General features: G+C 45.6%; 1 protein-coding gene across 1 annotated transcript; it reads left to right on the plus strand.

Annotated features, from left to right (window-relative positions):
- Nucleotides 1-19,569: 19,569 nt before the first annotated feature.
- LOC135911788 (adult-specific cuticular protein ACP-20-like) lies at nt 19,570-51,852 on the plus strand. Its single transcript, XM_065444125.2, has 3 exons — nt 19,570-19,582; nt 28,707-28,748; nt 51,061-51,852. Exon 3 carries the CDS (start codon nt 51,070-51,072, stop codon nt 51,850-51,852), a length of 783 nt encoding a protein of 260 aa, XP_065300197.1. The 5' UTR covers nt 19,570-19,582; nt 28,707-28,748; nt 51,061-51,069.
- The last annotated feature ends 20,237 nt before the right edge of the window (nt 51,853-72,089 follow it).

Consider the following 72,089-nt stretch of genomic DNA (forward strand, 5'->3'; position numbering starts at 1 on the left):
TCCTGTTGAGCTGCGCTGGGAACGAATTACAACAAATGACTAAGGACCTTAACCAAGAAAATGTAAACGTGTGCTTGAAGATGATGATGGATATTGTTTCTTGGCGCAAGGGCCAGAAATGGCCAAAGAGCGCCATGACATTTGATTATGAATGGCAATGAGTATCGTTGAATATGGCGTGAAAGGACTGGCTGTATATTGGCCTAAAATATTCGCTATAAATAGTGTAAAATCTGTATCTATTAAAATAATGCCAATGAAAAGTGAGTTCTATGGTTGTAAAAGTACGTTGTGAATGAGTAGATACTAAAACGTGTTAATTTATAGCAGCACCAGTGCCTCTGCGGAGCCCTTCAGCGCAAGGGCTGCGAGGCATGTGCTTTGTGAGTGATTCCATTGCAGCTACAGCCTCTAGGCAGAGGCTGTGCTACAAGTAGCGTGGCCAAATAATGTCTATTGTATTAGTTTCTTCTAAGAAGTTCAGTACTAATTTAAAATTAAATAGAGGGTCATTGCCTAAAAAGAAGACTGGGTGTAAAGGCACATTATGACGGTATAAGAATGGGAAGAACTTTTTTCTCTCCCTTTCTAATAATGGGCACTGAACGAGAACATGAAGGACTGTAAGTCTACTGCCACACCTAGTGCATGTTGGAGGGTTAGTTCCAGTTAGAATGTACGAATGAGTGCTATAGGTATGCCCAATTCTTAATCTACAGAGCAGTACTTCCTGATGTCTTGTTGTTTTCTCAGAAATCCAGCTCCCTATCTTTGGTTTGATTAGGTGCAGTTTGTTGGATACCTGAGTGTCCCATTGCCTTTGCCAATATTTCCGTAGTTTATGTTGTAAGAAAGGCTTAAGATCTGTGTAAGGTACAGGTATATTAAGGTCTTCATCACAAAAAGCTACAGATGTAGCCCTTTCGTCAGCAGCTACCTTGCCCTCTATGCCTCTATGGCCAGGCACCCAGCAAAGAACAATTATTTGGTTCGACATGTATGCTGAGCATAGAAGATTGTAGACTTCATTAAGGATAGGGTTTTTGTGTTTTCGCAGACTTGATATGCCATTAACAACGCTTAATGAATCTGTGAATATGACAGCCTTTATTATACCTGTTTGTTTTATATGTTTCACAGCAGAGAGGATCGCGTATGCCTCCGCTGTGAAAATGCTGGTGTTTGGATTTAATGCACCGGACGTTGAGAACGACGGTCCGAGAGCTGCATAAGCTACACCATAAGTTGACTTTGAAGCGTCTGTATAAAACTCCGCACAGGAATACTTAGCCTGGAGTTCGAGGAAGTGTGAATGTATGTGTACCTCAGGCGCATGTTTTGTTAATGCGACGAAAGACATATCACACTGGATATTCTGCCATTCCCAAGGTGGTGCAATGTTAGTGGGAGTCATTAGGACTGTTTCTCGATGTTGAATACCAGTTTCATGAGCTAGTTGTTCTAAGCGCACAGAGAGAGGAGCTCGAACAGATGGGCGGTTATGGTAAAGTCTTGCAGAAGATAAGTCAAGGACAGTTGAGTGACACGGATGTTCGTTATTCGATTTACATTTTAAAAAGTAGGAGAAGCTCAGATACGTTCTGCGCAGATGTAACGAGCATTCGTTCGCCTCCACATACAGACTTTCCACAGGGCTTGTCCTAAATGCGCCTGTTGCCAGCCGTATGCCTAGATTGTGGACTGGGTCGAGGATTCTGAGAGCACTATCCGATGCGGATTGGTACACCACGGCTCCATAGTCGAGGCGTGATCGTACAAGGCTCCTATATAGGCTAAGCAAACACCTCCTATCACTGCCCCAGTTTGTTCGAGAAAGTAGCTTCAGCAGGTTCATTGTCTTCAGGCACTTCGCTTTGAGATATTTCAAGTGTGGAATAAAATTAAGTTTTGAGTCCAAGATAATACCTAAAAATTTGTGTTCAAGGCTGACCGACAGTCGTCGTCCATTAAGGTGAATAGTGGGTCCTGGTGATATGCCTCTCTTGTTTGAGAAGAGAACACATGTGCTTTTTTGAGGGTTAAATTTAAAACCATTTTCTTATGACCACTTTGAGAGTTTGTTTAGGCCGAGCTGTACCTGCCTCTCGCAGATGCTAAGATTGCACGATCTAAAAGCTATCTGTACATCGTCTACATAGACCGAGTAAAAGAGTGTGCGAGGTATGACGGTGTGTAAGGAGTTCATTTTCACAATAAAGAGAGTACAGCTCAGCACTCCACCCTGCGGTACACCTGTCTCCTGTATGAATGATCGGGACTCCACATTGCCAACTCTAACACGAAACGTTCTGTCAGACAGGTAGCTTTCAATAATGGTCAGCAGGTTGCCACGTATACCCATTCCAGAAAGATCCCGAAGGATCCCAAAGCGCCACGTGGTGTCATACGCCTTTTCCATATCAAGGAACACAGAAACGGCAAGCTGTTTGTGGATAAAGGCTTCACGGATGTACATTTCCATGCGGACAAGCTGGTCTGTCGTCGACCTGCCTTCCCTGAAACCGCATTGGTATGGGTCTAATATTTTGTTGGTTTCAAGATAGTGGAGCAAGCGTTTATTCACCATCTTTTCAAAGAGTTTGCATAGGCAGCTTGTCAACGCTATCGGTCTATAACTGTTTGCCAAGGAAGGGTCCTTACCCTGTTTCAAAATGGGAATTACAATGGCCTCTTTCCAGACAGAGGGAATCTGGCCAGAAGACCATATACCATTGTAAAGAAAAAGAAGAGTTTTTAGTGTTTCAGATGGCAAGTGTTTTAACATTTCATATATTATGCGGTCAGAGCCTGGGGCAGATTTGTTGCAGCCGTTTAGTGCTGCTTGAAGTTCTGCTATGCCAAATGGTCTATTATATACCTCACATGTTGCAGTTTTTCGTACTAATGGCTGCCGTTCTATTCGTGTTTTATGTCTTTGAAATGTGTCAGAATAGTGTGACGAACTGGATATGCGTTCAAAATGTGCGCCTAGATAGTTCGCCTGGTCTTCCATACTATCTCCCTGTGTATTTACTAAGGGTAGCGAGTAAGGTTGTCGGCCTTTGATCCTGTGCACTCTATTTCAGACTTTTGTCTCATCCGTGTAGGAGTTAATTCCTGATATATATTTTTGCCAACTCTCTCTTCTAGCTTGTCGGCGCGTTCTCCTTCCCTGAGATTTGACATGCTTGAAATTAACAAGGTTTTCTGCAGTTGGAGAATCGCGGAGCAACCCCCATGCTTTGTTCTGCTTTTTACGTGCGTTACGACACTCCTCGTTCCACCACGGAACACAGCGCTTGTTAGATGATCCCTTTGTTTCTGGGATACATTTGGTTGCGGCATCAATCAGAAAAAAGGTGAAGTATCGAACTGCACCTTCTAGGCTTAGAGCACAGATGTCAGTCCATGATATGAGAGTAATTTTTGAGAACTGTTCCCAGTCGGCTGAATCAGTTTTCCACCGAGGAAACTGTGGGGGACATTCATTCATCTTCGGTGTAGACAGAATTATCGGGAAATAGTCGCTACCGTATGAATTTCCAATAACATTCCATTTAAGATCAGGTAAAAGGGTGGCAGATGCAATACTGAGGTCTATAGAGGAATAGGTTTTATGTGCAGTATTATAATATGTGGGTGCCTTACTATTCAAAAGGCATGCACCAGATGAAAAGAGAAACTGTTCAATCAGTCGACCTCGCACATCGCAATGAGAGTCGCCCCATAGGTTGCTGTGTGCATTTAAATCTCCTAGAACCAAATAGGGTTCGGGTAATTGATCTATTAATTTATGGAATTCATGTTTATGGAGCTGATAATGCGGAGGTATATACAGAGAGCAGACGGTAATAAGTTTGTTTAGAAGTATGGCTCGAACGGCCACTGCCTCTAGGGGCGTTTGTAGTTGTAGATGTTGGCACGCTATACCTTTGTCGATTATAATGGCTACACCGCCAGATGATGCGATGGCATCATCACGATCTTTACGAAAAATAACATAATGACGAAGAAAGTTAGTGTGTTTAGATTTAAGATGGGTTTCCTGTACACACAGCACTTTTGGAGTGAGTTCGTAGAGAAGTTCTTGAACATCATCAAGGTTTCTGAGGAGACCTCTGACGTTCCACTGCATAATTAGCGTGTCCATAATGAAGTTAATTTGGTGCTGTGTGTACGGAAATAGAAGTTATGCCTTAGATTACAGAGCTCTTTCGAGGCCCTGTAACCGGGGTTTTGCTTTTTCTGAAGCGCTCGAGGGAGCCTCGCCGCTCCTTAGGCGCTTGTTGCGCCTTGGGGGTAGGTGTAGTGTCCATTGCCTCTAGTGAGGCGCCGGACACGTGCTCTTGCGAGCGAGAAGTTACCAGCGAGGGTCCCACCTTGGAGGGCAAGACCCCTGCGCCCACCGGCCCGGAGGTTGATGGGGCTCCCTGAGGGATTTGGCTGCGCCGGCTGTTGCCAGCGCTGGAAGGGGCCGGGGAGGTTGGGGCAGCCTCGGCTGCGCCCACCTTCGAGGTCGTTGGCCCCGACTGCTGTGTTGGCGTAGCAGCGTCAGCTGCAGCCGCCGGGGGGGCGGATGGCGTCACTGCCGCCTCACTGGGTGTGGGTCGGACAGCCGCCGGAGACCGTTGTGGCGCTGCCCCCTGACGCGCCACTTCGGCGAAACTAGCCTTAGGAAGGTATGCAACCCGCCTGCGTGCCTCTTTGAATGATATGTTTTCTTTTACATTGACTGTGACTATTTCTTTTTCGTTCTTCCAAGACGGGCATGACCGCGAGTATGCGGCATGCTCGCCATCACAGTTCACGCAGTGTGGAGCGTTTTCGCACGTTTCAGAGGCATGGTCACGGGAACTACATTTTGCACATGTCTGGCGGCCTCGGCAGTTCTGTGAGCTGTGGCCGAATCGCTGGCACTTAAAGCATCGTAGGGGATTTGGAATGTACGGTCTCACTCGGATTTTCACATACCCTGTCTCAATAGCGTCGGGTAGGTTGCTTGAGCCAAATGTAAGTATTAGGTGCATGGTATTGATTTCTTTTCCGTCACGTCTTATTTTAATTCTCTTAACATTGATCACGTTCTGATCGTTCCAACCCTCAAGTAGTTCAGCTTCAGACAATTCTAGCAGATCAGCATCCGATACAACGCCACGGGTAGTATTCATGGTACGGTGTGGGGTCACTGTGAGTGGAACACCCCCAAAAGATACAAGTTTGGACAGTTTTTCATATTGTTTCTGATCGCGGAGCTCTAGGAGAAGATCACCGCTAGCCATTTTCGATGCTTTGTATCCGGGACCGAATACTTCCGTCAGAGTTTTCGAGACAACGAAAGGCGAGATCATTCTTACTGTCTTCTCAGGCTTATCAGAGTGGATGACATGAAAGCGGGGAAAGTTCTGTGTACGATTGCCAAAAAACTTAAAGACATCTTCGGTGCGCCCTCGTTTCTGAGGGCGATCAGGAAGTTTGGGGAAAGAGGTTTCCATGAAAATGTATAAAATTCGGCAACAGCGCCGACCGCCCACCACGGAGCCCAACGAGGGGACGCTGCAGAGCTTGCATGCAAGTCTGCACGACGCCAGCCGTACGCCGCCACTATAACCAAATATGGTGTACCCAAGATTGGATAGCCACACAGGGTTAACCCTTGCCGCCAAGAAGAAGGAAGTAAATAGAAGAGAGAAGAAGACAGGAAAGATGTAAAGTGAGAGATAAAGACGAAGGTTTGAGAAGAGAGAGACAGGAAAAGGCGACTGCCGATTTCCCCCGGGTGGGTCAGTCCGGGGGTGCCGTCTATGTGAAGCAGAGGCCAAAGGGGTGTGTTGCCTCCGCCGGGGGGCCTTAAAGGTCCAAACACCCAGCATCTGCTCAACCCCCAGGATCCCCTTTTCCCCAGACACGGCTAAGCCGCGCACGGCTACACGCGGGAGGGTCCAACCCTCGTGTGCTCGGGTCCGTGGTGTCGCTACACACCAAAAGCCTGCTGACGCAGACGCCCCTGCGGGGCGTGTGCTTGAAGATGAATATGTAGAACATAAAGATAATGATCAATAACTTAGAAAGGGAACAATAATTACGGATCGCCAGTCAGTCTACTAAGTCTGTACAGGGGTACGTTTATCTTGGACAATTACTGACGGGGGACCCTGATGATGAGAATGAAATTTGCAGAAGAATTAAAATGTTTTTTACTGCATACCGCAGGCATTAGTAAATCCTGAATGGGAGCGTACCACTGTCGTTGAAAAGAAAAGTGCTCGATGACTGCATTCTACCAGTGCTAACATATGGGGCAGAAATTCGAAGGTTAACAAAAAAGCTCCAGAACATGTTAAGGACCGTGCAAAGAGCGATGGAACGAAAAATATTGGGCGTAATGTTAAGAAACAGGAAAAGTGCGTTGTGACTCAGAGAGCATACGAGTATAGCCGGTATTCTAATTGACATCAAGAGAAAGAAATGGAGCTAGGCAGTCCTTGTAATGCGTAGGCTAGGTAACCGGTGGACCATTAGCGTTACAAAATCGGTGCCAAGGGAAGGGAAGCTCAGTCGAGGACGGCACAAATCTAGGCTGGGTGATGAAATCAGGAAATTTGCAATCTCAAGTTGGAATCAGCTAGCGCAAGACAGGGGCAGTTGGAGATCGCAGGGAGAGGCCTTCGTCCTGCACTGGACATACAAATAGGTCGCTGCTGCTGCTGATATTGATGATCATACTATATACTTATCCATGCCGTGTATGCACGTTATATTGCTACACTGTTCAACACTATTCAACCACTAAAGTTGCTCATATACCAGGTCTTACGTTCCTGACTAAATTATTCCTCAGAAATTTGAGAATGGCAGCCCACAAACAAATGTCATGAAACAACATTCACATCGCATACATTTTACATTAGATTGTGTCAGTATATTAAATAATATTAGTGCAAAATAATATCAGTGCTCAAAGGTGAAAGTGATGTAATTTTACTGGCGCGGCTCTCTACGGACAGCGTAGTGACCACTTTAACGGCATGTTAAATGTATTAAGGATGCCAGAATTTATGCTGCACCCGCGTAGGTCGCGTCCGCGTTAGCCAGACCCACGTATAGTCAGAACATCGTCCGACAAGTTCAAGCACAATGCTAAACCTTGCAACTGCCAGTTTATTTATTAATAAACGGTTTTCTATCTATCTATCTATCTATCTATCTATCTATCTATCTATCTATCTATCTATCTATCTATCTATCTATCTATCTATCTATCTATCTATCTATCTATCTATCTATCTATCTATCTATCTATCTATCTATCTATCTATCTATCTATCTATCTATCTATCTATCTATCTCACTTTCATTGTAGCGCATAACAAAAAAGTTCCACGACCCACGAGCACTCGGCAGCTGAAGGCGCCGTGGCTGCAGGTGCAATGGATCTAATATGCCTCATTCAGGAGGAGCCATCCCGACCATAGTCAGTCTTCTGTGATTCCAGGTCCGCTATCTGCAGTTTACTCTCCACCTACGTCATGGATCACATGAGCAGCTCGTCGCAGAGCTCATAGAAGTCCACTGTCGAGTAGTTGACGAAGGACATCATATAATGTGTCAGTGGTTGCCTAGTCACTGTGGCATACATCGAAATGATCGAGTGGACGCAGCTGCTCAATATGCCCATGATGCCATGCCATTCCTTTCCATAGAGCATACGCAGCCAAAAAACGTTGCTCGCTTAAACTGCGCGTAGCCTGAAAGTGGATCAATGGAATTTATCCGACTTGGCGAGCCAGTGCCTTAATACCCCGGACCATAATTTACAGCTCCGTATTCCGTCGCACCTTCCACGACGTGACTGCACCCTTCTAGCCCGTCTGTGGCATGGAGTAGCATATTCCAATGTGTACTCCTTTATGATCGGAGTAACCAGCGACTTCTGTGGTTGCAGCGGAACGATCGCGCCTCTTCTTCTCTGGTGCCCTCGTTTCAACCCGCAAAGAGCAGCTTTCTCAGCCACCGTGGACCAGCTGGACAAGCGCCCACTCGGGGAAATTAAAATTCTTGGGAACTGGCCTACACGAACATCATCGCGAGCCGCCATAAAGGCGCTGCTGTTTTTTTAAAGAGATACCGGACTGTGCGACAAGTTGTGACTGTGCACAGTAGACATAGCATGTATTATTGGGACGTTTACACTATGCATGACTATGTGACGACTGCGTGGACTGCGCGACAGCGCCCACAGAGACAGTTCTGGATTGGCTTTCTTTTTATTGTTAATCTTTCTCTATCATTTTTCGCACCCCTTTCCTCATTCCCTAGCACAGATTAGCCAGTCCGAGATATCCTTTGTTGAAATTCCATGTCTTTCCTTTACTTTGCTCTCTCTCTCTTTCATATTCTCTCTCTCTCAATAAATTTTGACCAGAGCAGCGGATTATTAGTGCGTGACTCTGAGACAGGCCATGACGTAGCAGCGCTCGTCTGGTATACATTTTGGACTTTCTCTTGTATACATGGCGCCCGTAAGCACCATGAACCTTCTTTGACTTCGTTCGGTATGACCAAGCTGCGAGAAACAGTTTAGCGAGTGGTGCTGACGCTACTAGCTCAGCGACAATCAAGTGAACCAAAAGGGGAAGATCACTCGCATTTTAGCATTGAATAACCGAAGAAAATGTAACCTTATCCGAGTTCATAAACGCGCTCTAGCCTTCTTCCTCTGCCTCGAATTTCGGAGGTGAAAAAAAAACGAAAAGAAAGAATAATGGTAATCTCAGCTTTCAATGTTATCAGGTGTCTCAACAAAACCGAAACCAGTGTTCTCCATTCTGCGGGAATTTTGCAACTCTGAACGTTTCGAAAACGTTAATTTTGCAGTGTTGCTCGGACATGTACAGGCGTCCTCGCAATTTGAAAAAAAAAGCATGCTTATTGTGTTATTTCGTTCGTCTAATTGGTCATATTATTGCGAACGTGTCATTACTCTATTTATTGCGACTAAGCCTGCTCTCGTTGGGAAAGACGTCACTAACTTTGTTGCCTGCAAGATATATTTCCTCCGCGACAATTCTACAAACGAAGCTCGCTTGTTACTTGTGACGTCGTTAATGATGCGGACATGAACCACTCAATCGTCACTATCAACACTTCAAATCATCGAAACATTTGTGCAGCGGTAGTTTAAATGATATCGAAAAACATCCTGACGTACGAGCGTACACGTAGGCGGAGATTTTTTAAAAGTTTAACGCAGAAACGGGACCTCCGTTTTCAACGACTAACGGGCGGCCTCCAAACTGGGTCAGCCGGATACGGCACGCGGCGATCTTTCTGGGAGAGGGGAATTGCAGCGGCTAGTACCTCTCGATGCCTCCGAGTCACGTTCACTTTAAGGCCGCTCTTTTTCCTTTAAGATAGGAAAAAGAAAGCTGGAGTGAAAGAGAAAGAGGGGTTGACGGCAGTTGAATAAAAAGAAACATTTAAAGAGCAGCTGTATAAGAGAAGAAAAGCACAACAGCGCGAAATCGTTACATCGAGTGGCCACCTATTGAACAGCGATGTCTTACGGCTCTTTATTGTTTTTCCTTTTTCTGAAACAGCCCGTATTCTTCCCTCGTTTCGTGAAACGAATTCCACAGAGCACAGTTTTTTCACTCTGATCAACGTGCGATGCCCATCTATCGCATATGTAGCCGGGCATTCCCGTTAGCAAGAGTTTATCTGGGAACCTGCCACGTATCACAACGAAGCCACTGTATAGGCAACGTCGCCGACTAATAACTTGCGCTTAATTGTAAGTGCGCTGTGAATTTTCACCCTAGTTAATTCTCTAAAGCGTATATAATCATTGGTATCACATCTTCCAACATTAACGATTACCCGCTGGAATGACGGCTTCATGCTTGGTATACCTATCGTTGAAATCAAATTATGAAGCTCTACAAGCTCAGTGTGCTTAGCTTTGTTCACTGCGTGCCTCTCATGGTCTCAACGCTCGCGTAAATACATCGCACGTATGAGAATTTCTTTTCGTATACCTACAGCAGTCTTCGTTGCTCGTTATCGTGCTTAATTACCGTCGTGGCATATAATTTTGTTCGTGAACTTGATAGGCATGCACATATATTGTGTTTTCCGACCACTAGTGGAACCTAGAGTTTCATCCTGAGGAAAGAATACCTGCCTTTATGTTTGTCATGTGCTTCGTAGTCCTTTTAGTGTCATTGATATGGAGGCTCCGTTTTATCATCTCAGGACTTTCACCTTCCACCAGCGCGGAAGTATCTATTACGAGCTTAGGACAACTGCGTGTTCTATAACGAGCTGACAAAAATATGTCGCACTCTTTCTTCGGTGATAAGTAGTAAGTAGGGGCTCTAGATCTGAGGAAAAAAATTAGCTTTACCAGTGTTGACAAACAAAGAAAACACCAAATAAAAAATAACCGTTCCACCCTTTCCTACACTGAAGGTACAGAAGCAAGGAGTCGTTTTTTGGCCTTACGGATTCGGTTAGTGTGGGCTCGTGGGATTTGTGCACAGGCGGTGCAAACGAGTGGCGTTTTCGGGAGCCATTTGGTGTCATAGGGAAGAAGTGGACACGACTGCTTCCACAAAAAGTAATCCGACAGAATTGTCGCCCTGTCGCGTTGCTTTAGTTGAATGAAATAAGTGCACATTCGGTGCGGAATTTTATTCATCGTTGAACACTGTTTTGTGACGTGCACTGATGTGAAACCTGAACTAGCGACGTTCATAACATACTGGTATGCACCCTGTAAGCAATGACGCATATTCAGTTGTGCAGCAGCGTTGCGGTTTTAAAGGATATAGAACAGTCAAATGTTGATTAATACGGTGTAACAAGTGTTAAAACAGTGCGACAACACATTTAGGCATTTTCGTCAACTGTTGTTTTTTTAAAGTTCCGGCATCGCTTGCAGCGTTTCAACTACTTCGTCTTGTACCTTTCTCTGCTAACATAAAAAAGATGGTTATAATTTTTATTCGTTAGAGTTTATTTTTCGTTCCAAACTCACTTTGCCCAGCGGGCAACAGACTTGAACAAAGCAGCTGAAAGAGTGTTTAAAAAATGTATCCTTGCCTCTTCTGGCCAGGGACTTCTGGTAAAGCTGAGCTACATTGCACAAAGGAAATCGCTATCCCTGAGATTGCACTGGTTACTACTCGAGGAGGTTGACATAATAACTCATGAGATTTTTACATCTGCGGCTACACTCGGTAATGACGGGGACGGCGTGGTTGAAGGGAGGGGGAGAGGGAATGGGAGGTGGTTTCGGATTATTTCAACGACCTAAGCGATTTTAACAAGCACTGGAATATCTGTTTAGGGGGGCTTCTTTTGAATAATCCTTAGAAGATATACGCCTTTAATTGGCCCCGGCTCTTCCTTTTCACATAGAGATCCACAAATAATAAAGGTCGGAGACATAAAAAATAAATCACATAAAAAGCAAATTAAAACTGAAAGTCAACGCATACAAATAGGTTGAACATTCAGCCTTAATTAAAGACTTCTCACATGAACACACTATACGAGATTTTTGCATCCCACCTTATTGGGTGGAAAACGTATGATGTTTTGGTTTGCTTATATATGTGTGACGTTTGAAGAACTAGAGGCTGGAATGACGAGGAAGAGCACGTGCTTTACAATAAAAGTATGGCGTCTCTGCCACGGCACGTCTCTTGCTTCTGACATTGCACAAGTTGACAGGATCAACCCTATCAACCTGTCATGGCTACCGCGAATACTCCGCTCAAAATTCCCAAGTACAAAGGGACGCCAGAACACGTCCCCGTTAATAAGTGCCTCCGTCTTGTCGAGACGAAGGCGGCTGAGGCATCGTGGACGCAGCGTGATCTGGGTGAATCGCTTCAGCGCGTGCAACGAAGTGTTCAGGTGGTACCTGACAGAGATATTCGGCAACAGCGAATCATGGGAATGTAATGCAGGACTGCTTTGGGACGACAAATGTAGATGCTTTCCGACTTTTCATTCACTACCGGCTGAATGAAGGACAGTACAACGACGAGAAAAGATGGCTCGGTACCATGACCGAACAAGAGTGCCACATCATCTCTGCGCTGACTTACGGTGTTCTTCCTGACCTTGAACTGCGCTAGCTGGACTGTCTTTCACCTCAGCATCAAAGTGGCTCGCCGCTGCCCAAAAGGTCGAAGCTTCCATGAAACGGGTGAGAAGACTTTCCTTTACTTGAACTCTCAGTACAATGCGAAGATATCCACTTCTCTTCAGCAGACTACAGCGCTCAACTCTGACATTTAGGCCGTGTACTCCACGAAACGAATGAAGATACAGCTCAGCTGCCGGTTTCCCCGGAAGGTTTCATTGGCACAAAGAATATCCGCGCCACAGCAACGTGTCTACTCTCTAGACTACTTCAAGAAACGGGGAGAGCTACCCGGAGTTTGAACTAATACGCTTTAAGGCTCTCATCAACGGAAGACCAATCACTGCAACTCTCGATAGAGGAGCAACGATTACTTGTATCAGTGAGGTTGTGCGCAGACTTCTCCGACTTCAGTTGATGAGACACTCTAACACCAGAATTGAACAAGTTAAGTCAAGCATTCAAACTTTGAGTCTCGTAATAATTCAGTGGCAGATTGGAAACATCACATAGAAAGTAGATGTGCACGTGGTGCAAGGCATGAGAGCGCAGTTGATACTTGGCCTAGACAGCGCCTTGTATTTCAGTCTTTCTGTAAACTTGGAAAACAAGACAGCTACACAAGAGCGTGACATTTTGAACGCACACGACAAGGGGCAGCTTGCACAAACATTTAATGACCAAAATAATAATGAATTTAAGAACGCGTTCTTGTGCGTGCTAGGCGTTGTCGATGGAACATTTAAGAACGTGTTCGTATATTCGTTATTATTTTCGTTATAAAATGTTCGTGCAAGCCGCCCCAGAACCATTAGGAAAGCACTAAAGCCACTCTAATCGAGCTACTGAAAAAGGAGGATTTGTTAGAACAGCAAGATGCTATGCTCGAATGTCTCTTAAATAAATATCAAAATATATTCTCTAAATCCCAGGCGTACATTAGATGCCTCTCCACTCAGCGACATATGATCGCATTTACCAATGCTGTTGCAATTCATCGAGCACTATACAGACGTTCGCAAGCCGACAACACCCTTGTTAAGCAAGATGTTGTGAGGCTTTCATTGTCCCCCTACCCCGCACTGGTCATTCTAGCGGAAAAGAAAGGCGAGGAAAACACTCGTCTATGTACTGACTACCACAAGCTGAACTCCGTAACGGTGCCCAACTATCAACCAATTCCACGGATTGATGATGCTTTTGACCACTTGGAAAATGCAAAGATTTTACTATATTGGACGTAACATCCGGATACTGGCATGTCCGAATGCATCATGACGACATTCAGAAAACTGCATTTTTCGTGACTAGTGGCCATTATGATTAGCTGGTGATGCTTTTCGGGTTAAAGAATGCTCCAGCTACATTTGGAAGATCTGTGAAGTCGACAATAGCGAAATATCCATCTCAATGATGAAATCAACTACTTTGGCGATGTTGTATACTCAGAGACATTTGACGGCCATCTTCGACATCTCGAGGGATTACTGAAAACTTTTAAGGCTGAGAATGCAAAACTGAAACGTAAAAAGTGCCAGTTTGTTAGGTCCAGCATGGAGTATTTTGGCCACAGAATTTCACAAGGGACTGTGCGGAAAACAGGGGGAAGGCGGGAGATGGAAATTGAAGACGATAAGCAAAACGAGAACAAGGTGAAAGTGAGAGCCAATGTTTCGACATGCGGGCTTGTGTTTTTCAAGGCGACATATGCTTTTCTCGCCACATTATATAGGTAGGGTTCTTGTAAAGGGGGGGAGGCTAAAGTGGGTGGGTGTGGCAATGAGCGAAGATGAGGATGTTGAAAAGAGAATAAAGGAGTGCTGTGTACAAGGCCGGTGATACGGCCGTCTGTCAATCACGTGTTAATGGCGTGCACAACACCCCTGTATTACCTGTTTTGCTGGTGGTCGTGGGCTATCGTCTCTCTGAAAGAGAAAATAGAAGGAGCGGCAGAAACCTGTGCTCGTGAAAAAATTTATAAAAGAAATACGGAAATGGAGAAAACAAATAAATAAAAGGAAAGAAAACGGGAAGAAAAAACCCACAAAAAAACACTGAGCAACCGAACTAAGTGTTGTTGCCTATAGCTTGAAGTTTAGCATAGCGAATACATTCTGAAGCTCCTTTTGAAACAAGGAACCGTGACGCTTAAGCTAAGCAACATTGTTGCGATACTCAATTTTCCAAGACGCAAACGAGAGAAAGGCCTCCAGCATTTTCTGGGCACCATAAATACTTACCGTTAATAGATCCCTCTTTTCAACGATATCGCTCTTCCTCTCACAAAACTGCTCCACAAAGACACTAACTAGATGTGGACAGAAGCATGCTAACGAACCTCTTTGGAACTCGAGAAGCGCACAACTCAAGAACCAGTGCATCACGTATACGACGCTTCAAGACCATGCACTGTATACTGCGATGCAACTGGTGAAGGGATAGGTGCCACGCTGAAGCAGCCAGATTCCAATGAAAGGGAACATCCCGTTGCGTGTTATCCCCGTAAAGTGCTCAAGCACGAAGCTAACTACGCCATCACAGAGAGAGGATCTCTTGACATCGTAGATGCGATTGATAAGTGGATCCATAAATACTTTGTTTAGCGCAATACAACGCACACAAGAAAGGCGACAGGACAAGGCAGCGCCTTGTCCTGTCGCCTTTCTTGTGTCCGTCATTGTCACTCCTGTCTGCATAATAAGATTGGCCATATATATTAAGCAGTGTCGTCATATACATTCCACATAGTGACACATGCCAGAAATGCAAGAAGACCAAAGCAAAGAAGTACGGATAATTTGAGTCACTGCCTTCAGCTAAATAACCTTTGGATATCCTTGCGATGGACATCATCGGAGTATTTGCTGAATAACGGCTCATCAAAAAGATTCATGCACTCGGTCATTGACCATGACACTCGCTATGTATGGTCGTTCGCTCACAAAAATGAAAACAGGGACGCCTACATTTCATCCTCAAAAAGCATTTGTGATGCCGGCAAACCTCGGAACTTCATTTCAGATCGTGGAACAGGGCTCACGGAAGGAAAATTTAAGCAGTTCCTATAGCATAACCGAATACACCGACTTATCACGTCGTATCATCATCCACAATGCAACGGTATGAACGAGCGGACAAATTAAACCATAATGACCAGACTTAAATTCAAGATCAACGATTAACCGCTGAAGTCTTGGACCATGCTGTTTTCGGATGTCATTGATGAATACAATAGAAAACCTCACGAAGTTACTGGTTACACACCTTCGTACCTGATGTAAGGAATTCCATCTTATTCAGCCATATTGAAGGAACGAGATGAAACTGCTTAGGAAGCGAGGAAAACTGCTGATAAGAACTCGCTCACCTACCACAATAGAAAAAAAGTAATCTATAACAGGAAGTTTCTCCCGCTGGACCTTCAATTCAGCGACTCAGGATTTTACGCGATACCATGGCCTCCCAACAACGGCAACTTGAGTTCCGTCGTGCAAGGCCATTACAAGATTCTACTCAAGGTATCGCCAGTGAACTATGAAATCAACCGCTCGGGAACGCCTTTAGGCAGAAACAGAAACATTGTTCATGCGAGGAAATTGCTGTGTTATTTTGAATTGCGGTGCTATTTTGCATTTTCTGAACTGCGACTTTCTCGAGGGGAGGGGGAAACGTGTCAAGACTGAAGAATATGATGGCGAGTGAAACGGCCGACCAGGAAGAGCGCGTGCGTTAGAATAAAGGTACGGCGTCTCAGCCGGGTCACGTCTCTTCCTTCTGACATTACATACATGCATATTTTTTGGTTAGCGTGTAAGGTCAAAATTAGTCAATAGATTTTATGATCTATGCCGTTAGCGGGTACTTTTTTGGCCTTCATTTTTGTTTTCTGTAGAACAAAAACGTAGCTATTCACTGCACCACACTTATAAATGATTTACATATATTTCATTAAAACTAATAAACTAAATTACTATTTTCAACAGGGCTGTCTAGTACGTACATCCATTAATTTTGGTTTCCTCGCTAGGTCCTTACTGGGAATAAAAGTTAACTGACCAATAGTAAAGGTTAATCCTTTCAATTCTAAGTGCGCCAACTAAACAGGCCAGAACAGTTATAGCTAGGACTCACCTTCCTATGATTGTCACAGTATACTCTACATCTTAATTCGTATTCTCGCGCACTATAATTAAGGACACCTAGCACACATATGGTCCGACACGTCGCGCTTTCCTATGTGCCTTCACGTAAGGTGAAATGCGAACAGAATTTATTTTGAGAAAGTCATGTATAAAATAAACAAACGTCCCAGTTGTAGCTCCAAAAGACTAAGCTCGCACGTTGTGGGCACAAATTACCCATACCCTTAGTGTTGTTGAGTGGACCTGGACTAAGAGACAACCAGACGGCAAGGTAAATAGAAAAACTATGCATATTGAAAGTAAGTTGGATGAGCTAGTTCACTCTGAAGCTGAAAAACGGCTATGGTATGTTCTGCTCTAAGCGAATTGCTCTGAGTATTCCAAGGCGGAGGATACCTTAGCGTCCCCATTTCTAATGTCCTGCACAAACAAAGAAAAAAAAGACAGAATCGGCGAGAGATAGCAACAGGACAAAGAAAATTAAAGAATAGAAATTGCTGACACAACGTGCACAAAAATATTTGTGCTTCCCTGACATTTCGCGCAACAAAAGACATTTCAGCGCGAACATGGCAAAATCGGGCTGAATTTCACGGCAACGCACATGCACCGGGAGTCACATAACGCCCACGGGAGCCCCATCAGAGGACAAAGTTTCAAGGGCGTTTTGATGGCGAGCGGGCTCGTCGTGGCACATCGCGAAGGCCGCGGAATCTACGGAGCGCATGGATTTCAATTCCGAAACGTTACAGGTATAAAGTTCTCATAAACTGCTGATGCGAAAGGTGCATTGACATTTCCAAAGTCATGATTTATTTAGACTTTTGATTACGGAACTTTGTGGGTTTAATGTTGTCATAAATATTTAACGCCAAAGGGGCGTTGACTTTTTTGAAGTCGTACATCGGACCATACAACGAGGCAAGCCATATGAGTACACTATCAGACAAGCGAGGTTCCATGAGACGAAGCGTTGTGGTGATTCATTTTTGCCGTCATGTCGCAGAAAAGAATATCGTCATTTGTACGCGTTGCATATTGCAATCACTCAGTTCAGCCCTTGGGCGCGGCCGGGCAGCCACCATTGAGGGTATGAGCCATTGTTCATTGCTGCGTGTCTCATATGTGGGTCTATTCTCTTTCAAGTTTGCTATGTTTGTTATTAAGTTGCTTCTATTTTTATGCGTTGCATATTGCAATCACTCAGTTCAGCCCTTGGGCGCGGCCGGGCAGCCACCATTGACCTTTAGCGCAAACACGTGACGTGACGTCACGACAGCCGGAGGAAAAGCTGGGCCCCAACTCGCGCAATATGCAACCCATTCTTGGCTTAACCAAGCTAAGCCTGGCCATTTTTTTCCACCGGCGCCAAAGCATATATGTCAAGACACTAAAGCCAGGAAAAGTAACTACGTTCTTATTTATTTCTCTACTTCAACTTTTATTCGCGAGGACACATTGAGCGTCTTCAATTTTTTTGTTCTGGCTAGCCGCAGGCTGCCAGAGCCAGCGAGAGCGCATGCGTTTTTCTCGTGTTGCCCCGTACACCGCGCGGAGCACTTCAATGCGCGTTCGTTTTATCTGGCAGAGTGGATCTTTGCCTGGCAGAGTTTTGGACGATTTCTGGCTAGTAAAGGCGAGAAAAAGAAAGAATGGTTGCTCGCCGACATCAATGCCGTGACGGACTGCAGCGCGTTCGCTTGAGCGCAACCTCACCGGAAAATTTTGTCTCGCTGGTGTAGGAGAAGAGGAAGAAGAAGCCGTGGAGTGCGGATGCACATCGCGTCAGCTCCGCATTTTCTTATGATTCTCGGCGGAAAATCGCATTTTGTGGAGAAATCCATTGATCTTCAAAAGAACAGGTGCCAAGGAGTCCAAGGACACCATTCTCTACCAGGTGGGCCCGTTTTTCGGCCGTCAATCGTTCCTTCCTCTCGCTACGCGTGGCGGGAGATCTACACCTAACTAGAACGCCTCGACACCTCAAACGGCTCCGCCGCAGCGGTGGCTGAGAGAGCTCGGCCTACCGACAGAGATACCCAGGCCCTGCTCCATAATGGAAGTCGTGAGCGTGGAAGGCGAAGAAATGCAACCAGAAGAGTTCGGAAAAGAATCAGGTTGGTGCGAAGTTAGAAGAGGCACAAAGAAGCGATGCAGAGGTAGGGCCGGATTGGCGGGACACGAGCAGCAGGGAAGAACCTTCGTCGGGGAAGCAAAAAACAGAAACAAATGGAAGAACGAACGCACGGTGCGACAAATCATCAAAGCATGTAGGCTGACTAACCTCCCAAAAGAAGACTACAGGGTTATCGTGCGTCCACGTAGCGGACTTAAGGTACCAGACTACAAGCTGGATCGCATTTACTACTGTCTGCGCAACGCTGCCGGGGTCGGCCGAGAGACAGCGGAGGAAGACAGCATATGCATAAACAGCAAACAAAATATAGTGGTGCTCAGCACGCCTTCCGAGGACTGGGCCAGGAAATATGGGGCTATCTATAAGCTACGCCTTGGAGAACAAGAATTTGAAGCAAGTGCTTACAGAGCAGCTCCTGATAGTACATCCAAGGGTCTCATGAGAGGAATATCCCAGGAGGAGAGTCCGGAGGACATAGTGACCAGTCTGGTCACGCCACGCAATCCTGGAGTCTTGCACGCCAAGAGAATGGGTAACACAGACAACGTGATCATTTTATTTGAAGGTTTTCACGTGCCAAGATATGTGAGGTATGGAGCGATGCTTATCCAATGCTCTTTGTATAAAAAACACATCGACATATGCTATGGATGCGGAAGAACAGGGCACAGGGCTGACGTGTGCGCCAACCCTGAAGACAAGATTTGCCGGGGATGTGGGTGCAAGGATCCACAGCAGGATCACAACTGCGACGCGGAGTGCCAACTGTGCGGCAAAGACCACCTCACGGGAGACAAGAAGTGCCAAGCAAGATACAAGATACCGTACCTGGTCAGGAGACGCCGCTGGGAGCGACGGATGAGGGAAGCAGAAGGGGCCGAAGAGGAAGAGTTCTACTACCACAGCTACAAAGAAAACATAGGGAGCAACAACAATAATCATAAGACTGTAGCGAGCAAGCAGCCCTCAGCCGACAGAGAAGAAACAAGCAGGAAAAACTATGGAAGACACCGCTCCGGCTCCTTCCCGAGACTGTCAGGGGAAGCCGGTCGCGAACGCTCCATGTCCAGGTCCAGGACCAGATCGTGGACGAGATCAAGGTCGAGGTCCGGTTCAAGAACTAATCGAGGGGGAGACGGGGACAAAGCACAGGTGAGCTGGGCAAGCGCGGTCTCCGGCACTGCTACTCAATCGCCTAAAGTTAAAGGGTCCGCCCTAGAACAGGAAATGAATCAGATTAGAAACATGTTAGAACAGATTACCCTAGAGAATGCAACGCTTAAAGATGAGATCAAGCAGCTTAGGGCAGAAAACGCGAAGCTTCAGCAACAAAATAATGGCAACGCCCCTCCGCCAGTACAACGTCGACGCGTAGTCGGGCTCCAACGCCCGTTCCCATGCAAGCGAACGGAGAAGCACCACCACACAAAAGGAGGGCGCAAGAAACGGCTGAAGAAAAGAGTGTCTCTGCAATCAGCGAGGTTATGGGAACGTTTAAAGGAATGTTCGATGGGTTACAGCAACAAATCACAAACGTGTATGTAGAGATTAAACAACGATTTGATGGATTAGAGAATAGAGTAGCGGTACTAGAAAGCACACCAAAGGATATTAGGCCGGCAGGCGCAGGACCGGTTAAAAGCAAACCGTATAGCAGGCCGAATGCGGTAGAAAATAGCAAGGCCACCGGGGAAGAACAGATAAATCAACATGGCGCCGCGTAACGAATACGCGATTTGGCAATGGAACTGCCGCGGGTATCGTCGCAAGCGAGGAAACCTGCAGCAGTTCGTAACAAGTAAGGAGGCGCCAGATGTCATCGCCCTGCAGGAAACCGGGGGGATCGCAAAATTATCGGGATATAAATCGTACAGTGCTTCTGGCGAAAAGGCAACCATCACGACGCTGATACACAGAAACCTCTCGGCTGTCGAGCACGATACCGGTGTGCGCGGCATAGACCACGTCCTGATTGAAATAATCCCCTCCCGTAAAGAAGAGGGAAGTCTATTTATTCTGAACGTATATAGTCCACCCCGGCACAAGCCCAAATTCGGCCCACTCTTCCGCAAAGTGTTAAGCGTAGCGCACAAGCAGGCACTAGTCGTGGTCGGCGATTTTAACGCGCCACACGCGGCGTGTGGATACAGCGTAGAGAACATTAAGGGCCGAAGCCTATGGGCAGACACTCAGCACGAAGGACTAACGCTCATAACTGACCCTCAGGCACCAACCAGAATAGGAAACAGCGTAACCAACGACACGACACCAGATCTCACATTTACGAAGAATGTAGCAGTTTCTCAATGGACAAACATGCAGGAAAGCTTAGGTAGTGACCACTACATCGTCGTCACATTGGTACAAGCAGGCCCAAGGAAAAAGAAGGGGAGAGAACTGAAGCTAGTAGAATGGGATTCTTTCCGCAAAATCTGACAAGATGATGCGGAAGACACTATAACGGACATTGAGAAATGGGCAGAGAAACTGCAAGAAAACATTAAACGAGCAATCAAAACTGTTCCAGAGGAGGCAGGTATAGAAGAGATGGATAGCAGATTATTGCACATGTGGGAAGCGAAAGGTAGCATGCTGAAAAAATGGAAAAAGCGAAAACATTATCGGAAATTAAGGAAGAGAATTGTGGAATTAAATAAGGAAATCGAGATATATGCAAATAGGTTAACCCAAGAGAAGTGGGAAGCCACGTGCGACTTGATGGAAAGGCAGATAGGAATGTCCAAGACCAGGAACATTCTCCGATGCTTCTTGGACCCCGGAAGTACAAAAACCATACAAAGACACAATCTACAGAAGGTTATACACAGCTACAATGGTACAGAAGAAGAGCTCTTTCGAGAGCTCCAAAAGATGTACGTTGGAGATGCGGATAGAGAACTACTTCCGGATTACCTAGGTAACGAGAATCCTGATCTTGATACCCCTATTACGGAGGCAGAAGTCAGATATGAACTTACCAGGCTCAACTCGAAATCTGCACCAGGGCCTGATGGGATAAGCAACAAAACACTCAGGAACCTCGACGATGTATCCATCCGAGCTCTCACGGACTACATGAATAACTGCTGGGAGCAAGGCAGCATTCCAAGCCAATGGAAATCAGCCCAAATCATTTTTATACCAAAACCTGGAAAGAAACCACAACTGACGAACTTAAGGCTCATATCACTGACATCCTGTGTCGGTAAACTCATGGAACATGTGGTTGTCACACGTCTCACGAGATACATGGATGATGGAGGACTTTACCCGCATACCATGGTTGGATTTCGACCAAAGTTATCGACGCAGGATATTATGCTCAAACTAAAACATCATATCATAGATGCGGGTGAGAAAAGTCTAGACACTAAGGCAATACTAGGTCTCGATCTAACTAAGGCCTTTGACACCGTCACGCACAAGGCCATACTACAAAATCTCCAAAAGCTGGATGTAGGACGTAAAACATACGCGTACATCAAACAAACATCAAACTTCTTGACAGATCGTACCGCAAAGATTTCAATTAGAGAGTCCAAATCGGACGCGCTCAAGCTAGGTAATAGGGGTACCCAACAGGGTTCAGTCCTATCTCCCTTTCTATTCAACGTGGCAATGATCGGTCTTCCTGCGAGACTCGAAAAGATAGAAGGACTCGGACACAGCCTCTACGCGGACGACATCACCCTTTGGGTGGCGGGTGGAAGCGATGGGCATGTGGAAGAGATCCTTCAAACAGCAGTAAACACGGTGGAAGACTACATCAAAGACAAGGGACTGAGATGCTCCTCGCGAAAATCCGAACTTCTGCTCTATAGGCCCACATGCCGGGGTCGAAAAAGCATTAGGGAAAGGCCGGGCATTGTGGTCACAGTAGAAGGCACCACGATACCGATAGTCGGGAGCCTGAGAATACTGGGACTCCGCATATCCGAAAACGGCCATAACGGAGAAACCACTAGACTACTTGACAATAGTGTTCAACAAACAATCAGACTAATAAAGCGGATATCCAACGGGCACTATGGCATGAAAGAGCACGATCTCATCCGATTAATAGAAACATTCGTAATCAGTCGTATTTTATATGTGGTTCCTTACCTTAAGCTCTACGCTGCGGAGAAAGCCAAGATAGACTGCATTATTAGAAGGGCGTATAAGCAAGCCTTGGGACTTCCGGCAAATACGTCAAACGAGAAATTCTTGGCGCTCGGCGTGCACAACACATTAGACGAACTTACTGAGGCCCAGAGGGTAGCGCAGTGTGAAAGGCTTACACAGAGTTTGACGGGGAGACACATCTTAAATGACATCGGAATAACCTACGAAGCACAGCACGGAGTGCAGAGAGACATCCCAAGGACAATAAGGGAACATCTATCAATACCCCCAATCCCCAGAAACATGCACCCGGAATTTCACCAAGATCGAAGAAACGTACGAGCGAGAGCTCTCCACAAAAGATTCCGTAGTGCCAGGGACGTGGTCTATGTGGACGCGGCGGAGTACGCAAATGGACAGAGTATGTCGATAGTTGCTACGAGTCTAGAGGGTGACTGCAAAGTTAGTGGGACGGTAAAAACATGGAAGGCAGATGTGGCGGAGGAAGCTGCCTTAGCACTGACAATAGCCTCCACGGAAGCTAACATCGTAGTAAGCGACTGCAAGACAGCCGTCAAGAACTATGCAAAAGGAAGAATCTCGCCGGAAGCACTGAGAATTTTAAACAACTTTCGTGAAGATCGCGACATTCACGTTATATGGGCACCCGCACACTCCTCCCTTCCCGGGAACGAAATAGCGCACAACCTGGCTCGAGAACTGGCAGGCCGAGCAGGTGACACGCAACAAATACTCGGACCGGAGAGAGACCGGATGACCAGCTTTAACGAGATCACCAAACACTATAAATTGGGAAAGGCCCATTTCCCCCCGGCACACTCCTCGTTAAATAGACGGCAAGCGACGATGGCGCCTCTAACAAACAGATACATATCCGAACCCGGTGGCCTACCACCACTTCTACCCGGACCTTTACATGGATAGATGTAGATTCTGTGAAGAAAGGGCGGACCTACAACATATGGTTTGGGCTTGTCCTCGTACACCCATACAGAATAAAATAATTAAGACCAGAGAGCAGTGGGAGACCGCGTTGCCCAGCTGTGCACCGGAAGACCAACTCAAGGCAATCCAGCAGGCCGAAGATGCCGCCAGGGCCCAAGGGCTCAAGGCCGTCATTTAGGTAGAGGCCTAGGTCTCAAGTCTGCTGTGCACAAATAAAGTTTATTCCTCCTCCTTCTCCTCGCTGGTATAGGATACCGAGCAGTATGCGTATGATTCTCTGTGGACCAAGCGTCTCATGTTTTCTTCGATATTCCTTCGGTAGCCACATTAGGTGCCCAAAGTAGGCATTCGATTGCGGCCGATATGCTTTCCTTTGCGCTTTTTATTTCCGCGCACCCGCCACACACACATAAAAAAAGATTGTTGCCGTGCCACAAATTGTCGCTTCGTGAATGTTCGATTTTGGTACTTCTTCTTTTCCGCAAAGTAATGACCCAGGGGACGCTTCAGTTGCCGGATACTCTTATTATAGTATTGCGGTAGCAGTTATATGGACACTCCAGGCGTATTCCTGCCATCGCCGTCGCCCACATGTTTCGTATAAAGTGCAAAGGCGATAATATCGTGACCGCGCGCCGCGTGCTGTACGTGCGAGTGAAAGCTAGGGGGTGCAGGATGGCATGGTTGAGCCGACGTTGGTGGCTCAGTCTTGTGCGCGAAAGCGAGAAAAGCGGGGAGGAAGCGCGCCGCCTCCTGTCGCGTGCGATACATCTAGAGGAGTGGAGGAAGGGGGTGCTGTGATCCGTAAATCTGTGGTTCCGCAAACATGTTTATTCGCCTTGTTTGACGCATTATATCAGTGACTTTTGCTTAGGTACATTGATTTATTGGAGACTTATACGTATAATTAAATATCTTGTTGCAAGGTTTTGTGTATACATACAGTGAACATTGTTTCCAGTGACACTCGTTTGCCCTTTATCAAGCTGTATCTTCGCATTTGTATATTCCATTGTAACTTCTAATGTACAAAGGGGAGTCAAATAAAAATGAGCTAACCCACCCTTCGCAATAATGGTTCGGTTCATTATGTCCGAGGCATGCGCGTAGCACACAGGCATCTCTCATTTACAAAAGTGACACGCAGGTGTGAGGATAAATGTTCTTTAATGCTCTCATACACTGGGTTGAACGTGATTTCGTGACGTAATGGACACTCCAAAAGTTGAACACCTTGGTGTCGTGAGTTTTTTGACAACTGAAGGTGTTTCCCAAAAAGACGTTAGTCGCCGTATGGCTGCCGTATACGTTGAACATTGCATTTCATTGGCCACTGCGAAGCGTTGGAGCAAACGGTTCAAAGAAGGACGTGAAAGTTGCAAAGACGATCCAAGACCGGGCCAAAGCCACCATGCAATCGCCCCCAACACAGTTGCAAAGGTTCATGTGCTGATTAGACAAGAACGGAGGATAAGCATCGACGAATTGGCAGGTTGTGTGAATATCAGTCACGGTTCGGGTCACATCATAATTCATGGACATCTCGGGTATCGGCTCTTGTGTGCTCAATGGATGCCCAAGATTTTGAACCACCACCAGAAGACGGAGAGGTTCGGCGCTGCCTTGACTCATCTAATCTGGTATCACAATTAGGGTAAGGACTTCTTGTCTGCAATTGTGACCGGTACTATTCATGGCGCCACTACTATGGGCCTGAAACACGACGGCAATGCTTACAGTGGAAACATTCCAATTCACCGCCCCCAAAGAAAGCAAAGGCCGTCATTTCTGCCGGACAGGTGTTGTTGACTTTTTTCGATCATCAAGCGCCATTACTGCTCGAATTTGCAAAACCTGGAGAGTCTATCAATTGTTTCCGATATCTTGAAACGTCGGATCGGCTGCTTGTCGCAATCAAGAACAAACGAAGTGGAAAATTCATGAATGTGGTCATCTTGCTCCATAACAATGACCGTCCCCACATGGTTGATGTGTTTAACACAAACTGGCAAAGTTCAAGAGGGAAACGCTGCAACATACGCTATACAGCTCAGACCTGTTGCCTTGGGACTTTCACATTTTTGGGCATATGAAAAAACAGCTCAATGGAACCAAATTCGTCTCGGACGATGACGCGAAAACGTCAGCCACAGAATTTTTGTGTCAGCAACCCAAGGAGTTTTATCAGACGGGAATCGGGCGACTCGTTAGTCAGTGGGACAAATGTCTAAATGCTCATGGGGACTACTTTTGAATAAAGTACCCCGTTTGTTATATATTCGCATTGGCTCGATCACTTTCATTTGACTCACCCTCGTATATTTTTCCGAACTCCTGCTTTTTATATGTGCTCTTTGTTGCGAATATAATTGCGGTGCAATTACTCAAAATACGCGACCGGTGACAGCTGCTCCTGCGCAATACATTAGAACAAAGGACAGCGTCATTGAGATTTTTCCCTGGCCGTTGCATATGTACAAAAATGCAAACAAAGTTCTTGAATGACAAAGTTTCATTAAAATATTTTTGCTGATTTGCTGGTCTCAAACTGAAATAGTTCTAAAGTTCGCGTCTAATTTTCTCTACTTAATAAATAGACAGAAAATATGTAAGCATTCATATTAGTTATTTCGGGTACAATTTTTGAGACGTACGAGTATACTCTTTTATTAAAAATGCATATTTTATTTCTCTTGACGGCGCACAGTGTTCAAGAATTCGTTTTCAGCATCTTTGGCAGTGACGATGTAGTTATTATTCGTGTATTTCTTCATACGACAAATTCTATTAGGAGGAGGCCGAGCTGAAACGTCAGCCCCCTACCCCCCCGAACAAACTTTCTGGCTACGCCACTGCCCAGAGGTGCCTGGATAAAGCGTGGTAAACGCCCTTTTTCCCGATGAAGCTGATAAAATGTTGCCGTTATATTAGTGTGATCATGAAGTACTTGAGTACTTTAATTCTGCATCTCAACTTAAACACACACAATGAGCATGTGCGTTACAAAAGATGACCCCCATACACCGATGATCCGACATATGTTATCAATATTTCAGAATGGTTTCGAGGCCTGTGACCACTATTACATGTGAATGCACGTACGTTAGCCTTCTTTAGTCTGTTCCAACTCTTGACTTCTCTATGCAGGCACTTTGCAAGTCGCTACAAGGGAGCATGCTCAGGTTTTCCAATTTATATTTTCTGCGTGTAAGGTCCAACACGCCGAGCTTTCGTGCTTTTTTCCTTTTTCGGTGCTGCTGTTGAGAAGACAGCCATGACCACAATGGAACTACGCTTCTCCAGCACCAATCTGAGCACTGCAGCGCATGGTGCACGAATGCAGCGCGCACCGTGCCCCGCAGGCGGCCCGCCGGGGCACCGTTGGCGGACGCCCCGGCGTCGAGGCATTTGCTGCGTGCGCCGCGTACAGATTAGTGACGTCGCACGCCGATTGGAGGCGCTCGCCGTCACGATCTTGATAAAGCGCCGGTGGCGTCGCGTGGACTGCATTATACAAGTGGGGCCCAGTTCCTGGTGGCGTGTATAAAAAGAGCGTGCATGTGGCCACCGTCCGAGCTTATTTGATCGGGACATTCCGTGCGCCGCTTGCAGAGCTTCGCCTTTCGAGAGCCTCTTCCAGCAAAAAGTATCGCCGTCGATGGCAGGGGGGATGCTTCATTCGCTTCCGCACTTAAATTTTAGCCGACAGGGGCTCGCTAATTTCGTCCGCCAGGGGTGTAATTGTAAGGCCACCGTACAACTCGCTCGAGTCGTTTGTGAACTGCTGTAACCGGATTACACGCACCCCCAGGCAACAGACTGACCTGCACCAACATTTGTGGAATCGTTCTCGAAGCACTCGCGTATTCGTAACTTCCCTTGCCGAAATGGGTAGACTTGTGACTTTAGAACCGCGGCGACAGTGTTTCAGCCTTTGCGGAGAAGGTTGAACTTAGGAGATGTCGGAACCTTAAGTGCGGTGTTTACCAATAGCTTCGAAGTAACTGCACTTATGACTGGACCTGTACATCCGTGTAACGTGGCGTTCGTCAGTATTTCATTGTTACAAAGTTCTAGATATTATTTTCGACAACGATCCTCACTATTCTGATGTTCGCAAACCCACACGGTCCGCAGGAACTGTGAAACGGGTTCGCGCGACTCATGTTAATGAACAGTGTGCATTTGTATCGGCGCCATATGTGATTGAATACTGCGCTCGTGTTGTATGTATGCGATCATTTTCTTTCTTTTGTCTTTAGAGCGCAGTTTTATTATTATTATTATTATTATTATTATTATTATTATTATTATTATTATTATTATTATTATTATTATTATTATTATTATTATTATTATTATTATTATTATTATATGCAAGCGCCTGGAAGGTAATGCAAATAATTCTCGCTCTAGCGCACATCGAGTGTCTGCACTGCTCGCGTAGCTATGCCTATGTATCGAGCCTATGTATTTTGCTGAGAATTGCGCATGAGTCAAGTTCGGCAAAGCGCCAGAATTTCTGGCTTTGAGACTGGAAAGCTAGTACTGCGCCGATGATGCCTGACGCTTTAAATATTTTGTTGCTGCGCATTCAAACTGAGCTTTCGGTTCGTCAAATATGCATTCCTTTGGCGCTTGCACAATGCATTTTTATGATTGTGCAAATTTTTTCACGAGCCAAATTTTTTTGTGAGCGACCGAGTTACCTAGTGACATAGGAATGACATCTGAGTGAAATTATTTTGCTGCTGTCGTTCGGCAACTTCGCATATATATATATATATATATATATATATATATATATATATATATATATATATATATATATATATATATATATATATATATATATATATATATATATATATAAGTGTGTAGGTAGGCGGTGGTCTCTGAAGGTGCTCTACAAATATGCGTATGACACTTGGGGTCCTCAGCCACTAAATGTGAAAAGTTGGGTAATTCAATTTAAATAATTAGTGAGTTATGGGAAAAACAAAAAATTGTCTGAGTTACTATAGGCTATTGTGAATAGTATGCGTTCGGTTCAATTCGCTTCCGACGCACCTTTCATTTTGTACAGTCTTGGCTCCAGTTATGTGGTACACCCTGCATATACCACACTATGCCTAACATATATTACTTTTTCATGCCGTGCCTGAGAAAGAGGCATAAAGCGAGAATAATTCTCTCTCTTTTTTAGGAAAGAGAATTATTTTCAAAACAGCCAAGAGGATCAGCCTGAGTAAGTTTGCCCTCGCTTGCCGCTGTGTATGTATGTATGTATGCATGTATGCATGTATGTATGTATGTATGTATGTATGTATGTATGTATGTATGTATGTATGTATGTATGTATGTATGTATGTATGTATGTATGTATGTATGTATGTATGTATGTATGTATGTATGTATGTATGTATGCAGAAAGAGAGGTTTATATATAAAACTGCGTAAACATTGCTCAAACTTCACTTACAGCGCGTACATAGACAAAGAGACCGAAAACAACGACGAAGAACGTCTTCGTCGATCTTTTCGGCCCCTTTGTCGATGTATGCGCTGTAAGTGATGTTTACAATTGAATACCAACTATTAGCCCGTACTCAAACCCTGCTTCATATTGTTTAAACGACGACCAGTGGAAGGCAAAGTCTGAATATTCGCCTACCCTGACCTGTTTCAAGAAGATAAACTTGGCGATCTTCTACTATGACTTTGATATTGTACCGACATTGTTTATTAGCGTTATTCACAAGAAATTAGCCAGTTTTGTATTTGGACTTGCACATTTCTTACATGCATAGCGCACGTCAGCTGCCGTTTTGGCAAACAATGATTGTAGGCATGACGAGTTCATTGGATTCAGTTTCGAAGGCCATAATGATTGCGTGATATTTAGTGCAGCTAAATTGATTCGAGCGTATGAAGCACGAGAGAAAAAGAGATCGTTTGTTTGCAAAAAGGTCGTGAGAATCATCCATGCCACTCTGCGGTGACGAATTCGGACGGAAAAGAAAAGGTGGGATGAAGAGAAGGAAGTGATAATGCATAAGAGCCCAACAACAGCGCTGCATTACTACATCCATGTGTTAGAAGCTGCCAGTTGCAGTAGCGGCACTCAATGGCATCAAAACGGGTATGCGCACGTTTGCAGCTACATTGAAGACGAGACATCTAACAACGTTGTCTATTTGACGCTGACATATAATATTTTATTTAAAACTGCTTAACTGTGAATTAGATAATGATTTACAACATGTTTTTCATGTCATTTGCACTAAGAAATGGAACTTAGCAGGCTAAGAGAGCTTTAGAAAGAAAACTTTCGTGTACTTGTAGGCATTGCTATAAAGTGATGCCCTTTTTCTGGGATAGTGGCGAAGGGCACGAACCGTACTGTTACTAGTGGATGGGCCAGCGGTAGACGAAGCCTTTTGTTTTTTGCAAACGTCTGACCACATTTCTAGGTGAGGGAGGAGGGAGAGTTCGTTTTGCCTAAAGCCCCTTAAACTTCGTAAAGTACTGCCACGCTTTGAAGAATGCCGCCCCCTCCTCGAGCGCTCTGCCCGAAGCCGACGCCGCGTCGCTATTGGCGTAATGGCATCACGTTGCCCCCTGCGCCGGCTTCGTTTGTTTACAGTCGCGCTTCAGTGCCATCTTTGCTCCAGAAGCCGCGCTTGTTGGCGCCATTCCTTCCGTACCTATTCTGCGTTGTTTTGATCTTGTGAACACCTTGACGGATGTTTTGTGGCAAGTGCGTCGTCGCTTCACGTCATTTTCTGTTACCATGACCTGCTGCGCGTTTGGATGCCAATATAGTTTTAGCAAATGCAAGAATATGTTCGCGATACCGTCCGGTAAGCGTAACGGGTTAAGAAGAAAGACATGGCTTCACCGAACCGGGAGAGAGAACTTCCGACCAACTTCCTCCGCGCGACTATGTGATGTAAGTTGTGGCTCTCTCAGAGTATTGTATGTGCCAGGCTTGCGTATTGTGCTGCGGGCAATAACGCAGTAGTATACTGCACAGTTCACTGTGCATGTTGTCATTTGTACGCACGCTTTGACATGATTTTTACGCAACGTCTGCTGTGCTTATATGCGCACTACGTGATCATGTTAGTCATATTTGGTGCGCTTAATCGTTTTGAACGCCAACCGGCTTGAGTTCGCGGGCACACGATGTTGCGTGCGATAACGTGATTACGAAAATTTTAAGATTCAGCGCAGTCCTTTTGATAAAATTTCAGTCTCGATCATAAAAGCGCCTCAGGAGAGCAGCTCTCTACCTTTTGTGGTTACTCACTAGCCTTCTTTAGATAGACTAGCTTTGTTTGCCACATTTGTTCGTGTTCCTCGTTGGCAGTCGCCCGATGGATTTGCGATACAGCGGCACCGATGAAAAGCGTGCGTGCTCTCCCGAAACCCTGTTACGCGGTGCGTTCGTCGTCGAGCGACCGCATCATAGGTAATTGAGACGTATGTGCTGATTCGCGTGAGCTTTAAAGTGTGCGAAGCTTAAAATGCGGCGGTGGAGCACTCGTAAAGAAAACGTGTGGTCGCCCGCCCGCTCCCTGGCTGGTTTAGTCGTCGTTCGTGCTTAGTCGTTTGCTCGTTCGTTCGCACGCTGGTTTAGTCATTTGCTCGCTCGTTTAGTTCGCGCGCTCATATAGTCGTTCGCTTGCTCGTCTATGCCACTATTAGTTTCTACAGTCACTATTCCTAATTGAGACTCTTAGGCTGGTGGGTTTATTTACGCAATGAGACAATAAATGGTGCACACGGACTTGTGACTGCAAAGGCAAATCTGTAATGCATCTATGTGAAAATAAACTGTTAACTTGCAACTCGAATGCCGAACCTATAGATAAAACATCATTTCGCTTGCCTCAATTTCGGCCGCGTCATGGCGGGGGGATTCTTTGCGCGATCATGACTTCACTAATAAAGTCATGTCTCGCAAATGTTACTTCTAAGGGAGTGCAACCGTCGTCAATGCATGCACCTCAGTGCAACTAGGTTCGCGACAAGTACGTCACTTAGTACACGGACGAACCAACGCACGATGAAGTGTTATTCCTGATAAGTCATTAACCTGAAAAAATTACTGAAGGCCACAGTGGTCTTGTTTGAGGTCGAGTCAAGCATTGTTATCGCGCTCCCGCTTCGCGCACGAATGCTACAAACTCATTTTATTTTCTTGTGTACGCACAGTCCCGACTCGATGATCGGCCGCGGTATTTCTGTCGGCGTTGAGACACGAGAAACATAATAGCACCAGCGCCCACCTCTGAGGCTTTGCGCGCGCTTAGATTGGCAAGCACGCACGTTGGCGGCACTGTAGCTTGTAATACAATTTCGAACCTCCAAAGCAGTGATCTCCGTCAGCCTTTGTACGCCATAGCTGATACGCGCCGCGAATTCACATGGTCAGGGTGGCGCGGATTCTTGAGGCTGAGGGCTTGCTGGTAGCCAAGAGGTTGTCATTCGATGGTAAACGTGTTATTTACAACCATTCGCAACAAGATCTTGCGACACGCCCTTGACAAATGTTGCGTACCTAATTGTAGGGCGCGCGATACATTCGCAGTCGTCAACGCACAGCGTTAGCACTCCTTCAGATATTTTTTAATAAATAGTTATCAAAAAATGAAACAAAGGCTGCCGTTACCGAATTTGTATAAGCATCCGACTAGAAATTCTATGCTGTACACGAAGCTACGCGGAGCTGGAAAGCCAACGTGAACGCCTAAAGAGCACTGCCTTGCTATGCGTGCATTCACTCTGCGAAAGGCCGTCTGCTGCGCTCGAGCATCGTAGGCGGCGCCATGGTCGAGGAGGGAGTGTGAAAGAGAGGAGAAACGAGGAGGAGTGAAGGCGGAGGAGGAGAGTGGCACTACTTTACGAAGTTTCAGGGGTTTTAGTTTTGCCCAGACCTTGCCTTCCGGTTTCCCACCCCACGCGTCAAGTCGACGCTTGACATCCCTTGATACACTGTGGTCCTCTGAAATAATTTGAAAGTCACTGGGAATTTTCCAATAGGTCGCGTGAAAATATATTACTTCGATAATCAGTTAAGACGTAGGAAAGAGGTTGGTTTCTAATTAACGCACGCAATGTAACATCACACTTGCTTCGCGAACGGTGGGTGGTCGCCATGAGCGAAAGAGAATAGACGCGGAGATACGAGTTGGAATGGAGACGATCGAAGACTCTTTCCACTCTCTTTCCTTGTTATATGAGAGCACATGTAAATTACCGCATGCGAAGGGCCTGCCGATGCACGGCGGTTGTGGGTGTGTGCCTGCACCTTCGCTAAGCGAGATAAACTGCTCTCACAGGGACAGCAACCAGCCGTGACTACCATCCGTTCATGTGCGTTCGTGCGATCGCTATTAGACAGAAGGAAGTGATGACAAAAATACGCAGTGTTTAAAGGTGCAACCAGCCAAGTAGCTGCAGCTCTAAACTAGCGGGAAAACTGAAGCCGAGGATCTCAGCGGCGTTAGGCACGCTGAAGAGAACAGGTACGCTGACCTATACCGACTCGATATCCCATCAGGATGATGCGCAGAATATGCAAGGCAGTAAAAGAATGGCCTAACTGGGATGCTAACAAATGAGCTGTCGGTCGTCCAGCTAGCTTCTGCGGAAACTGTCTACGTGCTCTGAATTGATGATTATGGTAAGCGGGCGGTTGCTGATCAATTCAGGAAGCTCTCGCCTCCAGCGTTTTGCAAGAGTGTATACAGTTGCAACAACCAGATAGACGTGCAGATACTGTCCATTCGAAAGCCACGCAGTGGGGAGAGGACGCTGACACTGTGCAAAACGTTCCTTAATCCTGTACGTTGCTGGCGCAGAAGGCTCTCGCATGCTGTTCATGCATACCAGTCTAGGCAAACGTCTATGGTTGGAGCCATTGTAGCGCAAAGAAACACGCACAAAGAAGAGGACAGGACACCACGGGCACTAAACTCACAACTGGTTTAATGGGTCACCCCAGAAGAAGAGGAAAAATAGATATACAGAGTATAGCGCATGCGTGTGCCTTCGTCGTGGCAAAGAAAAAGAAAATTCGAAAGGGATGTGTCTCGATACCAAATAAGCAGATCGACGTGTCGCTAACGCAATCTGTGCCTCTTTTTATAATGTGATAAGCTTCCAAAAGTTCACCAGCAGTAGTATCCTTGCTTCTGCCTGGAGCGCTCGAATTGCGCTCCAATTATTGAATAAATTAGCTCACGCCAATTACAATTTTTAATTGATTGACCGATAAGCTCATTTCGCATCCCAAAGCTATAATTCGAATCGAGCATACCTCAGTCGAGAGAACGAGATTCGGGAAGCATACATAGAGCTGATCTAGCTAGACCAGAGTTTTTGCATCCAGCGGTCTCCTGTGTAATGCAACAGCAGCCGCCGAGACCTCATGCTCAGCTACAGGAAATACTTTGTGGACTTGTTAACACGTTCAGCAGTAAGAGTACTTGAAAAAGAAAAAAAATACAGAAGAAATTTTGGGGTAGCATGATATCTTACAATGAAGTAATATGTTCCTTTACTGTTGGTGTTTCCCGAGGAGAAAATTCCACAGACAGAACTTCAGTGACCCCAGAATTTAGGATGTGAGCCTGCGGACATGTGAAAATGGCCGTTGGCCTCTCTGGCCTCTCTGGCTTCTTCGGTGTAATCCGCCCGCGCAAGCAGCGAGAATTGAGAGCATCTGCTACTACGGTCCGCGCACTTTCTTTAGAATGTGGAAAAACACCGCCCAGACAACCGCTTCCTCTCGGGAAATGAGGCGTCTGGTGTATATTTTCTGACAGTGTGCCGGATCCGCCGTTATTTATTATTTTATTTGTCTAGGCTTACCATAGTCTTCATCGCCATTAGTAATCATTTGATGGTTAGTTCTAGGAAATGCTGCTGTCGTGCGAGAAGAGAAATTAAAACGAATCAATATAAACTGCCTCAATCGGAGATATATCGTGGTACTCTCTTCCACACAGAGGAGGAGAGCAAAAAAATATGTTGCAGGAATCACCACTAGAAGGAAATAACTTTGTCATTGAGCAACTGATGGCGCTGTTCCATCGCAAGCGTCTTTTTCAGAAGCGTTCCCACAAAGAACTGCACAATATGTGGCTTCGCTTCGTTTATTTGGGTATTTATCTTTTGTTAATAGCGGCGTTTCTTTCAGAAAGAAAGAAAGAAAGAAAGAAAAACGTACGATAAACCCTCCTCGTGAGTAAACCGCAATCCGAGTTCCTCCACCGCATACGCTGGGTACAAAACAATTTGGCTCGAGGAGGTCATCCAGAAGGTAAAAGAGAGAGAGAGAGAGACAGAGAGAGAGGGGAATGCGGCATATTCAAGGCACACGTTGGAATCTAAATTAATTTTTTGAATCGTTTCAATGAAAGGCTATGCAAAAGAAGTGTGCAGAACCAATGCACATGCTGGAATCTATGTGAAGCGAAGCTTCTGTGAAGCTGCTAATTAAATACTATGAATACGTTCATTTCATTCCTGCGTCTTTGGCGTGAAGGAAGACGGGGCGCCCGCGTGTGCTCTCGCGCCCCCGTGCTACGCCACATGACACACGCGGCGATCATCTCAAAGAGCTGGTTGGTTTTGGTATACGCTGGATGTAGAAGACCTTTTGCCTCCCCTTGAGACAAATGTCTACTGTATTGTACTTGCCCGTGATGTGCTTGCTTTGCGCTTGTAGACGCGGCTATGGCTGTTTTGGACGTTATGTATAAAACTTATGTCATCATCATTAGCCTGGTTACGCCCACTGCAGGGCAAAGGCCTCTCCCATACTTCTCCAACAACCCCAGTCATGTACTAATTGTGGTCATGTCGTCCCTGCAAACTTCTTAATCTCATCCGCCCACCTAACCTTCTGCCGCCCCCTGCTACGCTTCCCTTCCCTTGGAATCTAGTCCGTAACCCTTAATGACCATCGGTTATCTTCCCTCCTATTACATGTCCTGCCCATGCCCATTTCTTTTTCTTGATTCTAACTAAGATGTCATTAACTCGCGTTTGTTCCCTCACCCAATCTGCTCTTTTCTTATCCCTTAACATTACACCCATCAATCTTCTTTCCATAGCTCATTGCGTCGTCCTCAATTTATGTAGAACCCTTTTCGTAAGCTTCCAGGTTTCTGCGCCGTAGGTGAGTACTGGTAAGACACAGCTATTATGCACTTTTCTCTTGAGGGGTAATGGCAACCTCCTGTTCATGATCTGAGAATGCCTGCCAAACGCACCCCAGCCCATTCTTACTCTTCTGATTACTTCCGTCTCATGATCCGGATCCGCCGTCACTACCTGCCCTAAGTAGATGAGTCCCGGAAACAGTACTCACCTACGGGGCAGAAATCTGGAGGCTTACGAAAAGGGTTCTACTCAAATTGAGGACGACGCAACGAGCTATGGAAAGAAGAGTGATAGGTGTGACGTTAAGGGATAAGAAAAGAGCAGATTGGGTGAGCGAACAAACGCGAGTTAATGACATCTTAGTTGAAATGAAGAAAAAGAAATAGGCATGGGTAGGACATGTATTGAGGAGGGGAGATAACCGAAGGTCATTAAGGGTTACGGACTGGATTCCAAGGGAAGGGAAGCGTAGCAGGGGGCGGCAGAAAGTTAGGTGGGCAGATGAGATTAAGAAGTTTGCAGGGACGGCATGGCCACAATTAGTACATGACCGGGGTTGCTGGCGAAGTATGGAAGAGGCCTTTGCCCTGCAGTGGGCGTGACCAGGCTGATGATGATGATGACCACTTCCAGTGCCCAGCTACCCATTGTGAATTGCTGTTCTCTTCCGAGACTGTTAAACATTACTTTAGTTTTCTGCAGATTAATTTTTAGACCCACTCTTCTGCTTTGCCTCTCCAGGACAGTGACCATGCATTGCGATTGGTTCCCTGAGTTACTAAGCAAGGCAATATCATCAGCGAATCGCAAGTTACTAAGGTATTCTCCATTAACTTTTATCCCCAATTCTTCCCAATCCAGGTCTCTGAATACCTCCTGTAAACACGCTGTGAATAACATTGGAGAGATCGTATCTCCCTGCCTGACGCCTTTCTTTATTGGGATTTTGTTGCTCTCGTTATGGAGGACTACGGTGGCTGTGGAGCCGCTATATATATCTTTAAGTATTTTTACATACGGCTGGTCTACACCATGATTCCGTATTGCCTCCATGACTGCTGAGGTTTCGACAGAATCAAACGCTTTCTCGTAATCAATGAAAGCTATATGTAAGGGTTGGTTATATTCCGCACATTTCTCTATCACCTGATTGATAGTGTGAATATGGTCTATTGTTGAGTAGGCTTTACGGAATCCTGTCTGGTCCTTTGCTTGACAGAAGTCTAAGGTGTTCCTGATTCTATTTGCGGTTACCTTAGTAAATAGTTTGTAGGCAACTGACAGTAAGCTGATCGGTTTATAATTTTTCAAGTCTTTTGCGTCCCCTTTTTTATGGATTAGGATTATGTTAGCGTTCTTCCAAGATTCCGGTACGTTCGAGGTCATGAGGCATTGCGTATACAGGGTGGCCAGTTTCTTTAGAACAATCGGCCCACCAGCCTTCAATAAATCTGCTGTTACCTGATCCTCCCCAGCTGCCTTCTCCGTTTGCATAGCTCCCAAGGCTTTCTTTACTTCTTCCGGCGTTACCTGTGGAATTTCGAATTCCTCTAGACTATCCTCTCTTCCATTATCGTCGTGGGTGCCACTGGTACTATATAAATTTCTATAGAACTCCTCAGCCACTTGAACTATCTCATCCATATTAGTAATGATATTGCCGGCTTTGTCTCTTAACGCATACATCTGATTCTTGCTTATTCCTAGTTACTTCTGCACTGCTTTTAGGATTCCTCCGTTCCTGAGAGTATGTTCAATTCTATCCATATTATACTTCCTTATGTCAGCTGTCTTACGCTTGTTGATTAACTTCGAAAGTTCTCCCAGTTCTATTCTAGCTGTAGGGTTAGAGGCTTTCATACATTGGCGTTTCTTGATCAGACCTTTTGTCTCCTGCGATAGCTTACTGGTATCCTGTCTAACGGAGTTACCACCGACTTCTATTGCACACTCCTTAATGATGCCCACAAGATTGTCGCTCATTGCTTCAACACTAAGGTCGTCTTCCTGAGTTAAAGCCGAATACCTGTTCTGTAGCTTGATCTGGAATTCCTCTATTTTTCCCTCTTACCGCTAACTCACTGATCGGCTTCTTATGTACCAGTTTCTTCCGTTCCCTCCTCAGGTGTAGGCTAATTCGAGTTCTTACCATCCTATGGTCACTTATGTACTTACGTTAATTTAATAAATACCATGAAAAAAGAAGTGACTGTGCCCTTATGGGTACAACATTAGGCGGCTGTGCGGGGGAGGGGGGAGGGGGGGGATTGAGGGACTGAGGTGTCGAGCCCACCACGGGGCCCTAAATTCAATTTTTTAAAATTTATTTTTAAGTGTGAACTATTCGGAAAGACAGCAGCAGCACCCAGCAGCCGCGGCCAGTAAAGTCTGGGTGGAGTTCGCAAAGAAAGCTTGGCTTCAAAAGACATGATGCACGTAATTGTATTTTATTTCCAACTTAAGAAATTGCACACACGTTCTTCTTAAAGGAGTACTGACACAAAAATTTGAAGTCGAGATAACTTGTGAGATCGATTTAGTGGGTCACACACACATCGTGTGTAAAATATCAGCGGCGAATATCGCTTAGAACATATTTAAAATCAATTTTAAAGTACGTGCGCGCAGCCAATCGTAAAACAGAGCACCTCGCGACATTGACATCACCCGGGTCTGTAAATAGCCAAGAAAACGCTACGTCATGTGGCTACGTCACGAATTTTCGTTGGCTACCATGCGGCTTATTCGGGACACAGGGTGCGTGCATACGAAAGATTGAGCGGCGCGTAAGCTCCGCCCAGATCCAGCCCTCCAGCTTGACTTCAGAGCCACGTCGAGAAACGCAATATAAACAACTCTCCACAACACTGCGTCGCTTTACGTGAACACTGCCAATAACGTTATGCCCCTGCGAGTGACAGAACACTTCACGACGGCGCGTCGTCCACTGACGACTCCGCTAACAGCCAGCGATAGGGCCGGTAGGCCTAGCTAGGCAGACGCCGCGGCCGACGGCGCTTACGATCCAACCCGAGCTCGTCGAAGAGCGCTTATGTTTGCCAAAACAATTAACACTGGACACTTAGGTCGCCCGTAATTAAATACAATGGTTTACTCGACGCAGTCGTTGCGAAGGGCAAACGTGCAAGCAAAGCGAGCAGCCTCGCTCAGACGGTAGGTGTGTGCTGTCTGCCCGCGAAATGCCCTCGCGTCGCGTCTCCTGATCTCGCCAGTAGCTTAGTCCTAGTGTACTAGGCGTTGCTTTGAATAACAGGCACACGTCGAGATAATTTTACTGAACTGGTAACTATTTCGTGTCGGAAACAAACTGCAGCAGGCAAGGAAAAAAAAAAAACATTGCGAGAAACCGGCCAGCCAGCGCCGCCTCCGTGGAGGGAACGTCACATGCCAGCCGCGCTGTCATTGGCTGCGGCCAGACGACGGTGCGGTTGTCGGACGCGTCGGACGATGAAAATCTGCCCGGTTTGTCGCACGCCGGACGTCCGATCCGGCGCTTCGGCACGGCAAAACACCTCGATTCCGGCTGCCGTTCCGGCGCGTCGGACGCCGGATCGGACACCAAATCGGACCGTGTGTCTCCCGCTTCATCGTATGCCGCATGCCGGAGCATGCGGCGCCGCACGTCGGATCGGACGCCGAATCGTACCGTGTGTCTCCTGCAGTGCTCGCCGTCGCCGGCCGCAATATCCGAGTCGCTGCTCTCCAGTGGGTCAAATTGAAAGTGATTGGCCACGTCTAATACGGCGGCGACTCCCACATGCAGGAAATCGTCGCCGCTGGACGACGAAAACGAGGACGACGACGACGATGATGGCGAGGACATGGCAAACCACGTGCAGGCGTAGCAGACGACTAACAACACGAAGCTCGCGTACCGGCGCGCCGCACGCTGGCTGCGCGGCAGAGCATACGTCATGGCTTTTTGCGAACACGTGACCACTTTGTTTACACACCCGGTGAACCGTTTCGTTGCTCTCTGAAACCGAAACTGGAACTGGTCGCTACAAAAAAGACTGCAGATAATTACCTGTCGCGCTCTGAAGTAAATGAGGTCTCGTGCCGTGATTACTGGGTCATTGACTACTTATTAAAGCAGAAAAAACCACATGGATTTTTTTTGTGTCAGTACTCCTTTAAATGAAAACGCAAGTCTACATGACCTCATGGTATGTGACGTGGCTGCAGCGATGACTTCCAGGCTAAGCGATGTTTCGCAAGTGGTGACGGAAGCATTGTGAGCAGAGGTATGTGTACAGAGAAGTATGTATGAAACAAAGGCACGCATGTTTAACGCTTCAACACCACCGACGAAGACGTGATCAATCAACCACTCCCATAGCGCGACCCACACGACCGCGGAAACCTCCCGCTGACTCTATCCTTCGTCCTCTGAAAATCTGAAAATTTTCGTTTATCTGGCAGTGCTGCATGTCGGTGAAACCGACGCAAATAAATAAATGAATAAATAAATAAATAAATAAATAAATAAATAAATAAATAAATAAATATGTTTTCCCTTCAATTAAGGGAAAACGAGACATCAACCCGATCGTAGCAATTGCTACAAAGGAAACCCATGCGGGTTCCTCGAAAAACAGAAAAGCCTCGCAGTTGGCTCTAGAGCAGCTGCCCCGGAAAGACGCTGGTCCCGGGTTCGATTCCCGGACCAGGACAGTTTTTCCCTCAACTGCGAGGCTTTTTTTTTTCGAGGAACCCGTATGGGTTTCCTTTGTAGCAGTTGCTACGATTGGTGGGTGTCTCAGTTTCCCTTAATTAATTACTTCTTTCCACCTTGCGGGTTACCAAAGAACTGCTACGTCAAATGTTTTCCTCTACAACCCCACAGCCCTGAGCGACAGTAGCGCAATACACTAACATAATGCGAGATGATTATATAATTGTCAGAGCCTGGTGGCAATAAAAAAATAAAAGAAAAAAAAACAAGCTTAAGAACTACGCAAATAAACAGACCTTTGAGCCCTGGGCTTTGTCTTAGCTTGGTTCTTGTACATACGTATTTAATTTTGCATATAACTCTGATACAGATACTATTCAACCTACCATTATCTGGGCGTATTTTAATCCAAGTTTAGGCCCCTAAAACCTCTTTCGCCCGCTCAATGCTTCTTGGCCCATCCTAGAAAATGGCTTATTTTGCTCTTCCTCCTGCAAACTACGACGACTGTGACAAATCTAAAAGATTATGTGCATTTTTATAGAATAGTATTAGTGAAAAGAGCAACAGAGGGGTAAGCGCTTTACAGAATGCACGCTCCATATTGGAATTATGACTAACTAATTTGAAAGAGGGAATCAGCTGAATTTTGTATTGTCTGTTGCTAATGTGTCTATCATGGCACCGAAGAGAACGAAACCGTGTGCAATAATTTCGGATCAGTTGCACACACGATTACCCGGAACACATAACCTACATAAATTCCATTTTCATCAAGTCCTATTTTCACAGGCAACGTGTAGTGTGACGCTTAACGAGCTGCTCTCTCACTGCGGTGAGTAAACACTTGCTGCAGAAGCAGACAAATGCACTTTGACTGTAGCGGCAGACGCAGTTTTTGATTTCCCGACACAGCAAAGAGGCGACTTTAGGAGGACACTGAACAAGCACGTTAGCAAGTACTCAGCTTTCATGTATCAAACAGGGTCTGCAGTTTTATTTAAGAAAACCCATAGTGCCATAGCGGCGATTTTTTAGTAGGCAGAAAGAGAAACGGCGGCGAGATGTGTGAAGGAAGACAACTTCGCGTAGCAGGCGCGAATAAATGAACGATAGACATTCCAAGGTGAAAGAGCTAATGAATGTTCAAGACAGAAGCCTTTATTCATAAGTGGACAAACGATATCTCTGTTATCTCTTATCGCGGCGTCCCCGACGAGCACCTAATAGATTATGCAAATATTACCTGAAACGCAAGGATAGTAAGTGCATGGGGTGAGCAATGTAAAACTTGCTGAATTTAAAGAGGTTGTGACACAAATAATATATATTGCGGGCTTCAGTTCTTGCAAACATCCAGAAGCCATGTTGCTACCAAGGCAGCGTTTTGTTATGTATGACAATTAGCGTTTACCTTCAAGGGGGATTTATTGTTACTTATGCTATGCGGGTATCGCAGTGAAGATGGGCACTAATATTGAGAGTCCTGCTCTACGCGCGAGTTTGTGTGTTCACAATACCGGCTAATAAACAAAGGGTGTGCCTGTGAGCTGCAAGCGCTTGCCTGATGAGAAAATAAATAGCCTAGAAGCATCTCAGTCTCGACTTTCTGCAAAGAAAGGGAGAGCGTTCACCGATGGGCACCAATTTCTTCTTCGTCACTCAAACGGCAATGCACAGAGGCAGATACTGTATTGCATAAGAGCATACTTGCTCCTATAATACTACGCGCTGTGGAAGTACCGGCGCAGAAGCGATATTCTCTGGCCTGCACAACGCAAGTTCATTGACGAAACTAGTAACTTGCGTTTCTGGGGGCACCATCTTTGCTGCAATATTTTTTGTCACAATATCTTTTATTCGTTGCTCTTATATAAGTTTGCAATTGCAGTAAAAAATTATCGTTATTTTTTTTCTGCAGCTTGTTTGCAAATTTCGAAGACTTACTGAGATCCTCGCCATGTGACCAATCTCTCACATGGATGCGTGCCATCATTTAAGGACGGAGCATCAACAACAACATCCATGAGGTTGCCCGTCACCCAGAGAGTGCACACTAGAAGTATTGGTTTCCGTCCCATAGCGTATCTAAATCCTCGCAGAGTGTGTCATGAACTGGATTATACGCTACTATTGTGCCTCTTACTATTCCGTCTCTTAATACTGCAGTGCACAATAATTAAAACACCTGCCTCTAGACCGAAAACGGTTGAGTTCGAGTCCCACGAGGATACAAGTTGTTTTTTCATTTTTTTTCTGCTAAGCAGCAGGTGGCACATGCCTTTAAAACAATTCTTCGGTCTTACGTGCCACAAGCACGACATAGTGCATATTTATGAGGGACGCCGTAGTGGGGGACTCCGGATTAACTTCGACCACCTGGGGTTCTTTAACGTGCACAGAATACGGTACCACGAGCGTTTTTTTCCTTTCACCGCCATCGAAATGAGGCCGCCGTGGCGCAGTAATCAAACCTGCACCCTCGTACTCAGCAGCGCAACGTCATAGCCGCTAAGCCACCGCGGCGTGTACGACATCATGTGAAGGCCCGTTTACGACCTGTATAACGACTATAACCCCTGAATTTTCTGCACGTAAGAACTGTTTTTTTTTTTTTGCCTGTCGGGCAATTTGGTTATCATCTCGTTGCGCACCGCACTTCTCTGGCGAATGATCCTTTCTATATCGATCTTTCTTGCATGCAGAATGACTTTGTGAATTTCAGCTCGGATTCGTATGTGTTCTGGACTACCTTCTGAAGCGTGCGGGTGTTTAATTTAAAGGTACGATGCTACGCACGCGTTTTCAAGGCTCGCTTGAAGTATAACACCTAGGTTGCTTCACAAAAGCCCGATTATTAAAACAAAAGAGCTAAATCGTAAGAGTAACGTTCATGGCAGATGATGAGACACGTTAAATATAAAAACTAGTGTGGTCTTCGCGCCATTCATCCGTATAGAGGCGGAAGATCGCGCCATACAACATCGGTCACGCAAGAAGGAGAATAAAATGCTGACGTAAATAAACCCGCTTGCAAAATAAAATGAAAACAAGCAGGTGCGCCAAGTATGCGACGCGTAAGAAGGCTACCTTGGATATACCCTGCGGCAGACGCTCTCCTTCTCAATGCGCAAGTTGTTCCGAATGTGCGATTATTTCCAAACCATATCATTCCCCCACGTAGCATAGGCCGCAGGGATGCTGTGAAAGTAGAGAGAGAAATAAATTGTGGGCCGCATTGGGGTTTACTTCCAGGCGTCATCATTACAGAAACACATGTTTCTGTAATGCTTGTATTTCAGTGTTATGTATCTTTGACCATGCCAGCTTGGTGAGGTTCTGTAGCGTTACGATACACTCTTATGAATTATATATCGGCTGGTGAGTATGCAACATGTGAGCAAATTAGACGCAGTGCAAGGGACTGCAGTAAAAGTTACTTTTAATAAATGTAATGCAAGATTAGATTTATTAAAAGCAACTTTTACTGCAGTCCCTTGCACTGCGTCTAATTTGCTCACATGTTGCTTGGTACGAGCATTGAGCGGGACATTGTCACTCCATGTGATGGTGGCGTCACACGATGGGTCATTAGCGAAGTGTTTGAGCGATAGTGCTGAGATATTAAACTACGTTCATTTGAATGCGTAGCGACAATTAAATGTGAGGAAATTACTTCCTGCTTAGCATCTTGCACTTTTACAACAATGCCCCGTAGTGAGACACATTTATAGAAAACACTCGTACTTTGCGTTGAGTACTCTGAGCGACTTCTTCTTGTTCACGTGAAATGAAAAGGGCAAAAACGAAAAAAAAAGAAAGAAAGTACTTCAAGTCATATCGTCGAATTTAGTATTATAAAGCTTGAATAACTGAAAATTTTCCTCATAGAGGGCAAATCTAGGCGTAATATGTTACCAGCCGATGACTATGTCTCTAAATGATTGTGCAATGATTCACCATCCGCATTAAATTGAGACGTGACTCAGTGAGTACTGCAGAAGTGCATAGGGTCGAGTTACATTCCTGAACGGTAAAGCTGACAATGAATAGTGAAATCTGCTTGCTGATTACTGGTGTAAGGAAGGCTCTAGCTGCAAAATTCTAGTGTTCCATTGATCGCTTCGAGTTTGTTGGTGATCACTGTGGTATATCCTGGCAGCCTGCTTCCCTTGACCGATTTTAATTCTTCGGCTACTGGTGCGGAGAAATTAATGAACCATGCATTCATACTGCGGCGTGTTCCTTCGAGGAGTGCGAGGACGTGCATCTGTGGCGCATCACAAGTAGCCCTTAACGCGTATGGAATTAACTATAAGGGTCCTGCATATGTCGCTGTGCCTGTTTGAAAAACTATTTTGCGCTCACTGCTGCACGGTTATTGCTCAAATTCCGCAGAAAGATCGCATTTTTGATTCTACGTCGTTTAGTACAACACTTGGCACCGTTAATTGTGCATTTTTTTAAGTACGAATTTGACTGCACTTATGGGGATGCGAGCTGCTGCCGCGACGGCGCATTGCTAAACTTGTGTCGCCACCTGTCGTCATCTGGAGAAAGATGCGTTTGAGGGAGTGCCGTCGCCTGTTCCAGGAGCGGGCAATACGCGACTGCCCACCCAGTCTGTTATGTTATTATTATTATATAATTACTATGTACACTTCCAATGTACAATAGGGCTTGAAGTACGCAATCAAGCACTTTTAGATGACTGCTCACATCATGTGCTCTTACGTCGCATAAGCAGTTGTCTGCAACGTCACCCGATAAGTGCAAAGAAACCAATTTGCAAGTCGATAGCAAAGATGAGACGCCATTAGAATACGTCATTGAATGATTGGAACCCCATGGGAAATGTCCTTGTACATCAGGTTTTTAAAGCTGGTTCTGCTGAAGTCTATTTAAGCAAAATTATTCTTAAGGTTGGTACTTACAGCGGCATAGGTAAACAAAAGTTTTCGTCACGGCTACATGCCCCAACGTACAGATTTACACCTTCTACAATAGGATAATGAAACTAAACTGTCTATACTAAATAGGAATTCAAGTCAATTAGGCACGTGTTGCCGTCACTTTTCTACGCTGCATTAGGTTATGTTCTGTGGGATTTTCAGTTGTCGCATATTTCCCCAGTGAGGTTGAGTTTTTGGCACACAATAAAAATCCTTCACAGATGTATGTCAATCTGAGCGACTGATACATCAAAGACCGCGAAGCGGTATGGGCGACGTTTCATACCCTTCGGATACTGTGTACCAAGGCTCTGTTTGCCGGCCCACGGCAGCTGCGTTCGAGTGCGGTCATGGATGGCTGTTTTTAGTGAGGGCCCCCGATTCAGGCGGTGTTGCAGCGCCACGACGAACAGCGACCATCCACGAAAACAAGTGAAAGAGCCAAACAAATCAATTCGCTTTAAAAATCCTTCACAGATGCATGCCAATCTGATACAGCAAAGACAATGAATGTATGTAAGCGGTCGGGTTGTCTCACCCTTCTTAGTGACGGCTCTCCCATGAAGTCAGCGCTTTCACTTCCGCAGCCGTACGAGCTCCTAGCCGACCTCCAACGGGGAGTCGGTACAACGCGACGCTAGAATGCGGATTATTCGTTAGAAAAACGCGCAAAGTATGTGTTGTAACTAGTAACTTTTTTTTTACAATCATTGATTATTACGTTTCAAAGCAAATTGAGGGCTCTGATGCCCGTTGCATTGCGTTTACATTGATCACAACGTCGCCTGGCCACCTTCGCCACACAAAAGCCGATGCGCAAGCCCCCTTAACAGCTTCACTTTAAAACCTGACTCCAGTGACCCCCTTAGCTCCACGACTGCGAAACGTGTTTTTATGTTGTGGTTATCATGCAGGCCTGGAATTCCCAAGATCGTTGGTTCGACCACAGGTATATTTGCTCGGATGTTTTTTTTCTTTATTTTTTAATAAATTCTAAGCAGTGCTGGTGCCTGAACCAAATCGTGATGAAAGAACAAAAGAAGGAAAGATGATCAGCTCATTTCCTGGCTCTCAACTGCTGTTCGCTGTAGAATGAAAGCTGACGTGGAAATAAAACCTCCACTAATTAATCCGCTATTTGTTGGCATCTGCAGATGAAGTTTGTACAATCGCTTACAGAACTAATAAATGAACAGTAGCTGCTATTTAATTCATCACTAAGTGTTTTTTGACCTAATGTGATGTGAAACTGTGCAAACGTGTTACAAGCGAGACATCTTTGCAATCCCCATATTAGATTGTGTACAGTGCACTTCAAACGAGGCACGCAAGGAAACAACTGTCGAACACCGATCGAACTGTCATTTGTTTCGATTGTCGCGTCGCCTGTCCTGATAGCGCTGTACATCCCCCACCATGCAATGCCAGATACCTCCCATCCCTTCCTCCTGAGAACGTCCTCATAAATTGAAGTTTTCGTGATAGGCGTGTATGTCAGCATTGCAACAGTTGCTTATTCAGTTGTCCTGAACAATGTTGTTGAGATAACGACAAGCTTGAAGGAGTCAATGTCTGATACTTTCGATGCAAAAAATAAATTCGGGGTCATACATGTGCACAATGAGACTATAGGGACTGGATGTCGTTCTCCTAAGACAGGAGTACTCTAGTTAAGAGTATGCATAAACATTGAGAAAGTTGGTAAACTACGAGTATATGCTGATAAGCTTCGTTTTCCGTCGGCTTTCGCTCGTTGTTTATTTGCGAAGATGCAAAAATTTATTTCGGAGATGTAAACATCAGCGGCATGTGGTATGTAAGTGGGACAGGTAATCCAGAAAATTCTTCTCGCTGCTTTACAGTCTAGCAGAGCGAGGCCGTGTGCCAGTAGCCCATCTCTTTATCTTTCATTTGCTGCTAGCTCAGTCGTGTAAGTATGCAGAGAGTGTTTCGGTAGTACGTGGTGGTAAACGATACCGATCTATTGGGCTTCCCGCAAAGAGAGGATTAGCACTTGAAGTGAAAAATCGCATTCTGTTGCTAATCCCTACATTATCAGCAAGGAAACGAGACTTGCCAACAAGCGGCCCGCAAAACGGTGATAAGTGTTCCAGTCACGCACAATTGCTGTGATATTATTTGGAACAATGACGGACCGAAATTTCACAGCATATGCAGATTAGTCAGCTCGCATTTCAATATTAATGGGCGAGATTTATCTCCGCAATATTTCTTTACTTCTATAAGATTACACTGCTCCCTCTATAAGTATTTAAGAGAAATTATGAAAGAAATTACTAGTTAAAATAACAGTAATTATCGTTATGGGTTAGTGACGCCTGCATATAAATAGGTGGAATAATTTATGACTGCGCATGAATCTTGAACCTCATTAATTGGGCGGTGGGCATACATGGTATATCCTACCAGGAAGGATGCATTGTCGATGATCATAATTGAATCTAATCCTGGTATTTTACGTGATAAAACCACAATTTCATTATGAAACGCGCTATAGTGAGAGAGCTCGGATTAATTTGAATCACCTGGGGTTCTTTAACGTGCACGCAATTCACGCTAGAACAGCGTTTTTGCATTTCGCCCCCCATCAAAACGCGGCCGCCGTGGCCGGGACCAAGGTCGATTTAAATAGGTCGTGAAGCTTCGGGCGAAAAGCGGTTCAGTACAGATTGTCACCGACATCCGCATGGGGGGTTATGGGAGCAGCGATTGAAGCGCGACTATGTTTGGAGGGAACAAACATTGGGAAAGAAAAACGTGTTTTTTAATTAAAACGAGACACAGTTAGATCCATTCAACGAAAATAAAATTCCTAGTCAATTTTATATATTCGTGACATGTTAAGAAAATACAAGTTTAATTTTATTATTATTAATAAATGCATTCCCTTTCAGCGCCCATCGCTACAGGGGGCGTTGACGCCACTATCACTCGCAATGCAATGCACGTCTTGAAATGGGCAGAAAGGCGCACTCGTAAAGTTCGCCTGTTGAAATGCGCCCCCCTCACGGCTTGTGCTTTCTTGCTTGTCGAAGTTTGTCTGAATTTGGTGACGCGGGTAGCTTCATCGCTTCTTAATCTGTTCAGTCAAAAGGAGTGGGTTACGACTGCCAGATAATTGTGTAGTTGTTTTCGTGCGACTGCGCTGGCCGACGGGCTTGGCATCCGACAATAGGATCACCACTCTACACCTAAAGCTTTCGTCGGCCTCCAAAGAAAGTATGTTCTGTGCAGGGATGTGATTTCGACAACCGTACGGCTGGCCTTTTCCTGCATCGCTTTCCACGCTGACAGCTCGAAACGCCCATCAAGTTGAATGGCGGGGAATTTGAATATATAGCTCCAAAGGAAGGACAACAAAACAAATTTCGCGCCTTCGAAAACAAAATGACGTCACTTCTGCTTTTAACGGACATAGCGTCACATTATTTTTTCTTCCGCCGGAAGTGTTCCCACCGCATACAGATGGCGCTAAGCCCCATGAACCGCCGATGGACCGCCATGTTTTGAACGTATGGGCTCCTATGGAAGCTTCGCTACCAGGTATATTTACCTTGGCCGGGATTTGAAACCGCGCCCTCTGGCTTAGCAGCGCAACGCCAAAACCACTGCACCACCACGGCGGGTAGCGCAATGGCTTTCACAAAACGGACAACATTCCTTTTCTTCGCTTGGTCTAAGACTAAATAATTGTATTAGTACTGGGGCCTCAATTATATGCGAATTCAACGCGGTTTTGAGACACAGACCGTCAAACGACGCAGGATGCGGAAGTAAAAGTTTCGTGTTTGTCTATCAGCCCGCGCCATCTGTGTTCGCTGAGTACCGAAGCGAACACCCGTGAGAGCAGTCTACCTAGACCTTTGGACGCATAAGTAACACACGAAACGGAAAAGGGCCGATTATATGGCGACGGAACAATCGTCCCAGGAAGGCGACCGCTTCGGAATTTCCGTGATAGTACTTAGCGTGGTTCTTGTCCCGTTTCATCTACGTTCCGGGCATAAAAGCAAACAGAGACAGACAGACGTCAAGGGCTTGATACCACGAAACACAATCTCAGTCCCCCAACGCTGCGACTCTTTCTTTTCCCACGTTCTGGCGTATTTGGGGCCCTGCATTCTGTCTCGTATTTCTTTTATCCACTGCGCATTTAAAACACTCGCAGTACTGATATTCAAGAGCAGACAGGGAGGACGCGTTCACTCTCTAATCTTATCAATACGAACCACTGCAGTGCATGGCGGATGCACTCGGTGCACTGTTCAACACCATCCAGGGTAACAGGAGGTTTTATATTTGTAACACCGGCGCTCGTTTGAGTGCGGGCACCTTCCGCCAGGCGCCAGATTTGTCGGCTAACATCGAAGAAACGACGTGGCAAGTGCCTTGTACCCAGCCGAGCTCGTGCCACTGCCACAGCTTGAGGCTTCGCGCCTGCGGCGGCCTCCCAGCGCTTCCCTGAGCGCCGATGAAATCGCATGCCCACGCGGAGAAGTGCCGGGACGTCTCGAAGAGGAGCGCAGCCAGTGGACCTTCCTCGTTCCGTGTGCTCCTCTCTCCCGCCTTCGTGTAATTCACCCTCTCTTGTTTCTCCAGCCCGGCAGAGTTTATAGCTGTATAGAAGCCGGGGAGCCACGCCGAAGTCATCGGATATCGACACCGTCAGTGCCGCTGGGCAAGAGTCGGCCACTATAGGCTTCGAGCGGCGCACAAAGCGTTTCACTTTGCAGGAACTAGCCCGGGCCACGGCGACTGTTATTCAAAACACGTAAAACACTTGTCTCCGGACGCTATCGGAACCTCTGCGCTGCCCCTGTCGAAACTATTCGAAGCAAGAAATTAAAAAAAAAAAAATACTACCGTGGAACTGTCGTCAGATGTGGCTCGGGACTTGGGTGCAGGCGAGAGAATTTCTCCTCACCAGGCGACAGTATAAATATGTAGCCGACAAGCGCGGGAGCACGAGTCAGTCGACAGCTGTGGCTACAAGGAGTCACCAGCCATGAATGCACTCGTAAGCAGACAACGCGAACATGCTGCTTTGTCGTCTATACGATCTCGTATAGTACTTACACTTCTTTTCAGGGCTACTACCAACCCCATAACGAAGTCGGCGTCCGAAGGCAGTAAAACAGGAGCTGACCCTTTTTTTTTGCCGCCTTCAGGACTGCGATGTTGTCTCCATAACCCATTAATTATCTCTTTTTTTTTTCGCAAAACAACAGGAAGCTGCGGTCATGTAAAACAACTCATTTTCCGAAATTACCCTCGAAGGTAACGTGGCGGGCACATAAGCAGCAATGTGTGAGCAATTTGTATGTTCAACGATACACATGCTATAATACTATGGACATTTTTCTAGTACGCTAAGTGATTACTCACCAACATGGTAATATTTAAAATCTCGGTGTGTCTGTGTGTGTGTGGGTGTATGTGACATTGTTGTGATAGGGCTGAAAAGCAGCTTTGCCGCCTCGCTGATATCGACGAAGTCATGTGTCGAAAAAAGAACGAGCAGATCCAAATTAGATAGAACAGTGCAGGATCTGCAGAATATTTTGTGCCTGATTGGCTGCCTTTTTAAGACATACCTTTTGAGAAGACTAACTTTCAGGCACACAAATTCCTTTTTTTTTCCCCTGCTAAAGAGCACACATGAGAATCCTGGATGATTATTCGCCATTTACCACTAATGTTCGATTCTGGTGCAGGTGGTTTTAATGGCCTTCCTGGTCGCCAGCGCCTACGCCGGTAACTTAGGTGGTGGTGCCGGTGGCCTGGGACCGGCTGCAGCAGGGCCTGGCGGCCCAGGGCTCAATGGAGGTGGTGGTGGTCTGGGTCCTGGCCTTGGCGGTGCCGGCGGCGGCCTCGGTGATGGTCTCGGAGGAGGTCTCGGAGTCGGCCTTGCGGGAGTCCTTAGCGCCGCACTGGGTGGTGGCGTGGGCGGCTTAGCAGGCCCTGCAGTATCCACAGGTCCGGTGTCCGTGGGCGCCCCCGTTGCCGTAAGCCAGACCGTGTCCATTCCAGCGCCAGTGGCGACACCCGTCGCTACTGTATCTTTCCTGAAGCAGCCCGTAATACACCTTAAGTACGTCACCAAGCCAGTGGTGAGCTACGTACGCCATCCGGTGGCCACCGTCCACCACGCCATCAGACCTGTGGTGCACGTCACGCACGCCGTTGCTGCGCCGGCCATCGCAGCCACCCCAGCTGTGGCTGCTGCACCGGTCGTGCTAGGCGGGTTCGGCGGACCAGCGTTCGTCGGCGGATTTGGTGGCCTCGGGGGCCTTGGAGGCGTGGGCCTAGCGGGCTCAGGCTTTGGGGGTGGCGGCCTCGGAGGCATCGGTCTCGGTGGCGTCGGTCTCGGAGGCGCAGGCCTCGGAGGCCTCGGATACGGTGCGGGGGGACTGGGTTATGGAGGCGGACTGGGGGGTGGGCTCGGCGGCGGACTCGGCGGCGTCGGTAATGGAGTGGTGGTCAAGGCCAAGCATCTGAAGTCCTAATGAGTGTGGAAAGCGCAAGTTCAAGTGATCTGGACCGACGTTGGTGCGTTGGGGAAAGCCGGACTGTTGCTGAGTCTTCCGCCGGTAGTGTCGAATAACTTCGAGTGATTCGTAGCAGTTGGAATAGCGAAGTTTTGTTGTTGCAATGTACAGAGTTACTAATTAAACTTTCTTAGAAAGTGTTCATAGGCGCCGGATTACAATGCCTAGCAGCAGCAGGACACTCGCATGTTCTAGCGCGAGTGTTCTAGAAATCGAAGTGGCCACGCGATGTAAAGCATGCTATAATCTTTTGTTTTGCACTACTCAAATGCGGGTCTGCTACATAGTCGCACCCACCGTGGTGGCTTAGTGGCTTTGGCGTTGCGCTGCTGAGCCCGAGATCGCCGGATGAAATCCCGGCCACTGAGGCCGCATTTCGATGGCGGTTAAATGAAAAAACGCCCGTGTACCGTGCATTGGCTGCACGCTAAACAACCAACCACAGGTGGTCAAAATTAATCCGGAGTTTCCCGATACGATGTGCCTCGTAATCATATCATGTTTTTGGCTTGCAAACCCCAGAATGTATTTTTTTTATCGTAGTCTCAATTATACTTGATTCACCTGCCGCGGTGGCACATTGGCGACCGCATTTTGCTTTTGGCCAGAACCTTGCGACTGAAGTTGCCTGCTAAAGCGCTGCCTATTTCAATGGGGATGGAATTCAAACACGCTGTTGTAACGAGCAGTGCGTGCACGTTAAAGAATCCCAGCTGGTAAAAAAAATTCCGGAGGCCTTCACTACGGCGTCTCTCATAGTCCCAGGTTTGCTTGAACACGTTAAACCCCATGAATCAAATCATCAGATCATAATGACTCCAAAGGCTTCCGCTATACATACGGTGTCTCTAATGGCCTTTGTATCGCTTCGGGGCGTTGAACCGCATCAGCCACAACACCTTAGTTTCCAGATCGTTTTTCTGGCTAGATGGAGACTGACTTCCATTTTTCTGCTGGGTTAAATTAGTGTAGCTGCAAAGAAAAATATATTATACAGCGAGTGAGTGAGTAAGTGAAAGCTTTTATTGAGTCTTTCAAGAGTTTCGCGGTTACGAGGTCTCCGTCGTCTTCATCTTCTTGGCGCTGGCGACTTGAGACTTCTCTTCAGCAAATAAAATCTGAGCGTCTTACCTGGCTAAGGAATTGAAAGAGATATGAGAGTACTTTGAGAGATATGGAACTATTTTATTCTCCTAAGCGGACTTGTTACAATCGAATGAGTTTCCGTATTCCAAAGCTATGTGATCAGTACTAGAGGACGTAGACAATTGTAATGCGAATTCGTAGTGGTAATGAGCTGCCCTTTTTGATCACATGGTGGTTAAAGAGTCGGCTTAGTGAGTTTTAACACTTTGTGTGCACGTTGCGCCCAGGCACGCTAATCAACACGCAGAGAAGAAAGAGAGAGAGTGAGAGATACGGAAAGACAAATGTACATAGAGGAAAAAAGAAATACAAGCAAACCGTCGGGCGCGAATTTTCCAACGTATCATCTCCAAACACAAAACGTTTACTTTTAAACTCACAATCCCAAATTGTTAACTCCCTTGTTATCATTATTATTTTAGTCATCTAATTAGACCGCCCGATTCTTGGCCAATCCCCCACTGTGGGTATGTGCCACGGCCACTCAGGACAACAACAACAACAACAACAATCTTCTAATGTCAAGAGTGATTAATATGTGTTCGAATAATTTCTCATCAGCGTCGACCTTTTGTAGGAGAACATGCAATCCAAATGCTGATGAAAGTTCTGGGCATAATCCTTATACTATAACAGATCCGGTCAATGTGCTTTCCAACAATGAGCGAGGGCAATCACGGTCAAGGTTGTGCTTTTTCCAAACCGGGGTGCCTACCTTGGCAGTTGTTTCGTACTGCTCGCGATGAGGATTTCATAAAGGCGCACACCCTTTTCATGAAATTCAAGCACCTTGTCTATCGAAGGGAGACAAATCACCTTTTCGGTTAAATAAAGAGTGTTCCGACACCGTTACTGTGGGATGGCTCGCTAGAGAAATATATGCCGACGTCAAATACGAGCGCAGTGACAGCTGCACTGCTTTTTGCTACTAAAGTGTGTCCAATTAATTCCCCCCCCCCCCTTAAGGGGTTGATTAATACCGGCATTTAACCAAGAAGTGGGCGAATACTAAGGTTTCCGAATACGAATAGAATACGAATACTAAATATCAAATATCGAACGGAATATCGAATAGTCAAACGCAGACACATATACGTACACACAGGAAGAATTAGTATTTTTCTATAATTAGGTACCGCGCCTGTGCTGGATTGTCCAAGTAAGGCAGCTACCTATCTATGACAAAAAATGTCTATTTTAAACATGAGATCACTAATTGTCATCAAAAGCTGCGCGAAGGGTCTATCAACATTATTAGAACCTGGTTGCAAACAAGTTTCTCAGGAATTAAGATCTGACGTATGCAATGTAGCTCTACAAGAACGCTAAAGAAGTGGTTGCCGAAAAACTATCAGATGTTGTGGAAACAAAAAGCTGCTTAAGGACTTGTCAGCCATAAAAACAACTAAAAGGGTCGGTTTCCAGAGCGTAAAGGATTAGAATGCTACGTGACTAGACTGCCAAGGCACTAAATGACAGACAACAAGCTAACGAGTTGTCATGTAGGCTCTTGCCGCGAAATCAAAAACAACACTTTCATAATCCCTTCTGTTTCCGCATTTCTCCGGAAACTTGTTTCCTCATTTCACTTCTGATAATTTGCGATACTTTTATTTGCAGACGGATAACAGTAACAAGACGTTAACAGACGGTTATTGCGAAATACTTGGACAGTTTGGAATGTGCGAATATAAAACACCACATTGTTTATTTTCAAGTACGACTATAAATAGTTAATGTGTAATAGTTCATTCGTATTCGAAGTTTCGAATTATCAACTAGCTCTATTTAAAAAAAATTGGTGCACGGGCGCTCTAGCATGTTATCCCCACTGGAGTGTGGCCGCCGCCGCTGAGAATTGAGCCCGCGGCCTCGTCTTCGTCCGCAGTGGCAGCGGCAATAGCGCTGGCGATACGAGACGCCGACTTTAAGGGTCAGTCGGCTCATGTGCTTACAGACTCGCAGGCAGCGTGTCGACTCTTTATGCGGGGAATGCTACCGCGCAGCGCCCAAAGAATACTCGGCTCACGACTGGACCTGGACCACGGCATTACATGGTGCCCCGCGCACAACGGACTCGACGGGAACGAAAGGGCAGACCGCATAGCTCGAGGAAGCAACGACCGAGCAGCGGCCAGAACCCTAGAGGAACCACTGTCCGCAGTGCGCGACATATTAGAGAATCAGAGAAGGGAGAGACGGACCTACGGCCCTCCGCTCTGCACACTAAATAGAAGACAAGCCCAAGACTGGCGTCGCATACAAACCAATTCATACCTGCACCTAAACCTCTTACACAAGCAGCACCCGACATATTACACCGACACCTGCCCGTGGTGCGGCGTGAAACCAACGCTGGCCCACATAACGTGGGAATGTACGGCCCGGCCAAGCAACGTCAATTCACCTTTTCTAAGCGTCACAGACTTCGTACGGCAGTGGGAGGCACTACTCGCAAGCGAGGATCAGGGGAGCCAGTTGGCCCTCCTGAACCAAGCTCAGCGAGCCGCAAGAGCCAGTGGAGCCCTGGACTGAGGGCCCCAACCAGACCTGCCATAACTCCGATTAACTGAGCAATAAAGTTTTTTTCTCTTTCTCGTCCGCAGTAGCAGCAGTTCGTCCCATTCCGGAGCCCTCCACTACGGCGTGCCTCATAATCAGAAAGTGGTTTTGCCACGTTAAACCCCATAATTTTTTTCTATTTCGTCCCACATGTCAGCAACGTGGCAATGATCATCGCGTAATGAATCGAACGCTGGCCTGACACTGACCTTTACTTTCCAGAAATTTCATAGCTCGTATCTTTTCTTATGGATATGATATATGCTGCGTTGACTGTATAAGGGTCAAAGATACGCAGAGCAGAGACTGGTAGAAAACAACGTTTGAACACCTTTTTACTCCGAGTCATTGAAAGCGACCGTTTTCTGTTTCTTTAACCATTTTTCGCTTGTTCAGATTTAGTTCGATTACGCATTACTGTTGCTTTACTGGCGTATATCTTTATTGATGGAGAGTCGACCTCGGCCATATCTTGGATAAGGCTTTATGAGTATGCTTGAGAAAATAGTGCATCAAAGAATGACAAAGATCGCGTGGAAAAGTTGCGATTGTACTTAGAAAGGAATGCAGGGAAGCGGTCCGGTTACAGTTGACCACGCACACGATCCTTGGAATGCAAGGTGCCTAAGTTTCACGAAGGCATTTGAAACCGACCCTGTAGAGCACCGGGACAAGGCCTTCTATAAACACTAATCTGGCAGTTTGCTACAGTACTTCCTTGAAAAGAGAAGACTATTAGAAATTGCAGATTCCGATCGTCCAGAACCACCGGTCGCGACCTTAATCCTCTATGGCATCACGCGAGAGGAGCGAAAGTAAGTTCAAGCGAGAGCACTGGATTTAGTCTAAGAGGTAGTGTTTTCATTATGGTATGTTTATGCAGAGGATCAGCGTTGAAATGACCATACCGGGACACAAGAACAAGTCAAGCGTCTTTCAGTGATGAGCATACAACAGCTGTTGGCCACACCTCAGCTGACAGAATCCTTGGCTCCCTACTCCCCAACGGATATCACTAAGAGTTAAGCGAGCCAGGGTAAGCAACAAGACTTTTCGATAATATGTGTGACTTTGCATTTGATAATCTCCGATATACTGCACGCAACGCTGATGATCAACGGACAGAGCGTCAAAGCATTAAAAGACACAGGAGCTTATGTTACCATAGTAAAGAAGTGTTTGGTAAAGAGCGAAAATTTTCATATCGGTACTATTCTACAAATTCACAGTTATGATGGAACTGTTAAAATGATGCAGAAATGGGTTCGGCGTAAATGTGATGTTTCGAACGAGAAGCATTTAGATTGACGCTTTGATCATGGAAGGAGCGGAATTTATGTTTGTATTATCCCGAACAGACATGAAGCGTTTCCGCAAGAACCTTTACATGGAAAATGGAAAGAGAAAGTGACAACTGAGCTTAAGGACGGTGTTTCTCAATTGCCCAGAACGGTTACGAAGCCAAGTAATATACCATATTTGTATCCTGAACTTATTTGCATCAATGAGTACCCATCCGCAACTATTTCCATGAAAGTGCCATTTTTTCTTTGAGACGTCAGACGCCGGTCAGAAGAAAATCATACAGCATAATAAGTGACAACAAGACAGGTCTAAAGAAAATAACTGCAAAAAATGTTAGGCGCCGAGATAACGAGGTCATTGACATCAGCTTCCGCGTCCCCCATAGCAATAGCTCCAGAAGAAGAGGGGATATTCGTCTTTGTACTGAGTGCCGTTTGGTAAATCTACAAACAGAACTTCTCCCATTTCCCATGCCCTGTATCGACGAGATCATTGATGAAACCGATGGACGTACATGGTTCTCAAGAATTGATCCATGTAAAGGCTATTGGCAGGTGCCGCTTACACAAGAGAGGAAACAGTTCACCTATTTGATGACGCTCTTCCAGAGTCCACGAATATTATAGGCTCCATTTCGGTTGGAAAAACTCCGGAGGCTGGTTTCAGAAAAGCATGAATGAAATATTACATAAATTCCTGGGCTTATTTTGCAGTGTGTGTACAGACGACATACTTATTTATTCACGAACAAAATAACTTCACGAGAAGCTCCTCACGGAGGTAATCGCGGCTCTGAGCAAGGCAAAGTTAAACACAAGGAAAATTTATTTTTTTGCGAAGAAACGTTGTATTCTTAAGAATAATGTTTGACGGTCGCACCAAGAGTATAAAAGAGGAGTCGCTTGAACACATAAGTCAGCTGGTGAAACCCCACGACGTGCACTCACTGCGTGTCTTTCTTGGATTAGCGGAACATTTCAGAAGTTTCATTCCAGGGTATGCCACAAATACTAAACGCCTGATAGTCCTACTGAAGAAGGAAGTGCCCTCCGTATGGTCAAAGAAATGCGATGAGACCTATAATTACTTGGTACAAACCATCTCATCAGATCCTGTTCTCGTTCCCCCTGATTTTAGCCTTCCGTTCCGACTCTGCAGGGATGCTTCACAAATTGGGGCCGGCGCTGTACTGTACCAGAGAAATCTGACAGAGCCATCTCATCGTAAGCTGAAAGTTATCGGACATAATCCTTAAACATTTTCCAAGGCTCAAGAATATTACCCTACCGAAAAACACACCCTAGTTGTGGTAATGGCTCTTGGTTATTTCCTCTCCTATTTGGAAGGGCGTCGATTCAAGTTATTCACCGGCAATCAAGCACTGAGCTACCTCTTCATTTAGGCACAACTGAAAGGACGACTTGCGAGATGGATAGCCGAAATACAGCAATAAACTTTCGACGTCGCTCACCGGCCTGTGGAAAAACTCCCAGATGCACACGCCCTCTCGAGACTCCACAAACAGGTAAAAGACCGGCACGAGAGCACAAATAACTTGGCTTTTAGGGAAGGCACTGAAGAAATGCAGCCGCAGAGTGGAAAACTTCATGCTACTGAATCAGACGTGCGCAGTATTGCAAGACCTTACACTTTAAAAACAGAGTTCCGGGCACTCTCTTTGAGGGAGTATCTGCTTGTCCCATATTTCACTCTCTTTTTGAGAGTAGATCGACCCTCTTTGAGAGAGAGTAGGTCAACTCCTCCCGACAGAGTTTTGTTACTCGACCGCAAGGGAGTGCTAGTACTCTTCCGCAGAGTGCTAATACTCTCCCCACAGGGGTAATAGTACTCCCTCAGACCGAGTGCTTCTACTCCTCCAAACCGAGTACTTCTACTCCTCCAAGCCGAGTGTTTCTACTCCCACAGACTGCTTGTACTCCTTCAGAACAGTGGGCTAGTACTCTTCCCAATAGCGGGAAAGCACGATGTAGATCCATGGTAACGTTTGAAGGGATTCGCAATACTTACATGTGGGGAATATTTATTCCTTCATAAGCAGCTCCTGCACTTATGCTTGGTGAATGGGATGTGATATGTTGTCGCCGAGTTACTCAAATGAAACATTTTCTCTCTTAAAAGGTCAAAATCTTTATTGGTCAGTCACAAGACAAACTGAACAATCATTTGACAAACGTACTGACAAACACATAAAATCAGATTAAAATGATGCCCATGAACTTTAGAACACATCTTGTAGTAAAACATAACTATATTCTCCAAAGCTTCATGAGTATTACAGTGTAGAAATATCCTTTAATTTCAATTGGCTCCTTATTTTAACAAATAAAGTATACAATGGAAATTTAAACACAGAACAAAAGTGTGCAAACTCACAAAGTATTGACACTATGATGGAAGAGAGATATGCGCCACATTACTGGCCAGCAAACGCATTTCTGGCACAAAACGCGTGCACTTATATGGCAGAGGTTACCAGTTGAGCTGCTAAGCATGGGGCTGATAATGTAGCTAAATTGTGCAAGAAACTTTTTTTGCGTGCCATATTCTAAGACAGCAGCTAAGCTGATAACATGTTGTACAGCGTATGGATGTTTCTGACTGAGAGTAGAATGCATTTAGAAATGTGTTGTATATTCTCATGTGAGGCCGCAGGTCTAGCTAGCTTTGCTTATATTTAGCTTAAAGTTATTCATGTATGGCTGCACCCCGTTGTTTCTAAGTCTGTCTTGTCTAGGTTCTGCAGCAATATCCTGCTTGGTATCAAACCAGTACAGAGGCGTATTATATTTCCTATTCGGTTGGCCTCCTCAGGAAAGTAGTTTCCTGGGGCTATTGGGATTCATCCGTGACACTTTCTCACAAAAATATGTAATTAAATTTGCAATAATACCTTGTGTGTAGCAGATGAGTATAAAACTGCGAGGAGCATTGGCATTAAAATCTTGCGCATCAAATTTCTTGTCATATATGGTAGCTTTTCATTCCCATTAGGGTAAGAATGCTTTACTTCTGAGGAGCAGCTTGCATAATTACATGATCAATTATTGTGACCCGTTGAATATGCAATCTAACTAAAGCATAGCATGGCTTTAGATGTGAACCAAAAATCGTATGTGATGAATATGATGCATCATAGGCGACATAATCATAAGTACAGGCAGGGAAGTGCATGAAAAAGATAAACAAAGAAGCAAAACATAAATTGATAATGGCAGCATCCTGTTTCACATATTCCTTCCATACGCGTGGATTTTGCATGCGACTATGCGTATATACTTGCACAATGAACCAACTACCTGAAACCAAAGCATTTTCCCACTGAAGTGCTTAAGATGCGCTAAAGTAAGAAAAATTATTGCACTTCGCAGAACCTTCGTCTCAAAACAAGTACATATGTGTCTAGAAAGATTGACACATCACCTCACTGTGCACTCTATCTTACGTCCACAAGAAATATGTCTACAAAAGGCGTGAAACTAAGGGGCTTTTGCTTAACACTATATGTTCACATCCACCAATTGATAAACAAGTGTTCTACTCAGATGCTCTCAGTTTTTTGCATTGAATGCATCTCTACCTCCACTAGCATACTTGGTTGGCAAGTAGATTGGAGAAACAACAATTTTACATTTTTAAAATAATTTTCAATTATAAGCGACTCTCCGGCTTCTAAGACGTAAGGTTTGCACCCTGGTGTACGCAGAGGCCCTAATTGTTCCTTGCTTTCGCTTCGGGAGGCACGAGCGGTTCTAATGAACTGGTTTCGTGAGCATGCACGTAAACGATAATGACTTCTTAAACATGTGATTCTCTTCCCCCAACGCTTCCCCTTTCTGGAGCCTAATAGGAAGCCATAATTCTAAAATTGTAAAACATAGATAAAAAGAAGACATGAAAATCTGCTGCTTCATGTTAGCATTTAAAATACAGAATCACAGTGGTTTGTATTTGCACCCTCGCATTCACGCGCTGTTAAATGGAAGCTATTAAAGCTGTTAGATGTATGTAAGCACCTAACCAAGCATGAGCTGTTGCTTTTTATAGTGAACACAGGCACCGGGCTCATTGCAAGTATGTATCATGTCACTAAGCAAATATGCTATTTCATTGTACCACAATTTTTTTATCACGTGGATATATCTGTTGAGAGGCAAGACAAAAAGTAGTTACTTCTCACAAAACTAATCAGCTTTTTTAAACACATTTCTAACTTTTCGATGATACTTGCTCCTATATGGTTGTCTGCAGAGAGGATATACTTGATTTAGACTTTCCCATCAGAGACATTACATAAATATACCATGTTAAGACGACTGCCTAGAGCACGTGAGAACTTTCATCTTGGTGGGACATACTGTATATTGATTTTCTTGACATTTAGGCAAATGGTACACCCAATTAATATACCCACATTCTAGTTTTGTTGTCCAAATTGCATGGCAATGTATTTTGATTCTCTGGAGTGCGCTCCTCTGCACTACATGAAGTCGCGCTGGGCTGGCTCTTTGACATCCTTGTGTCCTTGCAGCTGCCTTCTTGCGTTATATAAAGCGGGTGCCTGAAAAATATCGTGTGCAAAAGTCAACACGAGGACACGGTGTAAAACAACATCAAGACACTCACGATCATGGCACGAAAAGAACTTATTAGCTCTTTGTCTCCCTACTGAAATGCATGCGAGACATCTAAATGACTGCAACAGACAACTGCTAAACAAACTTCAATTTTTAGATTTAAGCAAAAAAGAAATAACCGACAGTTAATCCTCGTTCGGCACCAATGTTAAAATACTCCTGCTAATAAATAGAATATTGGTCATTGTCCTATGTCATAAGTCTGTCATTAGTCTGGTTGGTGTGTCGCAAACACCACTAGTGACACATCCTAAGCACGTGCCCAGTGTGCGCCCCGCACCATCTCTGGTTGTGCCACTGCTCAAGCCATAATTTGAGGATTATATTCGCAAACATAATGCTCAGTAGGGATGAAAATATGGTCCTCCAGTTCAATGGATATGAGTGGATGTGCCTATAAGAACGGGCAACAAGGCTTGTTATGGCAAGCTTACCCACATTTCAATAATAACTTGAAAGTTCACTGCGGCCTGCATCTAAGCTTACTAAAAGGCATGAACGTGTTTTCATTTATGAGGTGCGCAGTGGAGTTCATTTTTGACATACTCGACTACTGCTGCAGTTTGAAATTTAGTATTTTACATTCTTGAAGGCATGTAAAAGTTGCAGTTAGACCACAGTCATTAGTTCATTAGACAAACTCTTTGTTTTGTGCACGACAGACGACTGGTAACACGGAATTAAAGCAAAGTCTTATTTTGATACTTTATTTCTCTACTAAAAATATTAAAGCGATAAACACAGTTTGATCTGCCATGCAGTAGCAAGATGCACACATTACGCTTGTAACCCCCAGAGGAAGGGTGCTTTAGCTGTTCATATGACATAACTGAAACGCCAACTCACATTAACAAATGCACAGGCATGTCCAAAACTATAAGCGTATGCAAAGCGCCCCTGCAATTGTAATTCCACACAGCAGCCGTTATATTCAATGCCGATGCACAACTCACGGCTTGACAATTCGCCGAGTTTGTGGACATAAGCACCCTTTAAGATTTGCACCGGGCTCAACAACCGCAACAGGAGACATTAAATCAGACATATAATCACACCATTTCCATACATGAGCAAAAACAGTTCAGTCTTAGGGCTAAACACCATGAGAGCGATTTACTGTGCGACGGCTATGAGCGACGGCTTCGAGCGACAAAACGGGCCGTCGCTTGAACAGATCCCTCGCTTCTGGAAATTTAGAAATCGCCACTCGTCTTCCGGAAGTGCTATGAGCGACTAGCCAATAGCGTGAAGCCGGAACTGGATGTATGTACATCACTCAAATACTACCGATTGTCGCGCGAAACGAGCAAACGATTGAATTTTTATACCTGGAAGGATAGGAACCTACTGCAAGACCTTCGGAAATATTTTATGCTACTTTTTACAGTAAAATACATCAAATTAAATTACTAAAGCACACGTCCCGCTAGTTTCGACACGTATTTGCAGCCCTCATAGCGGCAACAACGGGGAGGCGTCGCTCAACATCGTCGCTCGCACGGAGTACGACTTGTAGGCGACGAGCAAACGCCACATCCACCTCCATCGCATTGCTTTTTGCTGGCGCGCGAGATCGCTTATATGGGGTTTATACTTTATTCAGCAGAACACATGGATTCCTCATGCGTTTTCAGAAAGTTCAAGATAACGCGCCCAATTGACCTCTTACAGCATGCAGATTAATGCCTGCGGCAAAGTTTCTAAGCAGCACTGGTGCTGCACGTAACTTCAGTGGTCGCAGAGTACCCATGGGCGAGACATCGTTAAGCGCGCGGCTTATTTATAACGAAAGCATGCCGCCAGCAAAATGACGCCTTCTGTCATGTGACTCCTTATTTCAAGAGCGTTCCAAATCGATGTACCCCGAAAACAAGGGTGGGTGGAGATGCACTTTAGAAGACGTCGTAACGCATCACACCACTTCTTATACTGCTATTCTAGGCTGTTGTACTTTGCAGCCTATGGAAAAAGCCAGTGCCGTCCAGTTGATGTTGCACTGGGGTTACCTGAACTTATAGTCCTTCAAGAACAAGCAAGATAACCAGACCAGCAGCATCGATACCGCAATGCAGTGAAGAATGATTTCGACGTACGTCACGGAAGTCCTATGTCAGATATTCAAGAAGGGGCCATGATACTTGTGCGAAAAAGGATTCAAGGGTACAAAGCACCCTTTAAAGGCCCTTACATGGTCACCAAGACATCAGGACAACGAGGAATTCTAAAAACCACCTACTATAAAAGAAGCAATGGAGAAACCGAAATGACAACAATTGGAAATGGGGCCCCTTTTCATCCCAGGAGGGCTGTAATAAGGCCGGAGAAGATGTAACCATCCCACCATCAGAAGAGGAGAAGGAGGACATTCGAAGAATGAGGACTAGGAAATTAGAGGCCGAACCAAGGTGGCTTCCGATAGAAGTATGTCTCCATTTTAGTAAAAACCATTAAATAGTACTGGTATTTATGTTTATGTTTTCTCGAATGGCCTATCCCACGTAGTGAATATCTAGTAGTTTGCGAATACGAGTGATCAGTGTGTAATATTTGATTCGTATTCAAAAGTTCGTATATTCGACTACCGCTCAATTATATCGGCCTTCGCCGTTCCGTGTTATAAAGAAGCCGGTCTCGTCCCTGCATGCTGCTGAAGTTCCTATGCGTTCAATCAAGGGCCGCACAAAGTGTCAATCGGTATTGACTTGTAGGAACATGGAAGTGACGTTGGCTGTGCCATGTGCGTAATCAGGTAAATTGAACGAATATTTTAACACCTTATTCCGGTCTACATGGTCATCCTGCAATGTGGAAATACTGAACTGAATTCCCTGTAACTTTCCAGTTTTACCACGTGTCATTGGAGTGTGTAACTAAGAATAAGTTAATGCAATTAGTTTATTTGCGAATGTATTGCCTTGTATTTTTCTTGCAAATGGGATCCGCTGGGCAGATAATTAATCTGTAGTGAGGCACTTTGAGTACATATTGTGTTTTTTTCAAATAAATGTGGTCGAAATAAACAGAAAATACATGCGCACACTATTTAAGAGACACCCAACATAAAGCTTTATGACAAGCCTTTATAAAAAAAAAATGACTGCCTCAAGAAAGGCAGATTTCAGTCACTTTTCTACTCCTTTAACTGAGTGCTGCGTTATGAGGTGATCTCTCACGCCCCTTTCTTTCTCGGTGTGCTTCTTTTCCAGCTATTGCACCATCTACCCGGCGTTTTCGAAGAGCATGCATTTCTGCTCCCCGGTTGCTTCTTCTCGGGGTTCTGCCCTTTCGGCCTCGGCAAATCCGTGTGAAGGCTCCAGATGCGGATCTCCATCCTTCGGTCCGATGGCGAGCGCCTTCTTTTTCCGCGGCAGCATTAGGGATAGCGAGAGCCAGGATGAAGCTCTTCGTTTTATTTTTCAATTCCCTCTGTGTTCGTACCCGCCATGCCGAAGCCCTTTACTGGGTAGAACGGTGCGTTCTACGCATCCCGGAAAACATTATCAGCCGGGGACGGACACGGTTAGCCCATTTCCTAGCTTTAACGGTTGATAGCAGAAGGAGGACGCAGAGCGGTCCTTAGAGCGCTCGGCTTAAAGACGGATAAGCGCTGGTTCGGTTTCGCACACCACCATGGAATTTTTTCGCATTGTACGTGAATCGCTCGAAGTTCTTCGGAACGCACGGACAAATTCGTAGAATATATCCTATAGATCATAATTGCTATTCTAAGTATAAGAAGAGTGTACCCAGCGGCTGTAGTCCTGCTGCAGAGTTTTCGAGCAGCGGTTGGGCCAGCAACAACACCACCATTTCAGCTGCCCCAACTGGGGAACAGAGGGTGCTCTACAGTGCACCCTCAGTGCACCCTCGACAGGCTTTAGGATAGGGAACCACCGACGGAGCCGCAATGTCTTCCTGAAAGTGCATGGGTGCAGGTGGCGACCACAACGGACGGGTGTGACTCGGCAGACGCTGCAGCCCCAAGCAGAAGAAAGAATTCTGACGGAGGGCCGGCTTCATGCGGTCGGAGAGGGGCCCATGGGCAGCCTGCAGCTCCATATATATGTATATATAGAGCGTCCATGAGACGGGATATTCCCAACAGTGACAACGGCGACAGACGAGGTAGCAGTCGAGGTTTGTTCAACAAGCATGCTTAAAATAGCTGCTCGAGCATGCCACGCCTAATTATGGATTCTACTGTAAACAGCACCTAATGGATGGCGAAGAAAGACGCACACTTGGTTTTGCACCCGCCGTGGTGGCTTAGCGGCTGTGGCGTTGCGCAGCTATGCACGAGGTTGCGGGATAAAATCACGGCCGCGGCAACCGCATTTCGAAGGGGTCGAACAGCAAAAACACCCATGTCCCGTGCATTGGGGGCATGCTGAATATCCCCTGGTGGTCAAAAATAATCCGGAGTCCCCCACTTCGGCATGCCTCATAATAAAATTGCGGTTTTGGCACGTAAAACCCCACAATTCAGCATTAGGTTTTGCATACAGCTCGTATGTGGTGCCAACCAATTACTATTCGCTTTCCTAATTCCTCGGCATGATTTTCTTTCGGTAACGAACATAGCATCGAAAATGGCCACCAAAAGCCCGTAGAATTCCACAACTCTAGGCATCACTTTTGTAATCCTTGTAGGAGCAGTCATATAAGCACGTGGGGTTCGCAAGTAGGGAAAGAACAAGACTTCTATGAGAAGAACACACATATTTCCAGCAGAATCATTAGCAATTACTATAGCCCTTCGAAAATTTCCTGTAAATTCTTCTACAGCTGTAATACTGACCGATTCGTTGTCAGTGTGCAACAGCACCCACCTTACCCTCAGGCAGTACTGTTTTGAATGAACTAGAAGCAGTAATCCCGTCGACATGACGTCTGGTACGCTTGACATGGGTACCAGGGGAGGTATTCTGTAAGAGTACACCTAGTGGATTGTCCATTGCGGCCGTTCCTGATTGGTTAAGACCGCTCGTACACTTCTCACTCGAACAGCTCCATCCAATCAGCAGCGGCCGAAATGCACAGTCCACTAGATGGACTGTGACAGAATGCCCTCCCCCCCACCTCAGATAACTGTCGTTTGTTCCTAAAAAAAAATGGCCGACACACTTTGACGTACATCCCTAGATGGACTAGCCATGTGTGTTCTGCCGGCTTCTGTTTATATCACCGCGGTTAGAATTAGAAAATTATATCTTTTAAAATACTCTGCATAGCAGACACTCCAAATAAAGAACTTAAACCATTTGCTGCACCCGTGCGATAATCAACGGTGCCCCACACGTAAAGTGTAAATTTCTCTCACAAAATTACGATGCCGAATTCCACCACTACATATCTGTATACACAGGTCTGGTCTGGCGCTGTCCCCTCTGTGTCATTTCTGCAAAGAACCTGAAACAATTGATCATTTTTATTAACCTGCCACCGATTCGCAATACAGAAAAAGAACTACTTCGAGATTCCATTCCAAAGATTAGACATTGCAATAAACACTGAAAACATTCTCTCGTTTGGGGAATTCAGACTGGGATTCAGCCACAGGAACGTATGCATGGCCGTAGGCGAGTTCCTTGACTTTTACTGATTTATTACTTATTATTTCACAAAATTCTAACTAAATTGATTAAAATTTATTGCCATCCAGTTTGCTCTCCTTTCAAAAACACACGTTTACCTATAACCGTTTTCCGTGTAACTGCCGGCTTCTTGGCCAATCCCCCGTAGTGCGTACACGCCGAGGTATAGGAAGCAAGCAAGCAAGCTTCATCACAGCTGAAGTCCCGAGTAGTTTCACGGCCAGTTTCTTTGGGCTAGATCGTGGGCGACGAGCCAAAGTGAGAATAGGAGCAGTGCTCCCCGGCGGCCTTGTGGTAAGTAGCCAGGCAACAGATGGGCCTGCGTTAAAATCAATATTTCAGGTATCTCCTCCTCAGGTGCCGTGCGGATGGCTCCTCTGACAATGGTGACTATAAAGGTGCAGGTTAGGGCGCCATGGGATTTACTTGGCGCAAGAACCTTCACAGCGGAGACGTCTTGAAGGATGGAGCGGACTGCTGGGGTAAGGCAACCCCACAGAAGAGGGAGCTCCCTACCATCTGCGGAAACGTCGGCCATTGGGAGCGTGGTACATCAGCGAGAAGCATCACCCGCCGAACAGACGAGTGCAACCAAGAAGGCCACATGAGCCGAGACTGTCCCACTGCTCACTGCGGAGGAGGACGAGGATGCCTCATGGAAGGCCACATGAGCAGAGATTGATTAGTAGCAACTTGGGCTGGACACCTGCTTGTCCTTTCTTTTTTTTTAATGAATGTTTCTCCTCCTGCTCCTCTGGGCTGGACACACCCAGATGTGGGCCGCTAAGCTTCGTGTGTGGGAAAATTAGGTGTTTTGTGTATATTTTGTGCTTTAATAGCTCGCTAAATAAAAAAGAAAGAATTGAAATTTGTACGTTTTTCTCGCTATTGAGGATGATAAATATATTGTCATTCCTCCTACTAACTTGTATTCCTTGCCGTATTCGATTTTCTGGTTTTATTATTTTCGTCCGTATATGTGCCGCACATATAATTCTTAGCACCGTTCCGGACGGTATCGAAGGGGTAATTTACATTGCATGGAACGCAGTCGGAACAAGTGAAAGTACATGGGATCCAACAAGAAATCCTGCGCTTGTCAAGCGTCAAGCGTCAAAGCCCACAAATGCGAATTTACACAGTAGTATTTGTCTTGTACGCACATATATGACCCACTAACAATGGGGCATTGGGCGTCATGAAGCTTAGAACGACAGAAAGCTGAACTAGTTGGTAAGGATTCATTATGCAAGAAAACGGGAGGCGTGCAGACAGGACACAAGAGAAGAGAAGTGGACGACACGAACGCCAACTATCAAATGAAAGGAGCACAGAGGCGAAAAAAAGAAAGAAGACAAAACACTAATCTGCGCAAGCTCTGGAATGGTATCATCGCGTGTCAATCGGGTGCACAGTTAACAGTTATCTCTCACGTAGACCGGCACATGTACCTGATTGACACGTAGTAATGCCATTCAAGAGCTTGCACAAATGAGTTTTGTGTGTTCTTTCTTTTTTTCGCCTCCGTGCTTCCTTCAGTTGATAGTCGGCGTTCGTGTTGCCCACTTCTCTTCTCTTGTGTCCTGTCTGCACGCCTCACCTTTTCTAGTATAAGGGCGTCATGAGCAACGCAAAAAAAAGTTGAAAAATGTGAGGTCACTTTTTGTTGTCAACGACGCGATTTAGACCCTACAATAATTGCAATATATTTAACAGGTCCGACAACACGACATGATTAGGCTTTCCACTAAGCAGTGCATGGTAACTGCATACTCATTGTGGTGAACGGTTGAGTGGAGATCACCTGTTCAACAGAAAAATCGATGCATCGAAACACCGACCCTAAGGTTGTCGCATACTATCGCATCCTTCTACAAAGCACCGCTTCTTTTCGTATGGACGAAAGCATTCGGTGTTTGGGTTTGGCCGCATCGCCGCAAGGGCCGCTCTGACCGTCGACCAGCGCTGCCGAACGAAGGAAGCGAAAGTAGACATTTGTCCGACCTTCATACCTGATTAGCTCTAACTGAACACGAGAAGAGCAATGAAAGCAACGTCGCAAACTCCACCTGAAATGTTGCACTTCTCATATGGAAAACTGGCACCACCACAATTCACAGAACACATGGAGGATCAAAAACACGAAAACATGAGAGGCGGCATATTGTAGTACACGAAGTTTGCGAGCCAACACCACAAGAGTGCAGAGCATCGCTACTCATACAACGTAAAAGCCTTCTTTCCAAGATGCATTGACATAGGTACATTTGATATTATTACGAAACACATTTTGTTTGCGGGAAGTCAACGGTGTATTCTTTTAATTAAAGAATGTCTTTTTATTGACATTGTTTGTTCTCGCCTTAGCCATGCTTTAGTCAAAGCGCTGACCACCCTCCTTGTGAATGTCGATGACAATTGGTTCTGGACCGCTTTCTCCGCGAGCCACTTGAATCTTTCTTAAATGTGGCGATTGCCAGAAGCAAATGATGGCTCGTGGAGTAAGCTGCACTTGCTTGCAAAAACCCTGTCCTGCACTCTGCAAATTGTGCTTGGGTCGCAGCATTGACTTTTTATATGCGTGCGTTTGCGTTCTGACTTTTAGGGTTGATTTGTATGAACATAAATCTGCTGCACATGTGCAAGATGAAATGCGCAATAAAAACTTCGATATCGAGCGGTATTGCTTGTATATGTGTATAGTATGGCAATAGCTACAATTCAGTGTTTACCGTAAGTAGCGTATATGTCTACCTATATCTAGTTCCACGGAATTTTTAAAAATCGCCGTTGGCAAGTAGCACACTTCTTCTCCTTGAGTTGAATTACTCGAAGAGGCGGACATAACTAGTACGGGAAATCTAAACACATATTAAATTATACACAAGAATAACGCTAATTATTTTCTTATTTTTACTTTACCCCACATATTGTAATCTGAGAATGGTAGCCGGTGGGATTACAATACCCGCCTATTCGAAATAAATTTTCAGGGCCCTAGTTCCGAGCTATTATGTCCCAAACTGTGGAACAACATACATGATTCAGTGAGTGAGAAAACTTTATTTCGAATCAGAACGATTCGCGTGCGGCGACTTAGTGGGCTGGGGCACCGGCTGACGTTATGGCGAAGTGTTCTTGCCTCTCGGCGGCTTCCTTGGCCCGCTGGACTGCCCACAGTTGGTCTTCCAGGTTCGAGCTGAGCAGCACGGCCTGCCATCGCGCGCGGAGGTTATCGATGGAGGCTTCGCTCTCGTTGTCCTGTATTAGTCCCTGGCATTCTCATACCATGTGTTCTAGCGTGGCCCTGGCGCCACACACGTTGCCTCTATCTGTTGTGTATATGTCTGGATAAATAGCGTGCATTAGTATCGCACTCTCGTATGATTTGGTTTGTAGTTGTCGCCACTGGAGAGCTTGCGATCTACTGATTTGTGGATGGGGTGGTGGATAAGTGCATCTCTAGCGTTCGGTTACTTCCGACATTTTGCGCATAAAAGAGATGTTTGTTAAAAAGAAGTGGACCAACAGTGCCCTTTTAAGGCGAACTTTAGGGCGCCTATTTTCCCACCGGTGTCACTTTGGAATTTCATTTCAGGTTGACGCCTTGCAAGCTTACCGGCTACAATTTGTAGATTGCACTATGTCCAATAAAAAATTAATTAGGAAGTTAATTGATGAGTTTTCGTTTATTAGTTGTATATATGCTTCGAGTTCTCTTGCAAGCAATGTCCGTCTCTCCGTCTGAATAATCCAGCTGAACGACTACAATTATGTCTGAATTACATTTCAAATGTATTTGTTTCTGCAAAAGTCAATTTAAAAAATTCCATAAAATATGAAAATGATCACCCCGTATATTTCGGTATGTGGCGTCGCGTTTCCGAAAGTTCGCCTTCTAACCAGTGACACTGCCTCTTAGCATTCTGAAGTGATTTCTCGGAATTCATGTGGAGTTGGAGTTCCCTCAACGCTTTTTACATTTACCGAGGATTCCTCTCTGTAGATAGCGCATCATATTCGATGGACGCATCCGGAAGTCGGGGCTTAAACTGTTACTCGCACTAATTAATTGAAGCGAATGGAGGATTCACTGAAGCCTAGCAATTTCGTTACGAGAACTCGCGCATTCAGAGTCGCGGTTCTATAACAGCATCACAAGGGCATTCATCACAGGCATCTATGTTTCCTAATCAAGTCATAAATTAAGTGGGCGGTATGCAACGCCGATTCCACCCCGTGCATTTATCTTTTCGTCTAATTTGAGCAAGTGCACCGCCTTTGGTTGGCGTTCGCCAAGCGCGTGAGGGCAGCACCTGCCTCGTGCTGAGATAATTGCGTATTGTGCTTTGCTTCTCTCCTGCACGCGCAGCTTTTTCTTCCCATTTTCAACACATTTGCAACTCCCTCTCGTCTCAAGTTTCTTTTTCGTCATCGTTGCCGAGGGAAGTCAATAATTTGATGCGCAATGTAACTTTCGCCTAAGAAAGGGTTGGTTATTCAAGAATTATCTCGTAAATTATACGCGGTAACAAGAACCTTCAGCCTTCAGCAGTACATCACTACTTCTGTTGCATTCTGAAAGCAAGCTGGCAAGCTAAGTGCCAAAAATATAAGTAGATATATTTGTTATAGAGACCACATACGAACAGAATAGCGTTCACCATCAGCTTCAGAAACTTCCAACACGGAAAATGGCCACTAAACCTAACAAAATTCCACAACTATAGGCGTTAATTTCGGAATACCTGCAGCGGAAACTAGAGCAGTTATAGAAGCACGTGGTGCTCGCAAGTAGAGAAAGAAGAAGACGAGGGCTTCGACGTGGAGAACACTTGGTCATGGTTGACATTCCGATCAGTTTCACTGCTGGTTTTTCGGGGCTAAGCCGCCGGCGCGGAGCCAACGATGGAATGGAAGCAGCAACCACCCG

This window comes from Dermacentor albipictus, chromosome 1, assembly GCF_038994185.2.
Source record: "Dermacentor albipictus isolate Rhodes 1998 colony chromosome 1, USDA_Dalb.pri_finalv2, whole genome shotgun sequence".
Taxonomy (NCBI): domain Eukaryota; kingdom Metazoa; phylum Arthropoda; class Arachnida; order Ixodida; family Ixodidae; genus Dermacentor; species Dermacentor albipictus.

Coding starts and splice junctions, on each gene's coding strand:
- LOC135911788 (XM_065444125.2), top strand. CDS start 51,070: ATGGCCTTCCTGGTCGCCAGCGCCTACGCCGGTAACTTAGGTGGTGGT.